Source organism: Bidens hawaiensis, unplaced genomic scaffold, assembly GCF_021521415.1.
Source record: "Bidens hawaiensis isolate Kalapana, Puna unplaced genomic scaffold, B.hawaiensis_p1.1 tig00034358_1, whole genome shotgun sequence".
NCBI classification, from domain to species: domain Eukaryota; kingdom Viridiplantae; phylum Streptophyta; class Magnoliopsida; order Asterales; family Asteraceae; genus Bidens; species Bidens hawaiensis.
In genome coordinates this window covers 6,351-78,439 of record NW_027505318.1, presented here as the reverse complement: position 1 = coordinate 78,439, position 72,089 = coordinate 6,351, and the positions used below count along the sequence as shown (strand labels likewise).

The 72,089-nt window shown below is 39.3% G+C and overlaps 5 protein-coding genes and 1 non-coding gene across 6 annotated transcripts; 4 read left to right on the top strand and 2 right to left on the bottom strand.

Moving 5' to 3' along the window:
• The first annotated feature begins 26,396 nt into the window (after positions 1-26,396).
• On the top strand, positions 26,397-28,219 carry LOC143612331 (GATA transcription factor 7-like). Its single transcript, XM_077086343.1, has 2 exons — positions 26,397-26,911; positions 27,174-28,219. The coding sequence occupies exons 1-2, from the start codon at positions 26,618-26,620 to the stop codon at positions 27,912-27,914; spliced, it is 1,035 nt and encodes a 344-aa protein (XP_076942458.1). The 5' UTR covers positions 26,397-26,617; the 3' UTR covers positions 27,915-28,219.
• An 11,481-nt stretch (positions 28,220-39,700) lies between these two features.
• TRNAE-CUC (transfer RNA glutamic acid (anticodon CUC)) lies at positions 39,701-39,773 on the top strand. The gene has a single exon. It is a non-coding gene; the product is annotated as a tRNA-Glu (tRNA).
• Positions 39,774-39,824: 51 nt separating this feature from the next.
• LOC143612332 (uncharacterized) lies at positions 39,825-43,259 on the top strand. The gene is made up of 2 exons (XM_077086344.1): positions 39,825-39,997; positions 42,443-43,259. The coding sequence occupies exons 1-2, from the start codon at positions 39,973-39,975 to the stop codon at positions 43,060-43,062; spliced, it is 645 nt and encodes a 214-aa protein (XP_076942459.1). The 5' UTR covers positions 39,825-39,972; the 3' UTR covers positions 43,063-43,259.
• A 5,489-nt stretch (positions 43,260-48,748) lies between these two features.
• On the top strand, positions 48,749-51,386 carry LOC143612330 (NADH dehydrogenase [ubiquinone] 1 beta subcomplex subunit 9-like). Its single transcript, XM_077086342.1, has 6 exons — positions 48,749-48,945; positions 49,032-49,073; positions 49,748-49,829; positions 49,947-50,002; positions 50,985-51,059; positions 51,149-51,386. Exons 1-5 carry the CDS (start codon positions 48,814-48,816, stop codon positions 51,021-51,023), a joined length of 351 nt encoding a protein of 116 aa, XP_076942457.1. The 5' UTR covers positions 48,749-48,813; the 3' UTR covers positions 51,024-51,059; positions 51,149-51,386.
• A 2,724-nt stretch (positions 51,387-54,110) lies between these two features.
• LOC143612337 (arginine decarboxylase-like) lies at positions 54,111-56,599 on the bottom strand. Its single transcript, XM_077086349.1, has one exon. The coding sequence runs from the start codon at positions 56,437-56,439 to the stop codon at positions 54,325-54,327; it is 2,115 nt and encodes a 704-aa protein (XP_076942464.1). The 5' UTR covers positions 56,440-56,599; the 3' UTR covers positions 54,111-54,324.
• Positions 56,600-69,476: 12,877 nt separating this feature from the next.
• Positions 69,477-70,073, bottom strand: LOC143612336 (uncharacterized). Its single transcript, XM_077086348.1, has 2 exons — positions 69,592-70,073; positions 69,477-69,489 (listed from the first exon to the last, which is right to left on the bottom strand). Exons 1-2 carry the CDS (start codon positions 70,071-70,073, stop codon positions 69,477-69,479), a joined length of 495 nt encoding a protein of 164 aa, XP_076942463.1.
• Positions 70,074-72,089: the final 2,016 nt, after the last annotated feature.

Sequence of the window (72,089 nt, the reverse complement as noted above, 5' to 3'; positions counted from 1 at the left end):
TTCGTCTTGCTATGATAGACAGGATTCTTAGCAAGCTTCACTGCACTCTCGTTGTCACAATACAACGAGTAATCAGGCTGATGTTTTCCTAATTCTTCAAGAAAAGTCTTCAACCAAACTAGTTCTTTGCTCGCTTCTGCAACAGCCATATACTCAGCCTCTGTTGTTGATAGAGCCACACTTTTCAGAAGTGTTGAAGTCCAGCTCACTGCTGTGCCTCCCACTGTAAAAACATACCCTGTAGTGCTTTTGTATGTCTCTCTGCAACCTCCCAAATCTGCATCAGTATAACCTCTGAGCATAGTATCTTTACCCTTAAAACACAACCCCATCTTTTGCGTACCCTTTAAGTATCTGAGTATCCACTTGACAGCTTCCCAATGTTCTTTACCAGGATTTGACATAAATCGACTGACTACCCAAACAGCATGAGCTATATCTGGTCGAGTGCACACCATAGCATACATGAGACTCCCAACCGCTGATGCATAAGGAACCTTAGCCATCTCTGATTTTTCTTCTTCAGACTTTGGTGATTGTTGTTTGGTAAGCTTCAAGTGACTTCCTAATGGAGTATTTATAGTCTTAGTCTTCTCATCATTCATCTTGAATTTCTCTAACACTTTCCTTATGTACTTCTCCTGAGATAGTGTTAGTGAACCAACTTTTTTGTTTCGGGTAATACTCATCTCGAGTATCTGCTTGGCTGCACCTAAATCCTTCATCTCGAATTCTTTAGACATTTGTTTCTTCAACTTGCTAATCTCATTCATGTCTGACCCTGCTATCAGCATATCATCTACATACAGAAGTAGAATGATGTAGGAATTTTTTAAATTCTTTAGATAGCAACAGTGGTCAGTTTCACAACTCTTGAAACCTATTCTCTCCATGAAGTCATAAAACTTCAAGTACCACTGTCTCGGTGCTTGTTTCAGACCATACAAGATCTTCTTCAGTTAACAAACCCAAATTTCTTTACCTTTTACTTGAAAACCCTCTAGTTGTTTCATGTAGATGTCTTCATCAAGATCTCCATGTAAGAAAGCTGTCTTGACATCTAGTTGCTCTAAATGTAAGTTCTCTACTGCAACGATACCAAGAACCACCCTGATAGTGGTCATCTTCACAACTGGAGAGAAGATTTCACTGTAATCGACCCCCTCTTTCTGTTGAAACCCCTTAACCACTAAACGAGCTTTATACCTCTTGGCTCCATCGTTCTCATCTTTGATCCTGTACACCCACTTATTCTGAAGAGCTTTCTTGTCTTGCGGAAGCTTGATAAGAACCCAAGTCTTGTTCTTGTCTAAAGAGCCATTTCTTCTTTCATTGCTTGCTCCCACTGGAACGATTCTTTTACCTTAATTGCCTCAGAGTAGCAATCAGGCTCACCATTATCAGTTAAAAGAAGATAATTAACTGACGGACTTGTACGACCGGGATTGAACATGTCCGGTTGTTTATTAGCTCTGGTGGATCTCCTGACCCACTTGTCAGGTTGTTATGGCTGTTGTGGAGGCTGATCTTCTTCAGACTCTGAACTCCCACTATCTGAAGACCCCACCACTGGTTCTTCAACTCCACCGCCATTATTATCAAACTCGGGATCTGAATCATCTTCAGGACCTGCTATAGATTCTGTAACTGGTTCTTTTCTCTGACTTGTGGTTTCAAACTCAACCTCTTCGGTCTGAACCTCTGAGTTGACTGACTTTCTGTCTTTGTACAGCTCTGCTTCATTGAATTCGGCGTGCTTGCTTCTGACTATCTTTCTGCTTTAACGAATAAATATTCGAATACAAAAAATTGTCTCTTTTTTTATTTGATTTTCCTCGTTATTGTTTTAACTGATGCTGTCGGAGTAAAGGATCGTCAACAAGGGCGTTCTAGTGCGTTGTAGATTCTTATCCAAGACTTGTAAATCCTAAAGCCTATAGCCCATCTTTTCAAACCCGAAACCAATGAGTGTGTACTTCTTCGCTTTAGCATCTAACTTGTCACCTTCTGGATTAATGTCATAAGCACTGCACCTGAAAATTCTTAGGTGATCATAATTTACAGCTTTACCCTTACATTCTTCTTGAGGAATCTTGAATCCCAACGGTACTGAGGGCCCACGGTTGATAAGATAAGCTACAATGTTAACTGCATCAGCCCAGAACATCTTTGGGAGCCCTACATTCAATCTCATACTTCTGGATCTCTCACATAATGTTCTGTTCATCCTCTCTGCAACCCCATTCTGTTGCGGAGTTCCCGGAACTGTATTTATCATCTTGATCCCTCTTTCAGCACAATAATCAATAAATTCTTTGCTGATGTATTCTCCTCCGTTGTCGGACTTTAAGCACTTAACCTTCAAATCAGGTTCAAGTACAACAGCAGATTTCCATTTCTTAAAAATACCAAAAACTTCAGATTTATGTTTAAGAAAGTAAACATGACCTTGCGTGTTGAATCATCGATGAAGGTAACATAGTAGCGAGATCCTCCAATTGAAGCGACCAATTTCGGTCCATATACATCTGAGTGAACTAGCTCTAATTTATGAGCTTTTGGTGCTCTACCTGTCTTTGCAAAAGTAACCTTATTTTTCTTGCCAAAGACGCACGGTTCACAAAACTCAGAATCGACCCTCTTCAACTCTGGAAGCTTTCCCCTGGCGACAAGCATTTTCAACCGCTTTTCACTCATGTGACCGAGTCGTTGATGCCATAACTTTGATTGACTCAGCCCACTAGTCACTACATTAACCCCTTCATCTGGTACTTCAACCATATATAAAGTACCTCTTTTCTTACCTCTAGCAATTACCATACTGCCTTTCACTACTATCCATTGTCCTCTACCAAAAGTGACATCATATCCCTCATCATCAAGCTTACCAATGGATATCAACATCTTCCTTAAACCTGGAATGACCCGGACATCTTTCAAGGTCCAAGTGGTTCCCAATGGAGTCTTTAAGTCTATGTCTCCCATTCCTGTTATATCAAGACACTGATTATTAGCCAAACGAACTTTACCAAAGTTACCTGTTCGTAGTTTCTTCATCATCTTCGTGCTAGAAATAGCATGAAAAGATGCTCCTGAATCCATAATCCAGTCTTCAACAGGATTCTCGACACAACATATAAGCGCATCATCTGAATCATCTGATGCTGATGTGGCAGCGTTCACCTCGTTCTTTTCTTTAGGTAGGTTGGTGTATTGACTTCTGAAATGCCCGTTTTCTTCACAATTCCAGCAAACTATGTCTTTCCTTGGTTTTGCTGATCTCGACTTACTTCTTCGTTTAGACTTTGATCTTCCTCTGTTTCCTCCCCTACTACTGTTTCTTCCTCTACCCTCTGTACTGAGTAACGAACTTGTCTCTCCAGTGCTTCTTCTTCTTGAATCCTCACTTAGTATCAAGTCACGAACCTTACTGAACGTGAGAGCTTCGGATCCAACTGACCCGGTAACTGCAGTGATTGTTCCTGACCAGCTGTCAGGTAATGAGGATAAAAGTAGGCACGCTTGTAGTTCATCATCTAACTTGAAATTAATGGAAGACAAACGAGACAGGTGAGAATTAAACAGGTTAATATGAGCAGTAACTGAACTTCCCTCTTTCATGCGTGTGTTAACTAACTCCCGTATTAGGAACACTTTATTGGCAACAGATGGCTTATCGTAAATGTTTGACAATGCTTCCATAATCCCACGCGATGTGGTTTGTTCTAGGATGTTGTATGCAACATTCATAGATAGAGTAAGCCGGATTGTTGACATAGCCTTCTTGTCAAGTTCTGTCCAAGCTGGTGTTATCGGTGTAGGAGGAGTCCCTAGAGCCGAATCCAAATCCTTTTGTACTAGCAAATCCGTGATTTGCAACTTCCACCATCCAAAATTTTGCCCATCAAATACCATAATTCTGATATTCCCGTCTTCAGCCATTACTTCTGTTTCTGGACTGAACAGAACCAACAACAGCAACAGTTCGGTTCTCAAACTGATCAGCAGCAGCAGCTGCGTTCGGTGGGGTCAGGGATGACTGTGGTCAACTGCAACAGATCTGGGTTGTCTTCCAGCAAAACCCTAGCAGTTGGCTAGGATCGGTTTTGGGTGGGTTACGGCTGGGTTGGTGTTCTTCTATGATCAAGAGCCGAGCCTGGCTCTGATACCAGTTGTTAGGTATCGAAGCACACACACACAAACAGAAATCAAAGGACAAAGAAACACGAGAGATTTACGTGGTTCGGTTACAGTGTGTAACCTACGTCCACAGGGGCAACTAGGGTTTATTATTTAGTGATAATGATTTATAGATACAAAAGATCTATTTATAGGATAGCTAATTAGGGTTTAACCCTTTGCTAATCTTGCTAAACAAGAAACCTAACAAACTGGGCTTTGGCAATTAGAGCTGGCCAGGCCCGTTTCTGCCTTTTTCTCTAATTCTCAGCTATCCCATTATGGGCTGGGCTGAAGACAACATATCTCCAATAGGGAATTGTTCCTTCTTCTTCCTCATGAAATACATAGAACTTCTTCTTCCTCATGAAATACAGAGAACCAGTTCTCGTTCTCGTCATCTCCAATCGTCAAAAAAACCTCATAATGCCTTCTTTACTTTTCTTTTATCAATTAATATTACTCCGATAGGTATACTTTAGGGGTCAAACTAATAAAAACATGTCGATCTTAGTTACCCTGTAAATATCAATTCCGGCCAGCCGGAGGGTCAACTGACCCTCCTGACCCCCCCCCCCCCCCCCCCCCCCGTGGTTCCGCCTCTGTGTTCATGTACTTGTATTGGCGGTAAACGAACCTTTTAACCATTTAACCTTTCTAGCATTAATGTGTGAAAGTCATTTTACCAAAATTTGGACTACCCACGTCATCAAAGGGTGAAACCAATTGTATGTTAAACGAATCAAGTGAGAGTTTTGGTCAAACGTAGGATAAACCAATTACTGGATTTAAAACTTTTAGAACAACATTTGTACATTTGGGTTTTTATATAAGGTGAGAGACCAGTAGGGCAATAGGAACATCAAAATAGGATGTCTCGTGTTTAAAATAAAGGGAAAATAATAGCTAAATGATGTTTGATATACAAAAGCAAATACTGACTTATTGTGTTAAATTTTGTAATTATTTTGTAGTTTATAAGAAAAAGTATAGGGACATTAAACTAATAGACTAGTAAATCTAAAGAAAAAATACTTTTTTGTTTAGAACGACGACTTTCTTATGTTTAGACTAGGGGTTGGGTTGGTTTGGAGCGGTTTTGTGTCAAACCCATAACCATAACCGTTATGTCGGTTAATAGATAACCATAACCATAACCGATCCGTTGTGACGATTTCGGTTAATCGGTTTTAAAGGTCATAACAGATCGGTTATGGTTCAGTTAACCGTGACCAAAAAAATATGATAACAAGTATTAAAACAACATAACATAATCCAACAAGATTAGATAGAAACCAAACAATCAGTCATACATGTACGGTAGTTATATTACAATAAAAAATCTATATATATACAGTCAGTTGCATACTGCAACAAATAGAGTAATCAACCGGATCATATATATAATAATTTATTTAGTTTCATTAAACAATACACAAAAACTATAACAAATCAAACTGAGGTGTTAAATGGGATAATCATAACCTGCTTCTTTTCAATCACTAATGAGAATACTAGACAATGTAACTATCAACTACAATAACTACAATAAGTGGTAAATAAATCCTTGAAAAAAGTTCATTTGCACCAAATAAAAAAAATTAACTTTAAAAGTCGGTTCGGTTATAGTGGGTTTGGATTTATCTTTGACCAAAACCGCCCCACTTTTGGCGGTTTTTGAATATCCATTAAACCGACCCATCGATTATATCGGTTATCGGTTAAAATCGATTCAGTTATGGCGGTTAACTTGCTCACCACTAGTTTAGACTATCGAACTCTTTAAATTTGGAGAGCTCCGTTGTCTCATCAGGGCCAGACTATGTTGTATTATTTGTGTCCACGCTAGGGGTGTGTTTTTTAACCATACCCGAATAATAAACCCGACTCGAAGCAACCCGAGACCCGAATAACCCGACCCGAATGTACCTGGCCCGAATAAACTCATAACCCGAACCCGATAATTAACATTCGGATTGGTATTTGGGTTAAAATATCCAAAATCGGGTTGACCCGAACCCGAATAACTCAAATACTTGGTTCTAATGTTTTATAACCCTAGGGTAACCAAATGGCTCATGCTCTCAAACTCTTGGCTGCTGCATGTGTACACATTAATATTTTAGTTGATGCATGCTCTCTTCATTCAATTCACAATTAATTTCTCAAAACACTAAAGTCTGTGTTGTTTTTAAGTATTGCTCGATGGTTCTTTTCATTTCAAAACCCACAGCCACACATCACATAAAGCAGTGAAACACTCATATCGTAACTATACTCAAGTTGGTTCATTCAAATATATTTCAAGGTATCACTTTAAATATTTTTGTTTAATCTAGTCTGATTAATGATGCCTCATGCCTAGTTCTGTCATTTTTTATAAGTTTTCATAATACTTATCAAATTTTATGTTTTAAACATTTTATTTCTATTAAGTTTTGGAATTATGAAGATTTTGAATTTTGTTATAGTTAATTATGGTTGTATGTTGAAATTGACTTGATTATGTTTTATGAAGGTTTGAATTATGGTTTTATTTATGATCTTGTTAAAGGTGAATATTTTTTTTTGATAGACCCGAAACCTGAACCGAATTAACCCGACCCGTTCTACCCTTGAACAACCCGACCTTATTTGAGTCAGTTCTTGGGTCAATTTGCTTTGAGCTCAAACCCGAACAACCTGAAACCCAAATAAATAGCCCGAAAAACACTCCTAATCCACGTTGACTTCGGAGTTTAGCTTGGGCGTTCCCCTGGGTCACCATATAGTCGGCTGCCACTTTACAGTCATTATGCCGCCACAAAAACATAACTCTCTTGCGTAACATACGGTGGGATGAACCCGGGTGGGTTCGAGATTCATACTGACAACATTACACAAGATCTAGCCTTTCATTACCAAATACCATAAAAAATGACACGAATGAGAGATCAAACTTGAATTTTTAATGGAGAACCCAAGTATCATATAATTGGAAACTTTTTAATATCTAACTATGTTTTATAACAGTATTTTTAAGGATTACTTAACTTACTAATATTAGGGGGGAGGGGGGGGGGGTTATCTTACTATTGCGTCCAAAGAGCAAAGACAACTTATAAACAAACCCTGCTTAAATTTGTCCCCCACGTGGACCCCCTCTATAGTTGCCGGCTCTCACACTTAAAAACCTGGTCACGTGCCAACCATTACAATGTAATTCAGGGAGTCAAATGTAGCAACACATCAACCTCGCATTTGTTAAATTGGTCAAATACAATTAAGAGAAAATGTAGCTATATTTTATTTTATTATTATAGGCATGTAGTTATGTCAAACAAATATATTATTCAAGGTTATTCACTTATTCATATAAATTATATTCATTCGGTGCCATATAGAGTTGGTCTGTAAATGACAAAACGAAAACGAACAAAGGGTGTGTGCATGTCAACTTTAAACGAACACAAACACTTAATCAAACAAGCATTTATGTTCATGTCCGTTCGTTTATAGATAATGTTAATGCTTAGAAAAAACATATAGCTAGAACCCTATCTAAGTAAAGAAAGTAAAATTACTGGTTTTCTTTTAATATAATAGTGGCTTTTTGCCTCTTTTTAGCAAAATTTGAAGTCAAGTTTTTCGTATTAAAGATATTTGAACTGCCATTAAAAAAAAGATATTTAAACTTCAAATAACTAAAATTAGTAAAAACAAGTATTCCTTTTTTAAAAAATATTTGAATTTCAGATGTATAAAGGTATTCCTTTTTTGATAAAAAGAGAACGTAGGAAACTGAAATAATTACGAAAATCTGAAAATGACTCATGTGTCCTCCCCTATTTGGCCCAACACCTTTTTATCCTAAATTCTTTTTATTGAAATATATTAATTCAAAGTGTTTGCAATGTAGCGATACTATATAATGTGGTTGAGTACTTATGAAGTTATGGGTTCTCTTTTCACAATTTCACATGGTGTACAAGGTGTAGATTTAGAAATAGCTTTGAGGACGTATAGATAAACCTTTCTACATCAAGTCACCCATCCACTTTTCACCTGAACAAACACCTATATATAAAAAAAAACATTTAAGCCAATATTATCTTGGTATCTCCTCTTCTAGAGCTTAAGGGTTGGATTCCTGTGAGATTAAGACAAAGAAATGGAGGTATGTTGCTATATAAGACCATAAAAATCACCAAAGCAAACATTAACAACAATTTTTAATTATCAAATTATATTTTTAAACATATATAAAATCACATGTATAGAGAGTATTTAATTGGCACATCTGTTATGGATGGAACAACTAAATAACAAAATGTGGCCATGACTCATGAAGTATGTAATTTAAGCCTAAAAAATATGTGTTGGAGTACATAACGTATTATAGAAAAAGGAGCCACTGTTGATGAGACACATGATTAAGAGCATGTACTTTACGCTCGAAGTATCCCCTTTGGAAACTTAATACTCTTACACGTGAAGTAGATTAAATCTTAAAACGATCAAAAGTAAGCGACTTATGCAATCTTTCGACTATCCGACAAAAAATGCATACTCAGAAACGGCCTCCCTTATAAAGAGAGTATAGTTTACTCTAGAATAAATATTTTCAACTATAAGATACGTATTATTAGACATGCGGTGTGATTTAACTAATTCATGTCGTGTATTACACACTCCAATACACTATCATAATTTATTGGTTTAAAAAGTCAATATGTGAAGAGGTAGGTCCCAGCAGGGCTCAGTTGGTCCCGCATGACTCACCTTGAACAGGGATGTCTGCGCAAAGACCATCTACTCCCGCAGGACCCACCATGCTCAGAGAAGCCTACGCGCAGTATGCAGGCTGCATACGCAGGGAAAAGCCTCCCAATGGTAAAGTAACCCGCCTGTTCCCGCAGTTGCGGATACAAGCCATCAGGGAAGGCTACCCGCACAGCATAGCTACACGCATAAGGCTTAACACTTACAAATATTCAGTGTCACCTGAAAGAATGAGCAAAGGCGGGAGGGGGAAAACTCCCGCCAAAATGGGCCAGTCCGTATGATGGAGGATCTTTTGCGTGATACCTGACGAGGTAAAGACAAAAGATCTGACCAAGAATGCGACAGCTCACTGACAGCAGCGTGGCAGACAGCACGCCACAGCACTGTGACCAATAGCCGCCGCCTGCCCACCAACTCCTGCCAGACCACGTGCCTAGCCTGCAGTTGGTAGAAGACGAAGAGTGCACGGCACGCCTGCTCTGTGTCAGCCGCTACCTATCCACCACTCACAGGTAGGGCACGTGCATAGGTTACAGTTGGTAGCGTGTTGGGCCGGCTAAACCCCTTGGAAACCCACCTTCGGCTATAAAAGACAGCAAATGGTATTATCATTTCATCATCTACTATCTCGTATAACTTACTTGATAACTGCTCTAATAGTATTCATATACTTTTATATTCAAAGAGCAATATAGACTGATTCTCACGCCGGAGGGTGGTCACAAGGAGGAACCCCCCCCCTTCTCAGTGACGAGCTTACGGTGTCTGTTTTGCAGGTTCCCTGAAGTACAACTTACTCTGCTGGACCTAACCTTCGTGGGAAACATTACTTAGCCCCCAGATTACCTATAATCTGCCCGGGGTCACTTAGTGTTTCTTCATTGGCGCCATCCGTGCATAAAGCTAGAACTACATCTTTCTCCAGTTTTTCAAAACTTCCAAGATGACTAGAGAAATTCCGGTAACCACAACCCCAGCCACTGGGGTAAACACCGGCAACACAATGTTTACAAACACTACCCCAGCCACCCAAGCTGGGGCAAGTGAAGTACATTTTACGAACACTACCCCAGTCACTCATGTAGGGGCAAGTGGAGTAAATATTCCACTGGGATTCACTGATGCCCAGCTGGAAAAACGAACTCGAGCCCCTCGCCAAACACTTGATCAAGTGAAGGCATGGGCCGAGGCACGTCAAAGAGAATTTCAGGCTGAATTGGACGAACGCTTGCGTTCAGTCCAACAAGCTGAGGAATTCGGTAGTACTCGCCAGCACCTCAACATGAGTAGTGAGTACGAGTACTCAGACGCCGAGAGGGAAGATTCCGACACCGACGCGAACCCTCGCCATAGGGCGAAAGGGAAGCGTAAGGAAACGGATCCCCAGCCAAAAAGGAATTTTGGGGAAGCATTCCAACCAGTCACGGAAAAAAGCTCGCGTGACTTCTCCAAGGCCTTTAGACCTACTGCCACAAACGCAGGAAGGTCAAAATTTGCAAGGGACATTGCAGAAGCAATCGCCCCGAGGAGTGCCAAACAAATGTCCAATATTGGCACATACGATGGTATATCCGACCCAGATGACCATCTGAACAGGTTCATTGCGGGGGCAACCGTCAGTAACTGGACGGAACCCACGTGGTGCTACATGTTCCAGATGACTCTGGTAGGAGCAGCCAGAGCATGGTTCGACCGTTTACCGGTCCACCACATTTATGACTGGGCAGACTTCCAGAACAAGTTCAGTCAACAGTTTAGTCAACAGAGGAAGCACACTGAGGAGCAGTGGACGATCCTCAACTGTGTGAGAGAAGAGGATGAATCCTTACTGGACTTCATCACCCGCTTCAACTCCAAGAAGCTGAGTCTGGGCAACATCAGCGAAGACCTCGTTCGCGCCGCTTTCATTCAGGGCGCTGAGTACCCAGAACTTATCCGCACTCTGACGGGTAAAGACGGCATGCCATCCACATGGGATGCCATAATGACGGCAGCCAAGCGCTTTGCCGAAACGGAGAAACAGCTGGGAAGAGATCTCCCCCAGAATACAAACCTCTACACACAGAGGACAAGGGAGAACAATGTGAGAACCGCCCGGCTAAACAAAAAGAGGCGGCAAGGTATTTGGCAGTCAAGGATAAACTTTGACACCCCCTCAAGCTCTCGCCCTCTGGTTGGCGGAAGGGACAACACGCACCCTTCGAACCGGAAAAACCGTTGGACGCCACTCACCAAGAGCGTCACGGAGATATTTGCCACGGAAAAACTGCCATGGCCAAAAGCCCCAGCGATCCGACAGAAACCCAATGCGGATCAAAGCAAGTCTTGTGACTTCCATGGGACAAAGGGCCATAGCACTGAGGAGTGCACATCCTTGAGGGACATCGTCGAGACATTTGTCAAGGATGGGAGGCTCGCACACCTCGTGGCATCTATCAAGAAGGGAGGAAGGAACGACAACAGGTACAGGGGTAACGGACGAAAGCCCGTCGACATTAGCATCAACATGGTCCAGGGTAAGGTCAGAGGAAGAAAGAGACCGATAACCGAACCATGCGCATGGAAGGAAGCAGAAGTGCGCTTCCCGCGAGTGCCGGGAGGCCCAAACAAAGAAGGCCCCATTGTCATTAAAAGCCAGCTGGGGCACTACATCACCTCCCGCACCCTCGTTGACAATGGTGCATCGTCGACAGTGATGTACAGGCAGTTCTTCGACAAGCTCGACGATGAAGACAAGGAACGCCTGGAGACGGTCTACGCTTCAATGGAAGGGTTTGACGGCAGCATGAACACACCCTTGGGCATCCTATCTTTCCCCGTCACTCTCACCGATGGGAATTATTCACGAACGGAGGATGTGGATTTTGTTGTAATGAAAAAACCACATCATACGTATGACATCCTATTCGGGAGAGACGGAATGGCAAGATTCAACGCCGTGGTATCCTCAGTCCACGGCATGATGGGATGGCCAACAACTGAAGGCGTAGCGATGATCACGGGCATTCCCCAGGTATGCATCGCATCTGTCTCCTCTAAACCCAAACCGAAGATGGCCAAACAAACCATCACTGAACCTGAACAGTGGGCATTCAATGGGAAATATCCCGATCAGGCCGTTACCATTGGCCCGACAATTGTCGATCCAACACGCACCTTACTCAAGCGCTTACTGCAGCGAAACGCAGACATCTTCGCGTGGACACCAGCCGATATGACTGGTGTACCCCGGAGTAAGGCAGAGCATAAGCTCAAATGCGATCCGGCCGTTACGCCGATCGTACAAAAGCGCAGAGTAATGGGGCCCGAGCAAACCAACGCGTGCAGAACCCAAGTCAAGGAACTCCTTGATGCGGGCATCGTGCGCGTTAGCAAATATCAAACATGGGTTGCAAATCCCGTAATGGTACCGAAGAATAACAAACAATGGCGCATGTGCATAGATTTCAAAGATTTGAATAAAGCATGCCCCAAAGATTGTTATCCGTTGCCAGAAATTGATCTCAAGGTGGATTCGGTGGCACCATTTCGCCTTAAATGCTTCTTGGATGCGTATAAGGGGTACCATCAAATCCACATGGCTGTAGATGACCAGGACAAAACCGCCTTTCGGACGCCCGATGGCACATTTTGTTATAAAATGATGCCGTTCGGACTTAAGAACGCGGGGTCCACGTACCAACGACTAATGGACAAAGAGTTTCACGCCCAAATTGGGAGAAACTTGGAAGTCTATATGGATGATTTGGTCATCAAAAGCCCCGAGCCGGAGGCGATGTTGAAAGACATTGAGGAAACTTTCAACACACTTAGAAAGATAAACATGAAGCTCAACCCGAGCAAGTGTTCATTTGGGGTGGAAGAAGGGAAGTTCTTGGGAGTCATTATTACCAAAGATGGCTTCAGAGCGAACCCTGAAAAGGTCGAAGCCATTGTCAAAATGGAATCACCTACCACCATAAAACAGGCTCAAACACTGAATGGACGACTAGTCGCGCTTAACCGCTTTTTGGCAAACCATGCGGATAGATCGTTCCCATTTGTGTCAACGCTAAGAAATTGTTTAAAGAAAACGCACTTCCGCTGGACACCAGAAGCGGAAGCAGCTTTTCAGGAGATTCGATCACGCCTGATCGAACTCCCAACACTCACAGCACCACAAGCGGGGGAGGAGTTAATCCTATACCTCTCCGCAACAGATAGAGCAACCGGGGCAGTACTGCTTGTAGAACGAAAAGGCATCCAGATGCCAATCTATTATGTTAGCCGCGTGCTGGCAGACGCGGAAACCCGGTACTCTACCCTGGAAAAACTGGTCTTGGCACTTATTCACGCTTCACGCAGGTTGAGACGATATTTCCAGGGTCACCCAATCACTATTCTCACCAACTTCAAACTCTCAAATGTTCTAGGCAAACCCGAGTTATCGGGACGTCTAGCCAAATGGGCAATTGAATTGGGAGAATATGCGATCCAATACAAGCCGAGACCAGCCATTAAAGGTCAGGTCCTGGCTGATTTTATTGCAGAAGTCCCCGCTTCACGGGAGAAAGAGTGCCAGGAGGAGGCTCAACCCTCCCCAGCACACGAAATCGATGAAGTCTGGCGACTCTACACTGATGGAGCAGCTAGTAACGAGGGTTCAGGCGCAGGGTTAAAATTAACAAATCCAGCAGGCCAGGAATATACTTATGCTATTCGGCTGGATTTTCCAAGTACGAATAACGAAGCTGAATATGAAGCATTCCTGGCCGGATTGAGGATTGCGCGGAAGATGGGTGTAAAAAATTTGGAAGCCCACGTAGATTCCATGCTAGTGGCAAACCAAATAAACGGGACGTACACGGCTGTGAACGACACAATGGCCCTGTACCTTGCCCAAGCCAAAGCCATCATGCGCGATTTTAATGATTGTAAAGTGATACACGTCAAGCGCAGCGAAAACAAATCTGCGGATGCGTTAAGCAAGCTTGCATCACTGGCCTTCACCCACTTGGGAAAGGACATCCGCGTGGAACTCCTCGAAACACCATCAGTCCCGCACAAGGAAATTTGTGTCATCCAAACCAGTACAGAAACATGGATGACCCCAATAATAAAATACCTTGAAGCAGGAACGTTACCAGAGTCGAAGTCACAGGCAAGAAAACTACGCTGTAAAGCACTGAATTATCAGCTGGTCAATGACACCCTTTACAGACGTAACTTTCTTGGCCCATTGTTAAGATGCGTGGACAACCAAGACGCTGACTACCTCCTAAGGGAGGTTCACGAAGGCATCTGTGGAGTACACGCAGGCCCCCGCGCTGTGGTAGCCAAGCTAAACAACGCGGGATACTTCTGGCCGGGGATGCATATGGACGCGTTGGCATACATCAGAAAATGCAAATCTTGCCAGCTTTACGCACCCAACACGCATCGCCCGAAAAATGAACTTGTTCCTGTCACTTCCTCGTGGCCATTTCAGAAGTGGGCCATTGACGTGACAGGCCCATTTCCAACAGCAGCTGGGAATGTTCAGTTCCTAGTGGTAGCCATTGACTACTTCACCAAATGGATAGAAGCGAAACCTTTAGCCCAAACAACCGCAAAGCATATCAAAAAATTTATTTGGGAATTTATTATTTGTCGTTTTGGACTTCCACAGAATTTGGTAAGCGACAATGGCACCAACTTTGCTGACAAGAAGCTACAGCAGTGGCTGAAAGAACTTCAAATCACCCACACCTTTACCTCAGTGGCACACCCGCAAGGTAACGGTGAGGTGGAAAGAGCAAATAAGAGCATCGTCGAAGGCATAAAGAGAAGACTCTTGGAACATAGATCCGGTTGGGTGGACGAGCTTCCACACGTCCTTTGGGCAAACAGAACGCTGAAGAAGACCAGTACGGGAGAAACCCCGTTCAGTCTCACTTATGGCACTGAAGCCATGATCCCAGTCGAAATCGGTTTACCCTCACCAAGGGTCTTAATCCAACCAGAAGACAATGATGCGGAAAGACGGTTAGACCTTATGCTAACCGAAGAGCGCAGAGACTTAGCCGCCGTGCGTGAAGAAAACTACAAACGACAAATGCAAAAATACTACAACACGCGGGTAAAACTCTGCAACTTCAAGGAAGGAGACTACATACTGCGTAACAACGAGGCTTCGAACCAACAACGCCCAGGAAAGTTGGCCCCGATTTGGGAAGGGCCATACATTATCAAAGAAGTTCTGGGAAAAGGCGCGTACCGGCTCGAAAGGCTCGATGGCACTCCCATCCCTAGAACATGGAATGGAGCTCAATTACGCAAATGTTATATGTAGATCAATTCCAACTTGTAAAGAAAAGGCCTAGAGCCACTTCTAATGGAAATGATTCTCCTTTCATGATGTATTAATAGCTTGTAACCTATGAACTTCCCTTACGGGAAGAAGTAGTTGCGTGTGGAAGGCGGCAATACCCGCATAAACACAACGCCAAAATGTTAAAAAGTTCTAAGGAAAACCTACACGCAGGTCAGATGTAGGTAAAGTTTAGCCATCCTTGTAAGTGCAAGTGACGGTCTTACCCGCACAATCACGAACAAGGAAGCCAAACTTAACTTACCATCTACCACGTTAAAAGGTTAACTTATGAACACTTAAAAGGATAAGAAAAACCTACACGCAGGTCAGATATAGGTCTAAAGTTAAAGCCATCCTGCTAAGTGCAAGTGACGGTTACACCCGCACAATCACGAAAGAGGAAGCGAAAACTTTAGTCCATTATCAACCACGTTCAAAGGTTTAACTTAATGCCTTAGAAATTTCGAAAAGGAAAACCTACACGCAGGTCAGATAGAGGGTAAAGATTAGCCATCCTACCAAGTGCAAGTGACGGTTTTACCCGCACAATCACGAAGGAGGAGGCGAAACTTTAACCCATCATCAACCACGTTCAAAGGTTCTTATTCTAAACACTTGGGAAATTGCTAATTTAAACTAAGTATACAAGTCATAAGTTTATAAAGCAAAGAACCCAAGGAAATAACAATCTTATACGCAAAGAGATTAATATTTCACAATCAATTACAAGAATGGCTGGGTAACTACCCGCCTAAAAGAAATCTATACAAGGCTATCCTAGCAGGGGGAAGGGATCTTCAAGATCAGGCTTCAGGGCCACCTCCGCTTGGACCAGCACCGTCAGAGCGCGGCTGCCCAAGGAAAGCCTTAAGGATGCTTAGCCCATCATCAGCAGCAGCAGCTTCATTCACCTTCTCCACCACTGGATGCGGGAAGGCAGCGTACTGATTCACAGCTTGGTCATAAGCAGCTTCAGTATTAACATTGAATAAAGGGAAGTTGGAGGGCGGAAAGCCTCTCTCAGCAAACCCTAGACCAAGCAGGAAGCCAGTCTTCTGCCCATCCTCATGAGAAGCGTTGAGGGCTGCGCTCATTGCATCGTCGTAAGAGGTCTCTGAAAGGACCCGACGCACAACCTACAAAAGAATTACAAGTTAGAACATTTTCTAATTACGAGCGGAAAGCGTGAAGAAAAAGATGAAGATACCTCAGGCAACGCTTCTCGAAGCAGCCATTGGAGGGTAGCTTGACTTTCTTTGTAAGCACGTTCGGCTCCGCTTTTATCAAGGTTGGCAAGTTGAACTTCCTTGGCGGCAGCTTCTTCGACGCTTTTGAGTTTCCTTTCAGTACGGTCAAGCATCCCCCTCTGGTCAAGGATCTCCTGCAGCTTCTTGGCATCTTCCATTGCCAAGGCGTCATGAGCATGCTGAAGAGCCTTTAATTTGCATTTAAGCTGCTCATTCTCTTCGCGAAGTGGCTCAGCAACAGCTTCAGCCTTGGCAGCCCTCTCAGTTGAGTTTCGCGCAGTCTCCTTGGCCAGCCGAAGCTGTTCATTCACAGCTTGGGCAGCCTTGGAGCGGGCCTCGAGTCGCGCCTGGACTTCAACCTCGAGGGCCTTGAATGCCTTCTCCTTCTCGGCTGCGGCAGCGGCCAACTGCCGGTTCTCCTCCCGAAGAGCCCGCGCTTCAGATACATCTTTGGCGCGAGCTGCTTTTAACTTGTCGTTTTCACGACAAAGCAGCTCGACGCGGGGCTGCGTCCGGGCCTGGAGCCTGCAGCCTCCGGAGCGGTGGTCTCCTCACCACCGGGCTTCCCCGCCACCTCTGCATTATCTGACTCCGAGTCAGATAAGACTACCGGGTCGGCCGTAGAGGCCACCTTCTCCTTGCCTCTCCCGACGGCAGCCTTTTTCTTCCGCACCAGTGGAGGACCTTCTGCGGATTCCTCAGAAGAAGAAATGTCATGAACTCCAGCAGCAGGCACAGCATTGAGAGGTTCAGGGTAGAAGATAGGCTTACCTGGCCGTCGGTGGCTCAGGATCTCTTGGCCTGGCGGGTAAACCTCCACGAACCGACCCGCAGTCTGCTCTAAGATGGGCAACTCGTTCTCGTCCAGAGCACGAGTACCCATCCGCGCAGGACCATCTTCCTCCCGCGGATTCAGGAGCGACTGAAGATCGTTACCCTCTGAAATCAACAAGAAAGTTAGAAAAAATCGTAGTCAGCAAAAAAGAAACAAGACATACCATAAGGGGTAGAGTTCGAACCATATTCAAGGACGATCGGAACCTTATCCGCATTCGCCGCCTTCCACACCCGGCTCATCCCCAGCATCACCATCGCCGACTCCGGAAAACGGAAAACCGGGGAATGGACCCGGGATATCTTCGCGAACCATTCCGCCTCCTCGTAGTTGATGGCGGGAAGGTTCGGAAGCGGCTGGCCATTCTTGAACTTCATGGCAATGGGGATGGCTCGAGCGGATATAAAGAAGAACTCTCTTCTCCATGAGCGAAGACTCCGCTCGGTGGTACAAATCTTTAAACCCTTGATACGGGTTGTAAGAGTGTACCACCCTTGGATGCACCTCCAAGTATAGAAGGTCATCAGGCGGTCAACAAGGGGCTCAAGGCCCAGTATCCGGCACACCCACTCAAAGTGCCGGACCTTGGCAATGGCCATGGGGTGCACCTCTGTCAGGTGCACACCGTGCCTCTCTAGGACACGGTACACAAACTTTGTCAACGGAAACCTAAGGTTCCCGTAGACAAAGAATGCAGCATAAACCCCGATTTTGCCACTAGGGGCATCGTACACAGTATGGTGGGGCTCAGGAAACTCAGGCTCGAGAGACTCGAGCATGAACTTCCTGACGATATACTGGTACAGCTCGACAGGAAGATAACACTGGCATTCGCCAGCAGTCTTCTGATCATCAGCATCGTGAGAAGACATGGTGGAAGAAAGAAGAGATTTCAGAGCAATGCTTTACTGAAAAAGAGAAATTCGCCGGAAATTACTGGAGAAGAAGAGATGAAAGTGGAAAGTGTGAATTGCAAATAACCTTCTCCCCCTTTATATAGCAATCGCAATTAATGCGATAAATTTAATACGGAAGAGAGAGAAATCAAAGGTGCAATGAAACTATGACGCGTGGCAAAAGCGAACTGGCAACAGCTGTCAAAAGGGACGTGTGTCAGAGATTTCGCGGCTACGCGCCCGAAATCCCGTGCCCACGCGCCTGAAAAAGCAACTGGAATGACCACATAATGTCATGTCGCCATAACTTCTGGCACGTCCTGACACAGTCAGAAGAAACCGTCGCACGACGTTTGAGGTATTGGGTTGTTATCCATCCAACTCTTCAAATTTCAAAATTTAAAAATTTGAAGACCAAGGTTCAAAAAAGTAAGCGGGAAAATATCCCTTACCTTGGCAAACAAGTAACCATAAGCCGGGTGTGGGTACAGTGTAAAGGCAAAACCCTTCACATACCTAACACCCGCAGGGAATTGAAGCCAAAATATTTGGCAACCAAGTAACCATAAGACGGGTGCGGGTACAGTGTAAAGGCAAAACCCTTCACATACCTAGCACCCGCAGGGAATGGACGCCAGGAATACCTTGGAAGTAAAGTAACCGTAAGACGGACGCAGGTACAGTGTAAAGGCAAAACCCTTCACATACCTAGCACCCGCTGAGAATTGAAACCAGGAAGGATCTTCTGGGCAATGCTTGTGAAAACGGAAGTAATATCCCCGCATTGCGGGAACATCGAGTACTACGTTGTTTGAGGCTCCAAGATGGAATTGGTGGTTTAAACATAATTGATCACTATGTTCAAAAACTACCAGAACCACAGGGAGAATCCGCACAACTAAGACTCAATGCTCCTGACTTGCGAGGAGGTTACAGACCTACCCGCATCATACCCAAAGACCAAGCAGGAAACTCGGGAATTTCTGCAAGTGACAAGGACTTCCGCGGGAAGAACCCCCATGGAAAACCTTACAAAAACCCCTTTTCAAAACCCTTTGCTTAAGTCCAAAAATTCACCTCACTTTATTAGACATTCGTGAGAAGAACATTGGACTGGGGGGACTTGAAGAGGTAGGTCCCAGCAGGGCTCAGTTGGTCCCGCATGACTCACCTTGAACAGGGATGTCTGCGCAAAGACCATCTACTCCCGCAGGACCCACCATGCTCAGAGAAGCCTACGCGCAGTATGCAGGCTGCATACGCAGGGAAAAGCCTCCCAATGGTAAAGTAACCCGCCTGTTCCCGCAGTTGCGGATACAAGCCATCAGGGAAGGCTACCCGCACAGCATAGCTACACGCATAAGGCTTAACACTTACAAATATTCAGTGTCACCTGAAAGAATGAGCAAAGGCGGGAGGGGGAAAACTCCCGCCAAAATGGGCCAGTCCGTATGATGGAGGATCTTTTGCGTGATACCTGACGAGGTAAAGACAAAAGATCTGACCAAGAATGCGACAGCTCACTGACAGCAGCGTGGCAGACAGCACGCCACAGCACTGTGACCAATAGCCGCCGCCTGCCCACCAACTCCTGCCAGACCACGTGCCTAGCCTGCAGTTGGTAGAAGACGAAGAGTGCACGGCACGCCTGCTCTGTGTCAGCCGCTACCTATCCACCACTCACAGGTAGGGCACGTGCATAGGTTACAGTTGGTAGCGTGTTGGGCCGGCTAAACCCCTTGGAAACCCACCTTCGGCTATAAAAGACAGCAAATGGTATTATCATTTCATCATCTACTATCTCGTATAACTTACTTGATAACTGCTCTAATAGTATTCATATACTTTTATATTCAAAGAGCAATATAGACTGATTCTCACGCCGGAGGGTGGTCACAAGGAGGAACCCCCCCCTTCTCAGTGACGAGCTTACGGTGTCTGTTTTGCAGGTTCCCTGAAGTACAACTTACTCTGCTGGACCTAACCTTCGTGGGAAACATTACTTAGCCCCCAGATTACCTATAATCTGCCCGGGGTCACTTAGTGTTTCTTCAATATGATTAAAAATAACTTAGTCAGTGTTATTCTCATAATCCAACATTAAAATGGTTAAAGTAATTGTTATAATTATATTTACACAAAGACTAAGATGAGTAAAAGTTTTTAAATTGAGTAATATAATAGGATAAAATGTTTAATAACATAGCATACTTGGGTAATAAGTAAGTTGTAATTGTTGAACCGTGGGCTTTTCGGCAGCTGACCGAATGAAAAGAGTCGGCGTGATTAACGCGGTTTAAATAACGACAACTTTAAGTCACATACTTTGTATGGTCAAACTGTCAACTGGTCCAATTGCTCAGCCTAAAACGAAAACGGACCAATCAAATATTTTAAAAAGTACATGGTGCAAAACTTATTTATTTTTATATACTTTCTTTCGATAGTAGTGTATTTTTTATGTATTTATTTGTTATGTTTAATAGAGGTTTGGTAACTTACAATGTATGATACGGGATGTGTATAGATTGGTTTGGGCGGTTTTCAACTAAACCATAACCATAGCTGATAGTTGGTTAATAGAAAACCATAACCGATCTATTATGACGGTTTTAAGTAATCGATTTTGAAGATTATAGTGTCGGCTACAAGTCATTTAACCATAGCCCTAACAATGTACCTGAGCCTAAAGTTTGGTAACACATATTGGAAAAAATGACATAACAAAATCAAGCAAAATATATAATTCATAAAATAAATAAAATTATTAAAAAACGACATTATAGAATCCAACAAAGAAATTCAAGTTAACTCGATAACAAACGTTGAACCAAAAATATCAAAATGCCTAACCCGACAATATGTTTGTTGGAACTTGGAAGTTAATCCCAAAATTATTGTCGGTTAAATAAGTGGGTTGGTTCAGTTACAATGTGTTTGGAATTATTTTTAACCAAAACTGACTTGCATTTGACGATTTTCAAAAACTAATTAAAACGACCCAGCGGTTATATCGGTTAAAATCGGTTTGGTTATGTCGCTTATCGGTTTAGTTACGTCGATTATGATGGTTAAGTTGCTCATCCCTAGATACATTATTCCTTGGTCCTTCAAGTAAATAAATAAAAAAAGAAAAAATGAAAATTTATTTATAATAAGTGACCATATTCCGTTGATCAATTAAACTCTTTTTTACTTTTAGGCTGAGTGTAGTAGACGAGGGCTCGGGCGACAAACGGGCGAGAAGGGGCTATAACACCCCCCCCCCCCCCCGCGGGCGATAATTGGGCGAAAAGGGGTGGGGGCGGGTTGTTTTTGTCGCCGGAGTGTTAAGAAAATAATAATATTATATATATGACCGTTGACAAACGGTTAAATTTAAAAAAATAATAATTATTTTAAACAATATATATATATATAAACATACACTCTTCTTCTCCATTTTATATCCATTTTATACACAATTCATACCCAAATTCTTACAAAAAATTAGCAAAATGAATCCTAGAAACAACCCGAACCAACCGAACTACCAATTCCCTGCTTTCGGTCAAACGTATGGTTCGCAACTGAGCCAACCGAACCAACCGAACTTACAATGGAACCCGATGAACCTAAACCAACCGAGCTATCCGGTTCAATTTTTCGACCCGAACCTAAACATGTACGCCAACTATCTCAGCCCCCAAAACACAATGCCGGCGTTCGGGTCTACACCACCGGAGTCGGAGCCGGAGACGCAAACGTCACGGGCCTCCAGTTCAAGCAAAAAGGCGACCCATAAACACAAAAAGAAACAATCGGGGGAGCCGATGGCGCAACGTGATCCATACAAGCATTGGAGCGAGGAGGAGGAGGTAGCCCTCGCAAGGGCTTGGATCGTCATTTCGTAGGATCCCAACGTAGGTTATTTTTTTTAATATTAAGTATTTATTAAAAATGTATTTAGTGTTTATTACAATGTATACTAATTGTGACAAATAATTTTAATTTGTAGCTAACTTTCAAGCCACCGGGGTGTTTTGGAAGAAAGTCTTTGAAGCTTGGCTCACGATAACCAATAAACCCGAAGTCTTTGAAGCTTGGCTCAAAGCGGAGGGGTTTCACGAAGATGCCGCATTATTGTTTTAACGACGACGTGAAAAAATACGCAAATATTACGGATATTAGTTTCTTTTTTTTAGTTATGTTTTTTTTTATTTTTTTCTTTAGTTATGTTTTTTTATATTTTGAGTTATGTATTTTTATTAGTTATGTTTTTTTTGTATTTCTTTATAATTTTAATGCATTTTTATTTTATTATTTAAATAAATTAGTTTTTATTTGATTAGTTTAATTATAAAAAGAAAATAATAAAAAAGATACTGTGGGCTTAACTTGTAGCCCATACACCATTACACCCCAAAAACAAATTCGCCTCCTTTGCTGACTGGACGCCACGTGTTACAATTCGCCCTCATTTATAGCCCCTCCACTACGCATAGTCTTATTATATATTCTCTCGTTTATTACTTTTATACCATACAGTACCTTAATGCTCTCAAACCCGATATGTAACACCCTTAAAAATAGGTTTTAATTCTTTTAGTCGTTTGAAACTAGATCCTAAACAAGTAAACTGTTTTTATATTTTTTGAATTTAAAATTAAATAATCATAATGGATACAATGTTCGACTTTCAAAAAACAAAAGGCGGCCATATATGTTAAATTTAAATCCAACAAGGTGTCATCAATGTGGAATTTAGGAATTTAAAATAAAAAGAATACGTGGACATTTCAAGAGTACTTTTCTTTGTTTCTAACTTCTATGAAAATACAATATTAAATCCATATATTAAGATTTATATTTACAAAACTGCTAACTAATCTATAATATATATAAATGAAAACATAAAAATTCTACGTGTTGCGATGTGGTCGCTCCCTCTTTTTTTGGAGTCACCAGAATTGCTTGAGTTTTAAATTGAGGCTTCTCATGCATTTGACCTGAATTCATAGGTATAGGTCTTACCAACCCAGATATTCCTTAAACGGGTTATAACATCTCATTAAATAAAAAATTATACTCACCAAATTATTGATGTAAAAAATCCTATAAAATATGATATACTAAAAATTAATATCTTATTTGTTTTAAAATATATATATATCTATAATATATATAAACGAAAACCTAAAAATCCTACGTGTCGCGATGTGGTCGCTCCCTCTTTTTTTGGAGTCACCTGAATTGCTTGATTTTTAAATGAAGGCTTCTCATGCATTTGACCTGAATTCATGGGTATGAGTCTTACCAACCCAGATATTCCTTAACGGGTTATAACATCTCATTAAATATAAAATTATTCTCACCAAATTATTGATGTAAAAATCCTATAAAATATGATATACTAAAAATTAATATCTTATTTATTTTAATATATATATATATTATTGAAATTAAAAAAACCAATTTTATAGTAAAAAAATAAGCGGGTCTTGGGTCTCATTAACCATAAGTATATTATTAACTTTCATAAATATTATTTATAATTAAAAAACCAATTTTATAATAAAAAATAAACGGGTCTTGGGTCCCATCAAAACCATATAGCTATTAAACCGGGTTACAACATCTCATTTATTTGTGAAACAATTTATCATCAAACCAGAACTATATTATTAACTTTCATACAATAAAAAAATATAAATTCTAAAAATAAATAAATATTTAAACAAATAATATAAAACAACCCCGTAAATACGGGAAATAAAAACTAGTTATATAAATATAAAAGAAAATAAATATGGTCTTCACATCTTAAAACAATCTGGTCTTAGTTTATTTATATAAAAAATCAAAGACATTTGATTACATATCTTTTTTCTTATAAACTTCTTATAAGTTATAAGTTTCGGTCAAAATACGTCATGGAGTTTAAAAGTTTTACTCGTTGTTGTAAGAACGTTCATATAGGATTCCCTTGGAAGAGTCGTTAATTTTGAATACGTAATTGACCAATTGATTTGGTGGAAGACATAATTGAGCAATTTTGCATATCAGATTGAATTGCAGAGTCCTCACGCTGCCGATTGAATCATTTTCGACGTATGTTCTTTCAATTGATTTGATATGCAGATTTGTATACGCTTAATGAATTAGTTTGTACTCGACGAAAATCATGAAAATAAGTTTAGGTTCAATTATAAATTTGCCATCGTATGAAATTTAAATCGATGCTTAGGTCAAGAGTGTCGCATACGTAATGTACGATAATCCATTACTGTATAATAACTCTTCCCTATATTTATATATACACATGCTACAGAAATTGGATGGTGTAGGATTTTTTTTTTGAACAGTTTGGCTTACTGGCAATGCACACCCTCTAACACCTAAAGGACCCGGGTTCGAATCTCCCAGAGAGAGGGACCTTTCAACCTAAAATGGTATTTTTTGCCTCCGCAGAGACTCGAACCTAGGCCACCACCCGGGCGGGACCCTCGCAAGCGAGTTATCCCCCACCTCCGACCAGCTGGGCTGGACCTCATCGGCTGGATGGTGTAGGATTGACATGAACCTTAGGTGTAAGCTGAGGTCTTCTTTTAAGTGAAGCATGAAAGAAAAATCTAAGTTTAGAATTTAGAACACAACGACTTTCTCTTGATGTGGTCCTACGTATGTATTTTATATTCAAACTTGCCATCTAATTACAAATAACTTGTACAGAATTAAGTTATATGTAACATAAAAATAAAAATATCATATTTCATTTTAATATAGTATTATTATTATCACCATCAAATAATAGAAAGATGCTATACATCTTTTATCTCGTAATGTTTAAAAACATACACTATCTCAGATAAATTTAAGGCTTTTCTTTTCTTAAAACTTATATTGAAATATAGTTAAAAATTTTAAGAAGACCGTATATTTAAATTCATATTAGTGATATATATCATGAAATATCATCATCATCGTACTCAGTATATCCCACCAATAGCAAAGCTATGGTAGAGTCTGAGGAGGGTAAGATGTAGGCAGCCTTACCTCTACCCCATAGGGATAGAGAGGCTGCTTCCGGTGAGACCCCCGGCTCGATAGTAGTTTTGCATCAAGCCTTGGACATAAGACACATAGCACTCAATCATCGGGACACCGGCTGATCGGTGCATGTACCCTTATCTTTCAGCTATCAACGCCACTACATGATGCCTGATTAACCGTCCGTCACTTTTAACGTTATTTTCACGAGATTAGTAAAATAACGTAAAAATTAGTGCAATTTCACTTTTGCCCACCCGAGGGTTCACACATATATACATCATATGTGCGCACCGCAAGCAGGGCTATATCATGAAATCAGGCCCGGCTCCGAAAACGCGTAAAAATTTTTGGGCCGAAGGCGAAATTTTTTTTGGACCTTATTAAAAAGAGGTATATTGTTGGGTTTAAACAATTTAATTTTTAAATAATCTTTAATTTTTTGGGCCTTATGATTTGGTTGTATCAAAGACTTTTTTTATATAAAAATAGAATAAAATGTCTCAAGTGAGGTTAGAACCCAAAACCTCTTGGTTGAAAGTCACACATATTTGCCACTAAACCAAACTAGTGGTTGTGTAATTAAGCTTAAACATTATATATACATATTGTTTTTCATAAATATATATACATTCATTTTTTTAAAAAAATCCGGGCCTATCGGGGTGTCGGGCCGTGGTCCGTCGATCACCCGGCCCTCCCTTATAGCCGGGCCTGCATGAAATATAAACAACCCAAAGTTATATCAAAATTTGAAAGAAAAGACCCATGTCATATTAAATAAATTGTCTTTTTCCAGTTGATAAATTCAATCAAGCACGAACTAAAAAAACTTAACACGAAAGTCAAAATCGTTTTAGAAACGTTAATACATGGGTAAAAAGTAAACCCAAACCCGTAAAAAATTTATGTGGTGTAATCGTACCGAATAAAATATTAACATCACCAAGACCAAGACGGTTTAGAATCCGCAGTTTTAGAAGAAAAGAAAATTCAAAAAAATTACGCGGAAGTGTTGCCTTAGAGTTAGAATATAATAATAATTTTCTTCCTTTGAAAAAAAGCAATAATATTGTGATGATTATTATTATTTTAAATTTGAAAAGAAGGAATATAAAAAGGAAATAAACATGGAGTCCACCTCCCATATCAACAACATTAATCATCCCTCGTATCAGTAATCTTCACGCAATTCAACCTCTTCTCTCCTAGTACACCTATACATACAATACAATACAATACAACTCCATCAAATATACTTTTAATTCGATCATAAAATCTTAGTTTTATTTCATTTTCATATTCTTTTAGACACATATTAATTTGAAAAAACATCATGGAGTGTATTGAGGCCAGAGCATTGAAATCAAGCTTTTTACCGGAAATCATTGGCATGAAGTCATCTCAGCAAGCTTATTTTGATGATTTTTGGCAAGGAATTAACAACGTTGTGAATGTTTCCTCGGATGACTTTTCTGTTGATGATTTGTTGGACCTTTCCGACAAAGAATTTAGTAATCCTGAGGAGGAGTTTGCCTCGGTTTCATCGGATAGCAATTCCATCAATTCTAGCATGCTTTCCAGCGCCGGCGACCTTGTGTCTCTTGCCGGCGACCAACTTCCTGTTCCGGTAAGTCGGTTAAAACAACAACATAGGTACCGGTAAATATCCCACCAACAGCAAAACTGTAAGGAGGGTCATTAACTAATTAATTAATTATTGTATGTAAATTTATAATTCTTTTTTTCTTTTGGCTTAATTATTGATTTATTTCAATATTTCATAATCAGGATTTATTGCATGGATATTAATTTTAATTTTAATAAATTTTTAAAAAATAATATTTTCTCTTTGTTTTAATTATTGATTTTAATTTTAATTTTAATTACAGATTGATGATATGGAAAGCCTTGAATGGTTATCACAAATTGTGGATGATTCCGTGTCGGAGATTCCAATATTATATCCGCCGGTAAAGTTAGAACAACGAGTTGACCAGGAGCGAGTTGACCGGGTTTTTGTGAGCCGGTTTGAACCGGTGGTTAACGTTTCCGGCCCGAGTTTCACGGTTTTGGGATTACCATATCCGGTTCCAAGAAAGTGTAGAAGCAAAGGGTCGAGAAGACCAGGTCGGGTGTGGTCAAGCGGATCACGGTGGCGTACACTCACTGAGTCGTCTTCGAGTTCGTCGTCGAGCCATGACTCGTCCATAACTTCTCCAATGCTATTTAGAAACCCGGTTTATTTCACGGAGCTTTTTGAAAGGCCGCCGGCTGCTAAGAAACAAAGAAAGAGTCCGGCCTACCAGAATGGACCGAGTTCAAGTGACTCGGCGAGTCAACGTCGGTGTACTCATTGTCAAGTTCAAAAGACACCTCAATGGCGAACCGGTCCTTTAGGTCCCAAAACATTATGTAACGCGTGTGGGGTCCGGTTTAAATCTGGCCGGCTTTATCCGGAGTATAGACCGGCTTGCAGCCCTACTTTTTCGGTTGATGTTCATTCGAACAGTCACCGAAAAGTGTTGGAAATGAGAAAGAGAAAGGAAGTAGAAGTTGACATGGGTTTGAACCTGACCGTTCAAACTGATTCGGGCTCTAATCAATTGATTGAACCGGTTTTGGTAGCCTAAAAGTGGTTCGTTTACAATTTTGGTGGGTTGGTTTGAAGACTTTAGTTAGGTTGGTAAAGGTAGGTCAAGGATGTATTATTATTTAGTGTTTATTATTATGTTAAAATTTCGGGTTGTTTTAGTTTAAGTTAGGCTATACTTAGTCTTACTTTTTGCCGTAGAAGTATTTTATATTGGCTAGTTTTTCTTTTTTAGAAAATTGCGCGTTGTAATCGTAGTTTGTTAAATCTCCATATGTCGTTTTCGAAATTCAAATTTAAGCCTAGCTTTGAATTATTCAAATACATTTGTTAGTTTCTTGTCAAGTCGTTGTAAATGACATTTGCTTACTATTCTGAGTTAGGTTTAGATACGTTTCTTAATAAGCTTGTCACGCTTGACCTATCTAGGGCATGACTTGTTGGTTCTATGATAAGTTAACTTTCATACATTATAATTTTCTATATAGGGTCATAGGGATCCATAGATAAACTTTAATACAAAATCATGCCATGTGTGAACCATCTTTCATTTTTTTAGCCTTGATGAAAAATAAAAACGCTTTAAACAAATAAGCTTTATAACTTTTTGAAAATAGATACCCTTTACGATTAGACTCCTACTCAAACTACGCTAATAATTTGAAAAACAAAATAGATTACTAAACCGATAAGAACACATCTTAATCAGATAAATCAAACAATTAAAAATTAAACTAATTGTTATCCCGATCTCCTATAAGCCTCCTCATGAGATCTAACCATACCACCCTAGTATCGTTTCGTTCATCGCCCCGTCTCAGTATTTGCTTCCTTCATTAATAAGAGCAAACTCTTTATGAGCATAAGCATATCAGCTGCTTGATCCAACATATTAATATATTGAAAATCAATTGCTCTTGTCAACACCTTTCTCCGTATAAAGCAATAACGAACTTTTATATCTTTTGTACATGCATGAACAATGGGATTCTCGAACAACAAAATCGAAGACATGTTATCTCCTTACATAGTCACTTTATCGTGTGCACCCTGGTTTAGCTTCTTCAATAACTAGATGAGCAACACAATCTCTTGTGCATCCATCGTTGTTGTCTAATACTCTGTCTCGATAGTTGAAAATGACATTGTAGGCAGTCTTTTTACACACCTAGTAACAATTTTTGAACCGATCAAGAAAACATATCCAATAGCTCGTCAGGGTCGGGATTCTCTAAAAAGCCAAGGTCGTGGGTGGCCAAAAGGGCCTACTTGGAGACTTGGGAACTCATAAGGAAATGCGAAGGTTGCTTAACACCATAACTATGAGCTGATTTCACATATCGTAATTCTAATTGAACAACCTCAAGATGAGGTTCTCTTAAAGCTTGAACAAATCTACTTAAGACACTGACAACATGTGTGATGTCTGGTCAAGTAAAAGTCAAATAAATAAGACTACTTACAATTTTCCTATACATGATCACATCTTCTAATGCTTTTTTAGCTTGAATTGACACATTCGGTTCTATGGGTATGCATATCAGTTTACAACTTTCCATACCAAACTTCATCAAAAGAGTAATGACATACCGATGTTTATGGACTATGAACCCATCAGTCTCATACTCGAGTTCTAGACCTTGGAAGTGATTTAATATTCCTAAGTCTTTCAAGAAAAAACGAGTTCACATATTATGTTTTATTTGATTCACTATCTAAACAAGATCATCCGTAATAATTAAGCCATCCACATAACACAAGGACGAAAACAATTTTATCACTTTTAGCTCAAACAAACACACCGATATAAGCTAGTAGGAGTGAACGCACTGAGTTCTAAAATCTCGTCGATCTTACCAATCCAAGCCCTTGGTGATTGATTTAAAATTGTAAATCACTTGCTTTAACTAACAAACATGATTCGGAAAATCTAGACTTGCAAAACCTCCCCGTTGATCCATCTAAATTACTTGATCCAAACAGGGGCGGACTTAGTTCACAACCATGGGTAGCCTCCGCTACCTCTCAACCTTTCGCCAGTAGTGCAATTTTTTCTTGCTGGTTTTCGTATTCCGCTAGCCCTAAAAAAAATATTATGTAACCTCTTTTTGTTTAAAACCCAACCAACCCAAAGAAAACAAAACCCATTAACCCATTTTCTCTTTTGTTCGTGAACGAGAAATATCAAGCAGAAACATGCTCAACAGCCACTCCAGCCTTCCACGACTACCACCGGTCACCCCATGTATCACACCCCGACTTAAGGCCTAAGAGTGTGACCAATAGTTGTTACCTGTTTTGAAAATATATCAGAGTTTCAACAGAAGTTTTTATATATTTTAAATCATTAGTTTATTTGTAAACTTTTATTTAATATAATAAAATATTTGATTTATTTGAAAGCTTCTCGAATAATAAATATTCGAGGGTTTGATTTTGAACCTTTGTTTGATTTTCTAAAACTTTGTTTAAACATTGTTTGCAATATTTTAATAATTTAAAACTGAGCCATTTCTACCTTGCGAGCGTCTATCTTCTTGGATGGCTATAATTCCTTGCTACCTGTACTATCTTTATTTCCTGAAATGTTGGGGGGGGGGGGGGGGATACGTCAGCGATATGCTGGTGAATCGTTGACTCTAAAAACATTTTATAAATCTTTCTTTACTTGACAAGATAGTTTTCTGGAACACCCTCAGCAGAAACGTCTCTTATTTCTGGGATTTGTACCACTTGCCATACACGCACAATTACGGTTCTCCGGGAACTGACGCCCATTGGGATCTGGCGTTCATTGGGAACTGACGCCCATTGGGAACTTTTATTATGATCTCTAGTCTGCGGCCACGTAGCCTTGACTGCTAGACTAAATTAATTATGTTTGGATCCAGACACATGTATACTCGGTCTAAGTTACTTTCATTTTCTATCTTGTAAAATTAGGGATCACGTAATCTCATAAAATATTTGACTGTCTTTGTTTAAGATAAACAACCTTTTATCTTGACTGAAAAAGGTTTAACGTATTCACCTGTGACTGTCTGTTCTGAATGATGTGGTGATCTCGTTTGAAAACCTTTGTGAATGAATGATTGATTGAATGATTGACCTATAATAAAATATGTTTATATAAATACCCGGATCGTCTTTTAATCCGGCTACAGACTTTTAGTCTGGTTTTGATAGCTTTAAACCTTGATTTATCTTTTGTTTGAATAAACATTTTGGATATGAATTCTTTCTCTTTATTTGCTAATCATGTACTATGTTTCTTCTTCAAGAAGAAACATCATTTATCTATAACCTTTGTATGTAAACTTTTACTTCTTCTTAAACATTTCAACTATATCATTTGTATGTAAAAGCTTAGGTTTCTTAATTATAAAGAAACTATATTTTTGCTATAACCTTCGTTTATACTATTTTGTCGTTCTTAATCATCAAGAAATTTAATTGTTATAATTTGATCAAGATCTAGGCTATACCCCTAACTAGAGTCTAAGCCTTTGAATTAATAATATTTTATTTGGACAGAACCCCTACCTTGCTTAGCTTATTATTTTCTAGATTCTCGGGCAGCATTTCGACGCTTGCACACATATCGAGAATCTTGATCAACAACTCCTCGGCACGCAAATCAAGGCAACGTTCGGGGGTCCCTGGGTTGTGCACGTACTTCGAGGCAGAATGTCGGATTAATTAGGGTGGCACGCACTTTGAGGTATCGTCGGTATATGGTGCGGATTACGAGGTTATTATTTGTCGGGTCGGGGAACGAAAACCGAGGTAAAGAAAGAAAGTTTCTAGAGAGAGTGTGTGGAATTTTGGTGTGAAAATGAATGAGCCATAAATCCTTATTTATAGCTGAAAACTGGTCTCATCGCGATACGCGATGGACCCTCCCTTCTGGTCATCGCGTATCGCGATGACTCATGATGTTCAGGGAGTGCCACGTGTCACCACGTGGCCTGACACGTGTCGCCACATGATCTGACTGATGCGTCATCAAGGACCATTGCGTATCGCGATGGCCTTATGGTAGGACTCATCGCGTATCGCGATGGGTTCCTGAATACAATTTTTCATTTTTAGTCCTTCTTCTTTTGGTAGCTTGTTACTTCTAACCTAACTCTAATTGTTAAAAAATACTAAGGCGGCTCTCAACCGGCTCGGGGCGATCGAAGTGCAAAGTGCGCCACATTGCGCCCAACGCCCTTCGCCGTCGCCATCGCCCTCGCCCAAGCCCGTGCATGTCGGGTGCTCCACACCCTCCGCTAGGACTACTTGGTGCATGCTTGGCATAAAATAATATTACTATGGAAACTTTCTTCCTTAAATGTTTCCATTTTGTTATCACTTTCCATGTGGGATGAGATTTACATTACGTATTTATACCCATGTGGAATGCTTACACTTTCTTATATCTTTCCATGTAGGATGGGTTTTTCTTAACATGGAATGACTTATTTATGAAATGTTTTTACTTTTCTTATTTCCTTTTTATTTCTTTTTTTAGATTTTTCCATCACTTATTTTTAAGAATAATTTGATCCTTCAACATTCCTAAGTTGTCAAATTTGGATCAAAATTTTGGGGACGTTACACCATGGCCCTCCTCCGATCATCGGCTGACCGGAACTCTATATTGCAGACGAGTAGCCGACCCCGGCGGGCTTTTCTTCCATGGTTCGACTTGTACTTGTTCAATCTAGGTATTCTTATAGATGACTTCTACTTTTAGTATAACTCGAACTGAAACAAGTTTAGCTACAAGGCTATAAGTATCATCATAGTCAATTCTGTATTGTTGAGAAAAATAGACTAATTGTTATCCCGATCTCTTCCAAACCCCTCATTAGATGTAGTTGTAATATCCTAATATCGTCTCGTTCATCATAAATTTTAATATAGGTTTCTTGTAATTTTATTTTTGCCCCTCGTTCATCATAAATGAAAACATCAAGAAAAGAACATAAAAGGTTATTTGGAGGTCACGAGCAAGGAGTCTCTTTGGTTTGGTGACTTCCAGTTGATGGCACATTTTGTTTGTAGTGCACTTGGCACAATTTGTTTATGGTGTAGCCTTGGTTGTTATGTAAACATGTAACATGTGACTAAAAACTAAACAAATTAAATATTCAAACATATTTTTTTCATTTGATTTTACACCAACAAGCTAATTACACTTTATACTTTTAAAATGATGAATATATCGTAGCTTCGAAGAAAGATATAAGACAAAAGAAATATATCTTAAACGCCAAAAGCTATGTTAAAGTTGATTATTAATGTGCGAAAATGTAACTATGAAAATTATGACTCGCAACTAAGCTTTAAATTAAAACGGATTAACCTAACAAAACTTCACACAACCGGTAAGTGTATAGATCGTGCGTAGTAAAGACCAAGGAAGTCCAAGTATCGAACACCAAGACACGTGAAAACGATCATGTTACTAAACCCTAACTAAGACTTACCTAAGAATAATATTTATAATTGATTTTATTGTTTTTAATTATTTTAAACTAATTTGACTAATTAACTTAACTTAACTTAACAAAACTAACTAGAAACTTAATGGGATTTAACGATAATAAGAAAACGAATCACTTAGGTAAGATGAATTAACGAATAGTGGATGCTTCAGGTGCTAACAAGTGTTTGAAACCGGCTTCTAAAGATGAACTAAGATAGATGGAATAACTAGGTCCTCACGGTCAGTTTTACTAGAAAACCCTAACAATGTCTATTTAGTTTTTAATTCGTGGTTGTTTATTTACGTACTCTAATGATTTATTACTTGGTCTGTATCAAAATCACAATCCTCACAAGGCTCGAGCTAATTACAAACCTAGGAGGAGAGGGGTAATCCACTAATAAGGACAAAATAACCTAACTTACAAACTATTATAATCGAAAGCTAGATTACCGCACGTGGTCTCGCAACGTGTAACACCCCGCCCTCTCGTACCACCAATATTGTCCGCTTTGCCCCGATGGGTTGCCCATCCGGGAACTCACGACTTTGTTTTTGGTTGCCCAGGTAGAGACTTCCCAGGTGGTCACCCATCCTGATACTACTTCCACCTAATCGCGCTTAACCGTGGAGTTTTCATGTGCTCCACAGCCAACTAAGCCCAAAACGCGTTGGCGATTGAAGAGGCAGGACATTTACTTATGAACCAAGGATCTTTCTTGTCCACGGCCGATGTGGGATAGCCTAAGAGTGGGACGATGCTGTGTTTGCCAAGGGTGTTACAAAAAACCCTCCTTTGGACTCATCGTTCTCGATGAGGCATGTCCCATCATCCTGAGCGGCACAAGAGTGGCTTTGATACCACCTATAACACCCCGGCCCCTCGCACCACCAATATTGTCCGCTCTGCCCACGAAGAGCTCACGGATTTGTTTTTGGTTGCCCAAATGGAGACTTCCCACGAGGTCACCCATCCTAGTACTACTTCCACCTAAGCACGCTTAACCGTAGAGTTTTCATGTACTCCACAGCCAACTAAGCCCAAAACGCGTTGGTGATGTTAAGAGGCAGTACATTACTTATGAACCAAGGATCTCTCTTGTCCACGGCCGATGTGGGATAGCCTAAGAGTGGGACGATGTTGTGTTTGCCAAGGGTGTTACACAACGGGTAACTAAATCAACTAAAGCAGAGAGATAAGCTAACCCCTAAGGTCTTGGTTCAACTCAAAGAGGATAACTTACTGACTTAAATCACTCAAGAAACACAAACCCTAATAGCACGCGTCTGCCACAATCAATCAACACACTCAGTATTAACCGAACTAGCAATTAACGACCACACGGAACTAATTCATGCAATAATCAACTACCCGGGGCTCATTCAACCAAAAACACATCTAATGGCAGCAAGGTTCATGGAATAATATCACAAATTATGAACTTTATGATAACTAAACAATCAAACACAAGATTAGCACCCGAAAACTAATAAATCAACCGTTAAACATCAAACCTAGGTGATTCAAACAAGTTTAGCCAAGCATAATGAATGAAAAACTGATAAAATAGATAAATATGATAAACTTGTTCATTAGAAACTGATTACAACTTGTTTGAAGGTCTAAAACTCAAAAACGAACTCACAATCGTTAAAATACTCAAAACCGACAACCAGGGTGATGAAACTTGAAACCGGCAGCTTCTCCTCGTTGGTAATTCATCCAAGAATGATATATGATGGCTGGAATGATGATTATTTCGTTTGTAGGGTTAAAACCCGTTATATAGATGTTTAAACATCTCCTTCCTAATATAAAATATGTTAAAACAAGCCCACAAGGCCTAATAAGACATAATAGACAGGCTATGTGATTTCTGGGCATCATGGGACAGCAACCACACTGCGCTACATGGCCTTGAAAGCCTCCCTTGGTCACATGGCGCGGCCAGGCCCTTCTGGTCCGAATTTTCGATTTTCGACTCGTTTAACTTCGTATACGCACACCGGCTCCGATTTGATCCTCATTTTAGCCCCGTTTCTTCTTCTTAGACCTCGTTTTCCATGCTCTTCAGCCACGGGACCTACAATAATCAAAAACATGTAATTTCATGCAAGAAACAATCGCTAATTGTTAACGTTTAAGCATAAAACAAAGACAAAAACGGGATAAAACACTATGTGTTTTGCAACACATTAATTATGGTTATGATAAACACATATCTAGCATCTAAAACAAATTAGAAGTGTTAATGAATTACAGAATACCTATAAATTGGGTCATAATTAATTATTATATGACACTTATACGAGAGTTAGATGATTTATATTTCGACTAACTAGACAGAGACAAGATTTAAAAGTAATGAATGGAAACGGCTCAACAATCATATGACAATTGCTCTAATTGTTGGACCCGAATCCGAGCATCAAGAATTAGCATTTCTACCTTAACATGTTTTCCAATTTTAGCTACTTTTGTTTATTTCTTATGACTGCAGAAACACATAAATATCTTATTTGAATCATCCATGCGTTTTTAAGTAGTTAAATTTTATTCACACACAATAAAGTTTTAGTTTTTAAAATTTGAATCTGACTACTAAACTTCATTTGCCCTACATTGGATTATTATAATAGTTTCGTTAATCAGCATTACATCGATTTTCTTTGAACGTTTTCTCTTTTATATTTTATGTTTTACCTAAATTATCTACGAACATGATAATTATCTAAATAAACTTTTACGGCAATAAACTAAAATTATTATTTTCTTAATACCATGTTAAGTAGTAAGACTGTTTGTCAGCTAAAGGCAATTTTTTTTCACAAACAGCCTAGTCAGCATGTCACATTATCTTTTCATTCATTCTTTTCACAAACACTTTTTACCTACAACAATAACATCTTCATTCTTCCCATTAACAACCTCATAATTTCCATATTACCAATATTGGGGACTCACCAACCGCCATTCTTCACCATCCATAAGAAAGGATCTTAAAGGATGGATGACATCCACCTCAACCTCCACAATACTTGTCTTTTCCATCATTATCACAAATCTCCTCTACACAAACCATGAATGACCCTGATGTAGAAGGTCTAATCATGTGATAGAGATTTACCTGACAATCAAATCAAAATATCATTTATGTTATAACAAATCAAAATGAAAAAAAGTTCATATAAAGGAAAACTTATCATTGACATATTTGGAATCCATGTGGTTGATAAATGTAGGCCCGGATTTAGTACGGGTTCTCCGGGTTTACGGAAACCCACTGATTTTCAAAGTTTACGTAAAAATGATATATAAAAGTATAACCCATAAGATTTTTAGAAGTTAACTCATATTAAAAAGTTTAAGATGGTTTAGTGGTAAACTCCTTTTTTAAAACTATTCCAGTCTTAAGGTCTCAAGTTCAAGTTTTTCAAAGACCTATTTTTATTAATTTTTTTTTTCTTTTTGGGAAACCAATAGTGTGTTATTAGTTTGGGTTTTACTTGAAATATCTCAAGTCGAAGTCTTTCTAAGTCCCGTTTTGGTAACATTTTTTTCTTTTTAGTAAACCATCAATTTAGTTGAGGTTTTTAATAGCTAAAAAAATGTTTTTGCTTTTGATGATTTCCAGACATATTCATGCATTGGCAACTCATTTATTGTATTTTTTAAATCATTTTTAATTACCTTACATGCTTTTTAAATTAACGTATTGTTTTATTATGCTTGACCGGCCTGAAAAATTTAATATTTAATTTTGTAAAATTTAAACATCAAGAAAAAATGAATTCATCAGAAAAAATTTCTAAATCCATCAGTAGATAAATGTACTAGGAATTTGAAATATCTTCCATATGAATAAGAGGACACAATTCAAAGTGTCTGTGATTCACCAATCAATTGTCCCTACTCCAATAACACAATTTTCTCTCTTTGTCCCATTTCCAAATGTTGGCCAAATTAAGCTAAAAGTAAATTCCATTATCTAATTTAACTATTATAAAAACATAAAAACGAATTTAAAAAGTCCGGATAAATATGTGAGAATTTCAGACCCACCAACCTGTTACACTAAAGTTGAAAAAACAAGTTGTTATAAAAAACATGGAATCAACTATCCTAGTGTTATTAGTAACGGGTCAACCAAAACAATAATAACGATGCAACAATATTTAGATTTAAAACGTTTCGTTAATGCGAGTTAAACACTTAAGCATGACTAGTCACCATAGATATGGCCCAAATTAACCTATAGAACTTCGAACATTTTCTAATATTCGTGACATTTATAGGCACTCATCACCTTTAAAGTCGGACACCATCAATATACCATTGTGATGATAGATAGGCCATTGGGTCTTGAATATTAGTTTTTCCTTAATCTCAAAAAAATTTATCGTCCATCATATAAGCCATCAATATATCACGATACATGATAGGCTATTGGTATTAGGATTTTTTTTTTATCATCTTTCATACAAAAAATTAGTCATAAACTATATAACAGCTTCTCATATAATCATATTTACAATTCATTTTTTGGAGAAATCTGATTAGTCTGATACCATAAGTACTTTGACAAACATGAAATTTAGTTACTAATCCTAGAAGGTTATTCTGTGAGCTCTTGAAATCAAAATACGTGACACTAGTTTTTATTTCTCGTGAGATTGTTAGATCAAACTTTATGATATGAGTTATACTAAAATCTTTAACTAATCATATGAGTTAACTATACTGAAATAAATTAGATTATTTATTATAGCATAGTTTTTTAAATTGTTTATATGTATATTTTCTTGTTTTTTGAAATCTTTTACTGATACCACTATATAAAAAATAACTTATAAAAAACATTAGTTTCTTAATCAGGTACGAAAAAAGTTTAAAAAGAGGCTTACAAGTTATTCATTTTAACCTTTATCTAACCCGTTTGATCATCCCAATTTAAGCGTTTAAATAAGTGTAAATGATTTTTCATATAACTAAATGATCAATGCTAAGGACTCAAGAACATACATGTGGAGTTGCATCCATGTTAATTCATATGTAACAGTGTTTATTATCTACAATTTAACATAAAATTAAGCCATGCATGAATCATGATATCACAAGAAAGAAAAATCCTCTATATAACAATAAATGAAATTATTTACTTTATTTTTCAAATTATTATTTTAAATTTTTAATGATAGAATTCCTAAAAGCCACTATATTTACAGGATATAAGCATTTATAGTTATTGTAAAATCCAACATTAGTGACTCATCACCCATACCCTCACCCTAAAAGGACTAGTCATAATTGCTTTATTAATGTCATCAATTGATTGAATTATCAAGAGGGTCCAAACAGCAACTAACTTGAATGGCCCATGATGGGCATTTGCCCTCATTTGTGTTTGTCTTGGCCTCTTGACCAGATTGGTGGCAAAGGTAGTGTACATTTGAAGCATGCCATGTGAGAGTGGGTGAGGGGCCAACTAACACAAACTTACTCCAAAAAGATTACATATTGTGTCTTGATCAATGTTTAAAATTATTTCAAAACCTATACAAAGCCTAGAGTTTGATCTTCATTCTTCTTTATGTAAAACTTTAAAGAATACAAAGATGATATAAAACACCAATGGACTATAAGTTCATGCAAAAACTATTTATGGGTATTCAGTTCCATGGGTGTTTGGGATTGCGTATTTTATCTCCTTATGACTTAACTGACTTAATTTATAAGTCATAAAACGCTTGAAAAAGTTAAAGATTGTGAGTGTATAAGTCATAAGAAGGCAAAATAAAGAATCCCGAACACCCCCTTCATACCTACAATCCTGAGTGGATAATCTTGGACCCATATAACTTTTGCTCCTACCCGACGACCTTAAATAGTGTATTCGACCATGTTTCAATGCAACTAAGCGACGAATCTATCAAAATCGTATCTACTCTTCTATTTTATTATACCCCAACATTATGATATTTCCTATTGTTGTATATTGAGAATTATGTGATTTTAGTAACAATACATTTGTGAAGTATTTTTCATGGAATGAAAAGTAACTCTACGGACGTTAGCTCATTTATTTTATATATTGTGCTATTCACCCCGTGTATGTAATACAATAAATATACGATAAAAGTAAAATTTTATAATATAAGCTTATTTTCAAATTATATATAAATTCAATGAAGTTTAAAACTATATTTATTGAAATTAAACAGTAAAAGTTAAATTTAAAAACTAGTATGTATCTATGCATGTATTTACAGAGGGGTACATCTATCTTTATTTAAAAAAAAGATGTTCGATTTAAATTGTATTTAATGGATAAAATGAAATGAAAGTTAAATCCGTTGTAGTCTAGTTGGTTAGGATACCCGGCTCTCACCCGAGAGACCCGGGTTCAAGTCCCGGCAAGGAATATATATTTTTTATTTCTCCAAACCCTAAACTCGTTTTCTTTTTTCACAATCAAATAATAAATTATTAGTAAACATACAAAACTCAATACAATACATACCTCTCGAAGGAAGGAAGGAAGAAATGATCCCCAAACCCTAGCTCACTTTCTTCTTCTTCAATCTAATTACTGCAGATTTTTACTGCTTTCAGTTGTCATCGATGCAGTCTTCTCCCGAGCCCCACGGTAACCTTCTTTTTTTGCTTATAGGTTTACATAGTTCTATGTGCTTCTGCTGCTTTAAAACAACGTCTATTATTATGATACGTTTTGCGTGATGAAATTCCACTGCGTGTGGTTTTAGATCCTAACTTTTATCTTTGTTTGTGGAGTAGGAGATATACGAATAATATTTATCACTTGACAAATTCAAAGGTTTTTGCAAGTTTTCACCATTTAGGTTAGTTGGTGCCTAGTCAGCATTACATTACATCCTAGGGCCACAATCATTGACTCCAAAGCTTAAGGTTCGGCGTCGACCCATCGCTCATGGTCTATGGTCCGTACCCAACCTTAAGCTTTCTGGCCTGGTCGATGATTGTAGGACAGTTATTTCGATCGTGGTGTAAGTATTATATATATGTTGGTTTTGGTTTTAGTGATGGTTTCCTATTTCCCCGCCAGATTGTCATCATTTTAGGTAATTCCGTTTCTTCTCGCCGTCGATGTATCACCGGAATCATAGGCAATGGTTTCATAATAATAATAATAATAATAATAATAATAATAATAATAATAATAATAATAATAATAATAATAATAATAATAATAATAATCCTTCTTCAAAACCAAAACCACCATGATCCTTTTATTAATCCCACCATCATCTCCAATTCCCAAATTCAAACCCATCAACCCGACCCGGTTCACTCTCACCAAACCCACCCGTCTCAAACTCACTCCAATCCAATGCACCAATTCAATCAAACCCTACATCCAATCCGAATGGAAACCCATCCTCACCGGCTGGCTCTGCAGCGCCGTCTCCGTCTACTCCTTATCCAGACTCGTCCCAAAAGTCGGCAAACTCTCCGCCGTCACCACCGTCCAACGCCTCCGCCGTGAGGGTTTGGTCATCGGGGGTTTGCTTTTGGTCCGACTGCTGTCCAATTACCTCCAGCAGTCGTTGATTTGGGAAGCCGCAATGCGGGCCGTGTATCGGGTGAGGGTTAGTGTGTTTGAGAGGGTGTTGCAGAGGGAGTTGGGGTTCTTTGAAGGCGGCTCCGGGATGTCGGTTGGGGATGTGGCTTATAGGATCACTGCTGAGGCTTCTGATGTTGCTGATACTGTCTTTGCTCTTTTGAATGTTGGTACTTTGTTCAAAAGTTTTTTGATGTTTGTGTGGCGGTAAATGAGCAGAGTTCAGCTCGGGCTCGGCTGGTTTAGCTGTACGAGTTGAAATACTGAGCTCAAGCCAGCTCGACGAGCCATGAGGACTCGTTTATTTATTTATTTTACATGTATTAATATATAAAATAACACACAAAAAAAATATATATTTTTTAAACATACTAGTAATGCAGTGTTTATAAACTACAGGGCTCATAAAACAGTAAGCAAAATAACATTTTTGTTTAAAATAACTATATTATCCAAATTTTTACGCCCTGCTTGCGGTGCGCGCATATAATGTATATATGTGTGAACCCTCGGGTGGGCAAAAGTAAAATTGCACTAATTTTGACGGTATTTTACTAATCTCGTGAAAATAACGTTAAAAGTGGCGGAAGGTTAATCAGGCATCATGTGGTGGCGTTGATAGCCGAAAGACAAGGGCACATGCACCGATCAGCCGGTGTCCCGATGATTGAGTGCTATGTGCCTTATGTCCAAGGCTTGATGCAAAACTACTATCGAGCCGGGGGTCTCACCGGAAGCAGCCTCTCTATCCCTATGGGATAGAGGTAAGGCTGTCTACATCTTACCCTCCTCAGACCCTACCATAGCATTGCTATTGGTGGGATATACTGAGTACGATGATGATGATATTGGTTTTGGTTTTAGTTTGACGTAAGTTCTATTTGTGTATATTTTTGCCTTTAATAAACTGTTGAGATTGTTATGCGGTCCTGCTTGTTATAGAAGGTGAATAAGACGGAACATGAAGACAATTTCTGTACCGTGTTTGATTTGATCTTGTTTCACTGACATTCAAAAAATAGCTAGAAATATGATAAATGCATCTCATTCGTGTGTATTTAGGATTCGTTTTGTTTTTAGATCTTGGTGTTTAAGTGTCTGGTTAAATGATTCCAATAACATACTTCAATTTTGCACCAGAACCTTTTGAACTTTTCTTTAAAGTCTAAAAGGAATCCAAGGATCTTATTTTTACAAATTTTGACATGATTATGTACAGTTGATGAAATTTTATTTTGATATAAGAATTTTTGTGGAAGGATAACTTAGGAATGTTGATTTATCTTAATGTTCAAATCAAAACATGCCACCTTTTGTAAACAAACAATATTCTTATGACTGAGCTGTCTTAGAGATATTGTTTTTATCCTTTTTCCAAAATGCCTAATCGAGGGATAGTATTTTGATCAAATTTCAACAATAAATAGTGGTAAAAAGGTCAACAACAATTGTGGTAAACTGTTTAACAAGATCTGTTGCATTGATTTGCAGGTCAAAGTCACGCGATTATGGAAGATAATGACATGGATTCTTTTATATTCAAAAGCGTTGACACAAACCAAAAGCAAGATCAAGGCACACTCTCTGCTGAAGATTTAGCCTGGGCCGATTCGTGTTTAATACAAGATCCTGAAATAACTGAAACGAATATGGATTCTCTAAAAGAAGCTCTACTGCAGATTCTTGATCAACATTCTGAGATCCATGACCTGCCAAATGACCAAACGGCCCCTGAGAATGCACATTCAGCCACAGAGGAAGAAGTAACTTCACATGCTGCAGAAAACAGTGTTGACCAAGATCTAGAACAAGAAAGCTATGATGTTTTATCCATATTAAAGAAACAACCTTTTCTTCCAAATTATCATGATGAGATGATGAACTTTCAATTTCCGGATGATAGTGATGATGATATGGTATTTTTGGTGTCTGAATTTGTGGAACCGCTGTCTGATGAGGATATTTTCAAGGTGTGGGATTTAGATATCCCGGTTGAAGAAGATGAAGATGAACTTGATATCGATAAACAGTTGAAGAAGGCGCTTTCTTCGGATGCAGATGATACTGTTGATAGTCTTGTTGAAAGTATTGCAGAGCTTTCTATTAAGTAGAGGAGTGTTGGTTTATTAGTTTTAGACTAATGGATGCTAGTTGTTAAAACAATCTTATTTTCATCTTTATGCAAGTCTTTCTTCTGCTGCTGTCACATTGTTCATTTATATTCTATGTTAAGTATTTTGTTCTATATATCGAGTGGCCACTGGGTGATTGCATAAGTTTCAATACTTTTAGGGAGCTTAAACACTATTTGGTCTGAGGCGAGTGCCTGGTGTGATTACAAGGCCATGTTCTTCATCAGGCATTCATACACATGTGAAGCGAGCGACTTGCACACACGAGGGAAGGTGTCGGGCCCTTTTTTTGGTTTTTGGTGAATAGCTTGCTGCATCTGCAGGCTTTATGTAACCTTTTGTTTTGTCTCTATAAGATCCTTTTTGCGTCTAGATGGCACTGATTGTTGGCGTTCAAAACTATTGTTTATAGCCAAACCAATTACCAAATGTGTGGGGGTGAGGGAGTGAATCACAAAGTGTCAGGTGTAAGAGTATACATGATTTAAGTCAATCACGAGACCCTTCAATAGCCTGCTGACCAACTATCTTGTAATCATAAGATTCAAACATGAGATTGGAGGGATAGGAATGGCAAACTTGGCGGGTTACACAGGTTCAGTTCATGTGTTAAAACATGTTCTCTTCGGTATGGGTTTGAGCAAAATGAGTCCAGGTTAAAACGAGACGTTTAAATAAAATCAATTTGGTTTGGGTCCAAACGAGTTCTAGTCAATATATAGTCGGTTTAAAATAAGTCGTTTTAGAAATAAAGTACCAAAATAGGTTCACCCGCTATAGTTTCAGCTGGCAAGTGGTAGCGGTGGCGATAAAGATGACTACGAGATGGTGTTGGAGGTCGATTCGGCGGTCGGTTGTGGTGGAGGCAACAATGTTGGTATCATATTTTGTGGCGTTGATGGTGTTGGTGGTGCCAGGCCCGGTTGCGAGAATCGTTAAATTTTTTTGGGCCGAGGGTGATAAATAATTTGGGCTTATATGGGTTGAGTAATTGGGTTTAGACATTAAAAATACAATTTTTTTTCGAAAAAACATATATGACGAATATATAAAAAAAGATCACGCCTATCGAGGTGTCGGGCCGGGTTCGTCGACCATACGGCCGGCCTTGGATGGTGGCGGGGTCGGCGATAGGACGAGTAGGTAGTTGAGACAAATGACGGTTGTGGGCGGTGGTAACCCAGTTGAATCCTTAACAAGATTATAATATTTACGTCTTTGACTAATTTAAGTAGATCTAGTTTGACTCATTGACTAAAGGGATGTTTGGGATTCCTTATTTTGCCCCCTTATAACTTTTTATTAAGTTAATAAGTTACAAACGTGTAACTATTGTTACTTTTCCTCTCACAATATAAGCAATCCCAAACACCTTATTAATTTTCAAAAAGTTTATAAATTATAAGTTAGTGAAAATAAGCAATTCCAAACACCCCAAACTTGAGATAACCCAAATAAACCCATATACAATTATTTATTTATTTATTTTGCCTATGTCAGCCTATTCTTTGAAAAACATGTCATAATTGTTAGCTATATAAAAGCAAACATGTTTAAAATAGTTGCATCATATGTTTTGAGAGTTGTAGTTACCTAGGGCTGTTTGGTTTATTCAGATATGAATGAGCCTATGTCCCATTCAGCAGCAAGTAGCAACAAAAAGTCTGAATGATTCAGACCTAATTTTAACTATTCAGATGTTTTTTCAGTTTGGAACCAAACAGTCTGAAATCTGAATGAATCAGATGTTTACATTCAGATGTAAACAAACAGCCCCTTAAACTATTAAATTATGTAAAAACTTCATATGTATTATGATATGGTGTGCATTTTAAATAAAAAGAGGGCCTTTTGGACTATTGGTACCAAAGAGTTGGCTAATGTTTTATATTCCATAGTGATGTGGATTCAAGGTTCGTGATTGCAAAGATAAAAAAGGAGTATTCTCTTTTCAAGCGGTGTAGGTTAAATCTCGTGAATACTTTTGAAGTAACGTGTAAGGATGTGTTTGATTGAGCTTTTAAAAGTTGTTTATTTGTTTTTTGAAAAACAAAAGCAAATTTAAAAAACTCTAATTTGAAGCTTTACCATACAACTTTTACTTATCAAAAAGCAAATAAGTAATTTTTAGAAGCTCAACCAAACACCCCCTAACGCTGTGTTTTTGAGTTTTCATTAACGAAAGAAAGGAAAGGAAAAGAAGGCTTTTCCTTTCATTTCTTTTTCCTTCTTATTCATTTCAATTTGGATAGAAAGCAATCACTTCTATTTACTTTATGGGTGTGTTTAGCCTAACTTTTATAATGAAACTTGGGAACACAACCATCTCAATATTTTGATTCCTCCCTTAGCACTATGTTCCCAAGATTAGAGAAGGAAATGAAAGAAAAAGAAAATAAATAAAAGTAAAAGTTTTATTTTGTACTCTTGAATTTAACTGAAAGGGGAAACATCTATATAATTACCTACCATAAAATCTTACGTGTCGCTCCCCACCCCCTTTAAAAACACCAGATTGCTTGATTTCTGAAAGATCTCGTGGGTATTATCATACGCGTTTGATGAACGGGTTATATCACGTAACGTCCTTCGATCCAAGCTCAACACCTAACAAACCTAAAACTTCATTCCTTCGTCTCAAATTCAAACAGGGATTCCTTCCTGGCTAAATATCTCTTCAATAAAAGTTGAATCCTTATTCAATCAATTTCTTCTCCAATCCAGTCTTCAATCATCGCTGTTGTCGTCAAGAAACTTTAGATGAACCCTAAATTCGAGTTCTTAATTGATATTATTTCTTGGTGTAGACCCTAATCGTCTTGTCCGCCTTTTCAATTGGTCTATTCATGATATCGGTAATCCTCAAAACTAAAAGTAGTTCTAGATTGTTATATGATTATTTGCTTTTGTTCCTAGCTTAAGCCTAGACAGATTTAAGATTAATGAGTTATTATTTTTTTTATGGTTTTGATAGCTAGACATAATATATAATCATCACGTGGATGGTTTTAATCTTGAAGAACACATGCTACTTAGGGTCTGATGGATATGAATCGAATGATAGACAAGGTGAGACCGTGTCATCTTTTATACAAGTTCATCAATCTTGCTGACAAAATTGTTTATTTGCTTATATATTGTTTGTTCCAAATATTTATGTTACGGGTCAAACTTAGATTGCAGCTGGTCTTTCAAGTTTACTAACAGGTTGAAAAGGGGCAATTTGGTCTAAGTTTGACTTCAGCATGTCAAATTTTGATTTTGGGAACTTTTGAATTTGCAAAAGTGTACAAACTGAAACGGGCCAAGTTATGGGTCAGATCTGTCTACTAAGATGATTGTGATTTTTATTGTTAATAGTAAGTCTATTATTCTTTATCATTTACCGTTTTAATTGTTTGGTATTCACTATCCACTGCAAGAAAAGTTTCTTTAGATTTGCTCCAAAAGTCATCTTTTTAGATAAATAAGTGTCAAATCAAACCGACTGCATTGGTTCGTGTTATGTGGATAAAAAACAGTTTGTATTTCTGATTTATACTAAAATGACTTGATCGAATCGGTTCCTATAAGTTCGAGCTTTTTACTCCTAAAAATGGTTTCCAGCCCGAACCAATATCTAGCCAAACCTGTTTTGACAAAACCGATTTGGTTTATAGCCTGAACTGATTTTGGCCCAGAAACTGATTTGTACGCATCTAGGCACCTCCCCTTCATTTCTTATAATTTTATGGGTGAACATTAATAGGTTCTGATTGGTGATACTTTGTTTAAAAAACAGTAAGCTCAGAAAATGTCTTTATGTATTTATAATAATGACAGATTATTAAGATCAAGAATTAGACAATTTTTTGAGTTTGTACAAATTGATGGTCTATTATGAAGTTACATGTTTTCATATTGGGATATGTAAATATTGGCATTGAACTGGCTAAATATCATAGTGCCCTTGGAGTCAGATTCTTGCAACAAAACGAAACTCGGAAACTGGGATTCAAATAAGTTCTCACCCCTACAGGTATCATGAAACAACATATGATTTGTAACATTTTTTAGAAATTATATCTTATTTAATTGTTCTTTTTGTATAGCACAAAGTTTTATTAAAATCAATTTAGACTATATAAAGTCGTTTTTGTGTTTATGTTTCAGGAGCCACTAAAGAAGCAAAAGCTTTTCTGTTTTTACCTGTTAAGAAGATGCAGCAGATGTCAACTTTTCATTCTTTCTGGCTACTTTAATTAAGGGTTAACTTGGTTTATTTTTATTTTTTTTATGTTTTCTTGGTTCCTTTTAAAAAACCTATATTTAGGTTCGGTTTTGATTTTGTTAGTTTAAAAAAATAACCTTTAAATCGAACCGGATGCTATCAACCAAAAACTAAAAAAAGCACATCGTAGCCGAAAAAGTGCCTTTTTCAAGATGTTTGTAATTCATAAAAAGAAACAACTGAAAAGGTTTGTTTGGGTCATTTTGTATATAATCGTATTGGGAAAAAAATTTCAGTTTATATGGCGTAATAATTCTTTTAGTCAGTGGAAATTTTTCATGAATTTTTTGCTTTGTAATTGTAAAATTGGAAGGTCCGATCTAGATGTTGAAACAAATCTAATTTGGATTTAAGAGCGATATTCTTAACTAGGCAAGCTGCTCAGTATATGCATATAGATACATGAGTGAGACTTTTCAATGACTATATACTTGATTGGATTATCAGAACCTGGACTAGAGCGGTGATACACAAAGGGTCCAATGTCATTGCAAAAGACTTAAGAGGGTTTAAAATTGATTTTGAGTGTACATCCCATACTGCCCAACTTATGGCAATCAACAAATTTTGAAGCCTGCTATGTTATTATAACAGTAATGATATGCAGCTGCTATATGATTTTGTTCTTTCCAATACAATGGTGTAATATATTGCAATGCATTTCATCTCAAATAATCTACAGTATTGGACTATTGGTTCATATGTACCTTGAATGTAGTATCCGAATATTCTACATTTACTGTTGTATCAATGCGTTTTATTCCAAATAATCTATAAGTTCATTTCAATAAACATATTTGTAATATAGTTTTGGTTAAGAGGGATAACTGAACTAAACCGTCATTTGCTCACCCTTAAATAAAGCTTCCAAATTGAATTATGTTTGAGTGGTATAAATCTCACTTAATAAGTTAATTTTAATGAAATGGATAATTAAGTGATATATATGTTTTAAAATTGGAAAAACATGTAAAAATTACTTTAGTATAAATAAAGGTAAAATAGTAATTTATTAGGTTAATTTTGATGAAATGGATAAATATGTAATATATATGCTTTAAGGAGGGAAAATATGTAATTGTCTTATGTATGGGAAATATGTAATAAATAATCTTGTGAATGAGAAATCTATAAATGCCTCCTTTTCATTTTTCAAGAATGTGCCATTTATGTGTCATTTTCATAGAAAAAATCTAACGATTAATTAAATTGTGATTGAAAATTATATGCTCAAATAATATTAAAAAAAACCTAAATAAACCCGTGTAAGACGCGGTAGTAGTAGTAGTATAGGTGTTAAAAAAGAAAAAGAAAAAAGGAAATAGAATTATCTAGACATGTAACGGCGTCGTATGATAATCAGCGTGGTGTTGAGGTAAAACACAAACACACAGACGGAGAGTCGGATCGCATATCGTGCCTGTGAGTGTGAGAGAGAACCAAAACCTAAGGTAGAAGCGATGAGCGTAGCAGCAGCAGCAGCGTACCTGGCTCGTCGGGCGGCGCAGAAGGAGAGAGTGAGAATCCTGTACCGGCGTGCCCTCAAAGACACTCTCAATTGGGCCGTACACCGTCACCTCTTCTACCCAGATGTATCTTTAATCTTATCTACTCCTTTCTTCTAGGGTTTTTATTATTATTATTCATTGTTTAGATCTGATTTCATTTGATTTTTCAGGCCGATGCACTTCGTGAGAGATTCGATGCCAACAAACACATCGTTAGTTTTCTTTTCATTTCATTAGACCCTAATTAATCATTATTTTATTTAGCTAGTAGAATAGAATAGAATGGATCTTACTATGCTATTATTCTACTCTTCAATCACTTTTTACTAACTCTCTGTTTATCGCCTTTACGTGTGCTGATAATGTTACATTTGGGGCTGTAATGGTTAATATCAGGAATATGATTTGTTTTATGTCATTTAGACTTATGTTTTCTTTGAAGCCCTAGTTCTTCAATTTATAAAAGATCAGCTTAAACGCAATTCGTTTCTTTCACTCTTTTGTGATCTTAAAAGTGCAAGTTATGTATGGATGTTGTTGGCAATCATTGCCCATGTTTTTCTATCTGTGTTACTTTTTTTAAAGTTTTAGGTGATATTCAGATTTTACAAAGATAGTTAAAAGTGTTTTTTGACCCCCAAGATTTTTGATAAGTGAAGCAAGGGCTCGCTTATTAGCAAGCTTATTTTTAAGATCAAGCTCTGCCTCGTTTAAGCTTGGCACGATTAGAGCTTTTAGCAAGCCCATCTTGAGCAGCTTGGTCCGTTTATACCTCTATGCACAGAGTTTGAACAACATATATGAGTTGTACTTTTGTATATTGTGTTTCATCTGGCTGTTTAGCATCTAATGTGATGGTCGATTTTTACTTATGGTGAATGTTTAGGAAGATATAGAAACTATTGATAGAATGATTGCTGATGGTGAAGCACAGTACAACAAGTGGCGCCATCCTGATCCTTACATTGGTAAGTGCTAGCAGATAAATCGTTTCAATATTTAATATTATGTAAAGTTACATAATCTTATTTAAAGTTTAAACACTTAAATAAATTCTTTTCTTTCTCTTTGTCTGCAATTAACAGTTCCATGGGCTCCTGGTGGCAGCAAGTTTACTCGCAACCCTACACCACCTGCTGGGGTAATCTTTTACATTACTTATATTATATACTTAGCCAGAAAAAGAAAAAGTGCATTTTACTAGCCGGCTTTACCTTTTATTACTATATCTTTTTGTAATCAAGAGTTGAAAAAATGTTTATACTTTCGATTTGGTTTTATTCTGCAACTTCAACTGTTATGCAGAAGATGTCTCCTTTTTTGTTATAAAACCTTCACAACTTGTTTCAGAGTATGCTTGTAAACGAACCGACCGAACACGAACAAGGTATGTGCATGCTCGTTCGTTCGTTTGGCGTAGCCAAACATACGATCGAACATGCTCAGATAGATGGACGGAGTTTTCTTGTTCTGGTTCGTTTGTTACGAAAATGAACGTGTTCATGTTTGTTCATTAACGGCATAAACGAACGGTTCACGAATGTAGTTGTACACAAACGAATGGACATAATAAACAGACATGGCTGAGCGGACAACAATTAAAATTAAACGTGAACTTCAATCTGTTTGGCTAAAGAAATAATAACCAAACTAAATAGTAATAGGTGATATTTTAATTCTACAAAACCAGACTAAACTGTAATGGACCTTAAGATTTTTAATATGTATATAAGTGAATGAACTTAAATAAACATAAACTGACGAACATAAATAAATGAACTTAAGCAAACAAACGTGCACGAACACAAACAAATGAACAAGACGTTTTTATGTTTGTTTGTTTATGATAGAACCGAAAAGATTAAAACATGATTACTAAAAGGGAAACCCAATTTGAGTAGGGCTAGAACTCCAATTACAAATAATTTTACTGATAATAAACTTTGACACCTACCTTAACCTAAAAACAGAATATAAATAACGAAAGAACGTGGGCAGTTAAGCTGCACTCCTTATCTTTTGTTAAACCGGTTAGCCACTACCCCAGTTGGTTGGTTACTTTTTAGAAATGAACATAAACGAACCTCCTGCTGAACTGCTCACTAAATTTCTGGTTGACGCAGATTGAGATAGTTTATGATTATGGTCGAGAGGATCATTAGCTGAAATTGATATGGGCTTCATCACAATAAATCAAGGTTAGAACCAAACTTATCAGGAGATACAGTAATTGATTTTTCAATATGAATATTTTGAATTCCAAAAGCAAAATGCTATGTGTTGACAGGTTACTCAAGAAGCGTCTCTTGTGGCCTTTTGTCAGTAATGATGGTATGAGATGTTATTTTCTGAGTGTGTGTTAATTGACACCTAGTGTTGATATCTTTTCCCTATTTGGTGCCCATGACTTATCTTGTAACTGACTTTTGCAATATTTTTTTCCCATTATGGTAACTTTTCTGGAAAACTTACATGCTTGCATGCTATCAATAAGTTGATGGATTTAAAAAAAATAACTTCATTTGTCTTGTGTTTTAGATAAAAAAATGTTTTAGATAATAATTTATCAGAACAATGTTTAAGTTGAATATGTAGATGTTTTCTAAGCACGTGGCGTAGTACACAGGTCCAATGCCTTGTAATCTGTAATCTGGTTAGATTAGATGACTGGTGCATGAACCCACATTTTCCTGCCCCATGAAGAGTTATGCATGAAAGATGAACTACTTAACATTTGTTACTGCATGGAATTTTATCTTCCTAAAATGGGTCGGTCGAGATGAACCATGGTTGAATGAGGCAAGGAAAAATGGAAGATTAAATTTCTCAGTCTCTTTAGTATATCATATATGAAACAACTTGTCAGAAGAAATTGTTACTTCTTCATACCCTTAAACTCTATATCGAACATTTGCATGGTACCTAGTGATCAAGGCTTTACTTAGAGGGTGTTTGGCCTAGCTTTTTTAGCTTTAGCTTTTTTTTTAATTTTTTAATAAAATAAGCTTAATTTGGTGTTTGGTTTAGCTTTTTAAGCTTAAGCTTATTAGCTTATATAGGCTAATTTGAAAAAGCTTGTTTGAAGATGGTTTTTTAGCTTATTTGAATAAGCTTATTTGTGTAGGGATATAGGCACAAGTCGAAAAATAAAAGCTAGGCCAAACATCTTAGTGGTGTGTAGTAATCAAGGCTAAATTTCTAGTGGTGTGTGGTGATCAAGGTCTCATTGTCATTTATGTTCTTTTAGTATTTGATACATGTGATTGATGATTTTTGTCGAAGATCTAAAACAAATTTGAGAGATAATTTAGGGGTTGTTATTTAAAGATTTGAGGTGGCATTGGCCGCATTGAGCTTGCCTCACAAAAAAGATATATCCTCTTATAAAAGCTTGAACATGTTTAACATAACAGTATTCGTAACAGTATGTATAGAAAAGTTAAAATAAAAGATGGAACTAAAAATGTTTATATTCTTATTGGATAGATGACCACACAAGACCACAAGACAACTTGTTCTAATAAATATTTAAATAGCCCATATAATTTGATTCACATTAAAACCTAGTTTCTAGGTGACACAATTTACGGATCTTTGCACTAACCATGATTCGTTGTGGTACAAGTAAAATAATCAAATTATAGTATTATACTTTGTCATTTTTATTTCTTTATCTTTTTAAGTTTTATTATATTATATTATTAGAATAATATTAAAGACAAAATGAAAATCCACCTCTAGATCTCTCTTTTCACACCTCTCTCCCCCACTAGTCCATTGACTACTCTTCCTCCTAAATTCTCTTTAGAACACCGTTTCTTTTGTGATTACAAGAACTCCCCATTTTCAGAACACTTTCTTTATGTTTCTTGCCATAAAAAAACACTAAAATTATAAAAATCTTACCAAACATTCACCCATTTTTCAAAGTTCAAACCCCATGTCCTCAAAAGCCTAACTTCTAGAATTTGTGATTCTTGGAAGTATTGAATGATGATTGACCTAACCATATAGTATAGGGGCCTCTTAGTAATTTCTTAGGAAAACCTTCTTTTTATGTTTCTTGACATCTTCTTTACTTTAGCCAAAGCTCACCATTTCCGGTTTAGGGCCGACTTGTCATCACCCGATTGGTTGCTCGGCCACACCATTTCACTTTCAAGCTCAAACCACGTGAATGGACAAATTTTAATAGTAAAAATGTTCATTGAAGTGACAGTTTTTGTGCCCTTGTCTACTATGTTGTACACAAGTTAAAACTAATTATGAAAACGTTATGATATTCTAAGGGTCACAAGGAGGCAAGCTTGTCATATTCCATCTTATCTAACAAGATGCCATAAGAATCAGAATCCCACAACTCAAATCTGCAAAGCCTGTCAAAATCCTCATCACATGAGCCTAACTAAGCCTTCAAATTTCGAAAACATGTTGCATTGTTGACTTGTACAGTACAAACCAATAACATAACACAAAACACCCTTCTAGTCACTTGAACCATTTCAATGAATAGCCCCCCATAGGGTACACATATCAATGCTATCTACCTTGTTTGAATTTGGTGTTTGAAAGGTTCAAAATTCAAATGCAACTTGTTCTCACTCATTTCATTTCCCTGCTCTTGCTTTTAACAAACAATGTTCATTATATTATATGCTCCAAAACAATAATATTCCAAAGGCTACTACTTTCACCCACCAAAAAAGAATACAAGGACCGCATTTATTCTTGTGGCTCATAGCCCGTGTCATATACGGGTATCCTAGATGATAAACACAGGATAGGAATATCCAAGATGGGACGACTAAAACCGTGTAAGCTAAAGGGTTAGCCTTGTGGACCACGCGACTCAAGGGTCATGATCATGTAATGGTTGGAGCATATCAAACACAGAACAGACGCGTTTTGACTAATCACACTTTTATTCAAAATAATATTAACAAAGTACTAAAAATTGGCAATTGGCATAGATAGTGACATATGGGGTATACTAACCACCAAAAGAGATCATGTGTTTTCCTACAAATTTAACTTTAGGTAAAGACATAGCCAAAAGATACACGACAAGTAGGTCATCACAACCATATTCATAAAATTGGAAATTGGGTATCAAAGGTGGCTTTTCACGAATCTTCTTGGCCTACTTTCACATGCTACCCATTGCATATGAACACTTAAAATAAAAGCAAAAGAAACAAATTCATTGAACAACTTAAACAAGAAAATGTTATTCAATAGACAAGTACCAATAATTCATTAAAAACAAGTACTGTTATTACCATAGATAATGATCAACTACAACATGAAGGATAAGAGATGGGGAGGACATAACATGGTTTCCCAAATCTATCTTCATAAATTTAAACAAAAAAAAAAAAGATAAAACTGATTTAACTAAAAACAGAAACATAACAGAACGGCCTCGGTGACAACCAAACCAAACAGCAAGCAACCTTGTCCTTCTCAGGCACAAACGTAAGACCACGGCTCATCATCACCAGCAACCGCATCAGACCCACCAGTAAAATCCTCATCCGAACAATAATAATACCCATTATTCCCATTAGCAGCAGTCAAACTGCAAGACGATCCAACAGTCAAATAAGGCATGTTGTCAAAAGACTGCGCGATCCCACCCGTGATCAAACCGCCTTCATCATGAACAAGTTCTTCAATCCTGTGTTTAAGTGTCTGAAACATGATCTCGGGCTCGTGCTGCATTGATCTGAGCACATCACTGCACGACGGCCCGGGTACAGCTCGAGTCACAGCAAAACCGAACGGTCCGTCACTCTGTGCAACACGCACCACACTCGGGCCACCAAACAGATTGTGAACCCCACCAAGCGCCTCCTGATACGCGCCCCCTAAAAACATCCCCAAATAATACTTCATATTTTCTCCTTCCAATTCATGAAGGGGCAAGCTTGATTCACCACCAATAAACTTATCGATTTTTCCATCACTGTCACAAGTTAGATCCGATAAAACCCCCCTTTTTGTTGGTAGTTCGTCAAGGCGGTGGATTGGTAGGATCGGGAACACTTGTTCGATACCCCAGAAATCAGGAACCGATGTGAAAACCGAAAGGTTAACATGGTAAGTGTTAACCGGATTCCATACACCAATCTCCTTAGCAACAAGATCACACAACCCATCTGTAGCAGCTAACTGTTCAATATCCAATGACCCATCTTTGAACTTCTCAACACACCTCTGTTTCAATTGATCTGCATAAGCCAAACACGATTCATAATCGCCTCTAAGTGCAGACTCTGATAAGTTATTGTAGTCCGAGTGCGCATCATCCGGAAGCTGTTCGATAAAACGCTGAATATCAAACGACGACATAGGTGGAACCGAGTACTTGCTGGACGAAACCGCTTCAAATATTAAAACCGAATGATGAGACACTAGCGCCCGTCCGCTCTCGCTGCAAATTATCGGATGCTTCACGTTGTTCCTATCACAAACAAACTTAACCGCCTGAACAACCGCCATTGCGTAATCATCCAAAGTATAACCAACAGAAACATCCGAGTTCGGGGACTTCGACCCGTCATAATCAATCCCTAAACCACCGCCTATATCGATAAACTTCATCGAAGCACCAAGACGGACCAATTCACAATAAATCTGCGCGGCCTCACCGACACCATCAGCCAACAGAGCGGTAGACGGGATCTGCGAGCCGATATGGAAATGGAGCAATTGGAAGCAATCCAACATCCCGCATTGATACAACTTCTTCACAACGCGTAAAATCTGAGTAGTGGTGAGCCCGAACTTACCCTTTTCGCCCGAAGTGGAACCGAAATGGCCCGAATGCTTGGTACGGAGCTTCGCACGCACGCCAACAACGGGTCGCACCCCGAGCTTAATACTAATATCGATAACCGAATCAAGCTCTTCCTCTTGCTCGAGAACAATAACCGTGTTTAACGAAAGCTTACGGGCGATTAAAGCCAAAGAAATGTATTCCGCGTCTTTAAATCCGTTACAGATTAAAAGAGACTCGGAACTACCTTTGCATAGACAGCTCATGGCCAACAAAAGCTCGGGTTTGGATCCGGCTTCCAACCCGAACCGGAATCCGGATCCGAATTTAACAATATCCTCTACCAAGAACCGGTCCTGGTTGCACTTAACAGGATAGACTCCTTGGTAATGGGATGCATAGTTTTGTGACTTAACGGCGTAATTAAACGCCGCTTGGAGACACTCAAGTCGGTCTTTTAACACATCTGGAAACCGAATGATTAACGGCAGCTGGAGTTCTAATCCACCGTCGGATTTCGAATTGGTGGCTTTCTTCACGACCTTTAACAGATCTATCTCCTGGTGGTCCATGGTTTTGGCGCCGTGAGGACGAACGGTGACGTTGCCGGAAGAGTTAACGGAGAAGTAGGGAGCACCCCAGCCGTCAACGTTGTAGAGAGCATTTGAACGTGACGGCGTCCAGGTATTCGGTTGAGGTGCGCCGGAAAACAAGTCCGGCGTGGGGTCCCAAGCTGCGGCGGAAGAAGGGGGAGCAAGAGCAGCCATGGCGGCGTCAAGGGAAAACGCAAGGGCCGGCATCTGCTTCTTATAGTTTATTAATTAAAATAAAAGAATGAAAGAATTATACTGTATAAATTTTGGATTTGTAAAGATAGGGGGCTTTACAACCCGCCGAGGCCGGAGCCCCGGCTACCCCCTCAAAAGAAGCAGAAAGGGATCTGAATCAAAGGAGAGCCACCACCGATATCCCCACAACTACCGCTCAGAAGAAAGAAAATGAACGGGGTTGGAGAGAAATTGAAGAAATTAAAGCTCAACAAGCAGAAATCTAATGGAATTCAACAGATTCCACCATGCAGAATTTGGGAATATGAAAACAGACTAACGGCGGCAGATGAGAAAGATGGGATTCTGATATGTGAGTGAGCGAGAATTGCATGGGAGTTGATGGACATTTATATAGAAAGCCGAAGCCGTTTCTTTTGTTTGCCACAGCTGCCCTACTTTTCTTTTTTTCCTTTTCTCTTCTTTTCCTTTTTATTTAATATACAATAATTAATTCTTCACTTTTATTACTATTTGACTAATCATCAAAATATGCAACTCATTAAATTTCGGAAAAATTCTCAAAATAAGCGTTTATTAAAATATTTTTTAGGTTTTAGGTCATTTGCAAGAAATTCTTAAAATAGGTATTATAAACTAGTCGTGATGAGTAATTTGTAGAACCAGTTAAAACTTGTCATTTGCCCTTAAACTAATCACTAATAATTTGCTCGTCACGACTAAATAAGTTTCATGCCTCGTAATCAACGCCCACGAGGAATTTTTAAGTTCTTTAGTCGCAACAACTAGTTTACCCGGTTTACATTCCCTACACGAGTAGTTTATTAGTAGTTGACTAGCCGCGACTAATTTAACCTTACAATCTACTTGTCGCGACTAAAGAACTTATGAATTACTCGTGGGAATTGATTACGAGGCATGAAACTTATTTAGTCGTGACGAGTAAATGGTTATTAAATCTGCTCGTTACGATTAGTTTAATACACATGTCAAGTTTTAATTGGTTATACAAATTAATTGTCACGACTAGATTATAATACATATTTTGGGATTTTTTTTCAAATGACACCTAAAACCTGAAAAACATTTTCATAAACACTTATTTTGGGAATTTTCCCTTAAATTTACTATATCTAGATACACTCGTATTTGTATGGGGATAACTCGTTTGAAAGCACGACAATTTGGTGACATAAAATTCATTTAGTTCAAAGATCCAACTGGTAAATGCAAGTTACCCGTTTAGTCCCATCATCACCGGTGCTGCCGAAACTAAATAATGGGTAGGATTCAAACATAGCTCGTATGAGACAAAAAGTCTCCCCTTAATACTCCATCACCGGCTCATAGACAAACACTGAAAATATCTTTTTTGATTGAATATTAGTTAATTCATTATTATTGAAATAAATGAAAAAAGGAAAAAAAGAAGAATTCTAGTCAATCAGTCAACGATATATAAAAGGTAAAACACTAAAAGCCACCCCCGGATAATACTTAGTCGTGTTTGGGTACAACTTTGTATAATGATGTTTTTAACAACCAATACACTAGCTACATCTAAATCACTTGTTATCACTTATCAGTAGCAAATATGATTTTTGATAACCTGAAAAGGATTAAATAGGAATTTCGCCTTCTAGAGATTTTAAGAATCAATAAAATGATCCAGAATCTGGTTCTTGATTTCGGTATTAAATATTTTGAACCTTTATTGAATCATTCGTCGAAATATCTAGATATTGACATGGGTCAAAGTTATTTTAGAAAGGAAACAAAAATGAAAATGATTTGTAACCATATAAAAAATCGTTTATTTTTCTTTTCTAAAAATCATAACTCAAAATTTAATAAAAAACGAAAAAAGTAAAAACATAAAAATGTTTCCACCGTCTTTTTCGTTTTCATAAAAAATAAATATAAAAATTACAAAAAAAAAAAAAACACAATGGTAATCGAAAAAAGTCGTTGTGTCTTTTTGTTTATCATTGTGTTTTGTGTTTATTTTCGTCATTAATTGTGTATTTTTTATTTGACATTATGTATTTTTTTATATTGTTTTATATTACTCAACATTGTGCTATATTTTATTCGACATTGTGTTATTTTGTGATCTATTGTGTTTTTTTTGTTATAATTGTGTCTTTTTTTGTTTTCGTTATTGTGTATTTTCGTCAATTTTTTTGTAATTTTTCTTTGAACGAGAATGATGACGGAAACATTTTAGTTTTTTAAATTTTTTTTCGTTTTGTATTTATAGTTTGAGTTATGATTTTTTTATTTTTTATTTTTGAATTTATTTTTAACAGGTTTTTTGTGCGGTCGCAAATCTTCCCACGCTTCTCATTTTTGTCTCCCTTTATATAACTATTAAACGGGTTAGGTCATATTTATTCATTCGAGTGATGTTACGTATATAAAAAATGTCTAAAAGAGATGTATTAGTTCATCTAACCATAGTAAACTTGTGTAATCTTTTAATTATCGCAAGCACCGAGAGTAACGTGGGTCTTTATCTTGTTTTGTTAATTATGTTATACTTGGATTGTTGTAAATAAGTCCTTACTTATTCGTTCTTTTTTAAGCAAACTTATAACGTATAAGACAAACTTTACATTTCGTTGTTTTCTCTCATGACCATCAACTTAAAGACCCCTGAAGAGGTAGGTTCCAGCAGAGCCCAGTTGGACCCACAGGACTCACCTTGAAGAGAGACGTCTGCGCAGAAACCAACTGGATCCGCAGGACCCACCATGCTCAGAGACGTGACGTCCTTACGCGCAGTACGCAAGCTGTTCCCGCAGGAAATGCCTCCCAATGGTGAAGTACTCCGCCTGTTCCCGCAGCTGCGGATACAAGCCATCAGGGAAGGCCACCCGCGCAGCAAGGCTACACGCACAAGGCACTTAGCTCTCAATAATTCAGTTGTCACCTGAAGGAATGAGCAAAGCCGGGAACAATCCCGCACAAAGGCGGGAGGGGGAATACTCCCGCCCAAATGAGCCAGTCCATACGATACTGGAAGATCTTTTGTACTGTACCTGACGAGGTATGGGCAAAAGATCTGACCAGAGATACGACAGCCCATTGACAACAGTATGGCGAGCAGCATGCTCTTGTACTGTATGTCACTATTAGCCGCTACCTACTCACCAACTCCTGTCATACCACGTGCATAGCCTACAGTTAGTGGAAAAGGAATAGTACACAGCAGGCCTGATCACTGTCAGCCGCTGCCTACCCACCAACTGCCAGCATGGCACGTGCGTAGGCCACAGTTGGTAGAACAGGAATACTATTCAGCCGGCTATACCCTCTTGGAAACCTACCTTCGGCTATAAATACCCCAAATGGTATGATCATCTCATCTTATCTTGAATCTTACATCTTATACCTGATATCTGCTCTAGCAATCTCTTAATATACATTTATATTCAAGAGCAATCTAGTCTGATTCTCACGCCGGAGGGTGGTCACAAGGAGGTACCCCCCCTTCTCAGTGACGAGCTCACGGTGTCTGTTTTGCAGGTTATCAGAAGAACCATCTTTGCCGGATCTAACCCCTCGTGGGAAACATCTATTTAACCCCCAGATTATCCGTAATCTGCCCGGGGTAACTTAGTGTTTCTTCATTGGCGCCATCCGTGCATAAAAGCTAGAACTTCATTTCTTTTCAGTTTTTTCAAACTTCTGGAAAGATGGTTAAAGAAACTCCGGTAACCACAACCCCAGCTACTGAGGGGAATACCGGCGACTACACAGTTTTTACGAACACTACCCCGGTTACCCAAGCTGGGGCAAGTGCAGTAAATAATCGCTCACTGGGATTCACCGATACCCAGTTAGAGAGACAACGAACGAGGCTCCCCCGCCAAACACTCGATGAAGTTAAAGCGTGGGCGGAAGCACGTCAAAAAGAATTCCAAGCCGAGTTGGATGAACGCTTACGTTCACTCCAACAGCCTGAGGAATTCGGAGAGTATTGGGACAATGATTCGGAGGAATCCGATAGTGACGCAAACCCTCGTCATAGGGCGAAAGGGAAGCATAAGGAAACGGACTCCCAACCGAGAAGGCGTTTTGGAGAAGACTTCAAACCAAAAAACGCAGGTGGAAACCCACGTGACCTCTCCAAAACATTTACACCAACTGCTGCAAAGGCGGGAACGTCCAAATTTGCAAGGGACATTGCGGAAGCAATCGTCCCGAAAAGTGCCAAACAGATGTCCAACATCGGCACTTACGATGGTATATCTGATCCAGACGATCATTTGAACAGGTTCATAGCGGGGGCAACCGTCAGTAGTTGGACGGAACCTACGTGGTGTTACATGTTCCAAATGACGCTTGTTGGGGCAGCTAGAGCGTGGTTCGATCGTCTACCGGTCCACCACATCTACGATTGGGAAGACTTCCAGCAAAAATTTAGCCAACACTTCAGCCAACAAAGAAAGTATACCGAAGAGCAATGGACAATCCTCAAATGCATTCGAGAGGAAGATGAATCTTTGCCAGACTTCATCACTCGCTTCAACTCAAAGAAGCTAAGTTTGGGTAATATTAGCGAAGATCTTGTTCGCGCTGCTTTCATCCAGGGCGCGAACGACCCAGAGCTCATCCGCACCTTAACGGGTAAAGATGGCATGCCATCCACATGGGATGCCATCATGACAGCAGCTAAACGCTTTGCGGAAACGGAGAAGCAACTGGGAAGAGACCTCCCCCAGAGCACAAACCTCTACACCCAGAAAACAAGAGAAGACAACGTCCTTACCGCCCGACTAAACAAAAAGCGGAAGCTAGGCATTTGGCAGTCAAGGGTAAACTTTGACACCTCATCCGGCTTGCAACATCGGTTAGGCGGAAGGGATAACGTACAGTCGAACCAGAACTCCAGATGGACGCCACTCACCAAAAGCGTCACCGAGATATTCGCCACTGAGGAGCTCCCATGGCCAAAGGCTCCAATAATCCGACATCGTCACAATGCTGATCGGAGCAAATACTGTGACTTTCACAGGACAAAAGGCCACAACACTGAAGAATGCACAGACGTAAAGGACATCGTCGAGGCATTTTTCAGAGATGGGACGCTCGCACACCTCGTGGCGTAACGAACGCCGAGCAGGCTGACGCGTGTAGAACCCCAGTTGGGAAAAACACGAAACTGCAGCTTCAATGTTGGAGACTACATACTGCGTAAACAACGAGATTCCGAAGCAAGTGCATATCGGCTCGATGGCACTCCCATCCAAACAACATGGAAGGGAGCTCAATTACACAGTCTGCATGTAGATCAATTCCAAACTTGTAAAAGAAAAGGCCCTGAACCACTTCTAATGGAAATGATTCTCCTTATCACATTGACGCTGATAATCTTACATTTATACTTATGAACTTTCCACACTGATATGCCGGTCTTCACCGCATACATAAGTGGGGAAGTAAGTCGTTGCGTGTGGAAGGCGGCAAAACCCGCATAAACACAAAAAACGGCCAACCTTAACGCATGTCAGTTATAGGTAAAGTTGGGTCATCCCACTAAATGAAAGTGCCGGTCTATCCGCACGAATCATGATAGAGGAAACCGAACACTAACCTATTAACAACCGCGCGTCGAACGGTTAATTTATTCAACATTGATGCCGGTACCGCATAATTACGTGGAAAGTCGTTGCGTGGGGAAGGCGGCAAAACCCGCATAAACCCAAAAAACGGTAAACCTTCACGCAGGTCAATCATAGGTAAACTTTGGTCATCCCACTAAATGAAAGTGCCGGTCCTAACCGCACAAATCATGAGAGGAAACCGAACCTATTGACAACCGCGCGTCGAACGGTTAACTTATTCAAAATACTTTAGAAAATTTCTAACAGAAGGATGAGGAAAACCTCCACGCAGGATAGATGTAGGTAAAGTTTAGCCATCCTACTAAGTGCAAGTGACGGTCTTACCCGCACAATCACGAACGAGGAAGCAAAACTTCAACCTATTATCTACCACGTTCAAAGGATAACTTATTTTAAACACTTAGAAACTTTCAAAGGAAAAGATGAGGAAAACTTCCACGCAGGTCAGATATAGGTAATGTTCAACCATCCTACTAAGTGCAAGTGACGGTCTTATCCGCACAATCATGAAAGAGGACGCAAAACTTTAACTTATTATCTACCACGTCGAAAAGTTAAATTATCTGAGTACTAAAGAAATTGCTAAGTTAAATCAGAATATGCGTGAAATAAACAAGGCAAGGAATTGGCAAATAATCTTTATTCCATCGAAATTCAAATATTACAAAGATTGCTTGGTACATACCCGCATACAAAAGAAGCTATACTAAAATAAAAATCTACTCTAATGGTGGAAAGGGATCTTCAAGATCAAGCCTCAGGACCACTACCACTTGGACCCGCACCATCAGTAGAGTGTGGCGGTTCAAGGAAAGCTTTAAGGATAGCTAGCCCATCATCAGCAGCGGCAACTTCGTTTACCTTCTCCACCACCGGATGCGGGAAGGCGGCATACTGATTCACTGCTTGGTCATAAACAGCTTCAGTATCCACATCATACAAAGGGAAGTTGGAAGGCGGGATGCCTTTCTCAACAAACCCTAGACCAAGCAGGAAGCCGGCCTTTTCCCCATCCTCATGAGAAGCGTTGAGGGCTGCGCTCATGGCATCGTCGTATGATGTGTCCGTAAAGACTCGATGCACAACCTACAAGAAAAAATACAAGTATCAAAACCTTTTCTATTTACAAAGAAAAGCGTAAAGACATTATGAAGTTAAGCTTACCTGAGACAACGCTTCTCGAAGAAGCCATTCCTTGGTAACCAGAGCTTCCTGGAGGGCAGCTTGAGCTTGGTTACGGGCGCGTTCGGCTTTACTTTTGTTGAGGTTGGCAAGCAACACTTCTTTAGCCGCAGCCTCTTCAACGCCCTTTAGCTTCCGCTCAGTGTGGTCAAGCACCCCCCTCTGGTCCAGGATCTCTTGGAGCTTCTTCGCGTCTTCCATCGCCAAGGCATCATGAGCCTGTTGGAGCGCCTCTAGTTTGGCTTTAAGTTCCTCATTCTCGAGGCATAGAGGCTCAGCAACAGCTTCAGCCTTGGTGGCCCTTTCAGTTGCGTTCCGAGCAGTTTCCTTAGCCAGCCGAAGCTGTTCATTAACAGCTTGGGCAGCCTTGGAACGGGCCTCGAGATGGGCCTGAACTTCAACTTCAAGGGCCTTGAAGGCCTTCTCCTTCTCCGCAGCAACGGCGGAGAGCCTCCTATTCTCCTCCCGGACAGCCTGCGCCTGAGCTACTTCTTGGATGCGAGCTGCTTTTAACTTGTCGTTTTCACGACAAAGCAGCTCGACGCGCGGCTGCATCCGGGCCAGGAGAACCCGAAGCTCATTGGTTAGCCTACCCTCCTGGTAGCTAGCCATGGCTTCCCCCAACGCACCACTGGGAGCTGCGTGACGAGCCCATTCCACGCACTCCACAGGCGTGCGAAGGGTTGTTCCTCGGCGGATGTTCCATCGTGGAACATACACTTCATTGGAATCCGACACTGCAAAAAACAAAAAGCAGTTAGGAAAAGATGATATATATAAAAAAAAAAAAAGGCCAAAAGAACCCTACGCACCTGTAGGGTCGACAACAGGCCGATAGCCGCCAAACCCATCACCTGAACCCAAGGGAAATCCGTCCAAGAGGTCAGGCAGATGGGAAGGAGGCAGAGGTTGGCGAGAAGCCCCAAGCATACCTGAAGGATCGGTCGTCGTTGCCGATGACGGAGGAGGCATGGTGAAGGCCGCCGCGGTAGTAGAAACCAGCGGAGGTGAACTCACAACCGTGGTCGCCGCTGCGGAAGAGTCCGCAGAAAAAGTCACCGCCGGCTCAGTGAAAGATTCAGTAAATATGGCACTGACAGCCGGCGGTGATGTCATCACAGTTGGAACAGTTGGCTCAACGGGGTGAGCAACTGAACCAACGGAAGCAGGCGCAGCCGCCTGGGTCGTCGCCTCAGGTAGGCTGACCAAGCCTACCGTCATGGGTCCGGAGGTACTCCTCCCCGCTCCACCCTGGAATGCGGTAGCATCCACGCCTGCATAAAGGAGATAAGTATTAATGATGGAAAGCTATGAAGTTAAAAATAAAGGAAGTTTGTACGTACGCGTTTTCTTGAGCCTAAAAGTGCGGACAGGCGGGGACGAACCCGATGGAGCCGGCCTCTTTGCGCCGCTCACCGTCGTCATCCTGGGCTCTCCGGAGGTGACAGTCGTCGCAGCCTCCGGAGCAGTGGTCTTATCACCACCAGGGTTCCCCGCCACCTCCTCGCTCTCGGTCTCTGAATCAGACCGAGGCACCGGATCGGCAGTGGAGGCCACCTTCGCCTTCCCCTTCCCGCCGGCAGCCTTCTTCTTCCGCACCAACGGAGGACCATCTGCGGATTCCTCATCAGAACACAAGATTAGAGGAATTCCAGCAGAGGTTTCAGCATTGAGGGGTCGAGGGTTGAATAACGCCTTACCTGGCCGCCTGGCGCTCAGGATCTCGTGGCCTGGCGGGTAGACCTCCACGAACCGATCCGCCGTCTGTTCAAGGATAGGCAACTCGTTCTCATCTAGAGCACGAGTACCCATCCGAGCGGGACTATCAGCCTCCCGCGGATACAGGAGCGACTGCAAGTCGTTCCCCTCTGAAATAAAAAAAAAACAGTTAGAAGACAAACCTATATAAACAAAGTAGACAGAGCATACTGTAAGGGACAGAGTTCAAACCGTATTCAAGGACGATCGGGATCTTTTGCGCCTCCGCATCCTTCCACACCCGGCTCATCCCGAGCATCACCATCCCGGACTCCGCAAAGCGGTAAACCGGAGATTGGACTCGGGATATCTTTGAGAACCATTCCGCCTCCTGGTAGTTGGAGGCGTGAAGGCTGGGGAGTGCTTGCCCATTATTGAACTTCATGGCAAGGGGGATGGCGCGAGCGGAGATATAAAAGAACTCCCGCTTCCATGAACGAAGACTGCGCTCGGTTGCGCAAATCTTCAAACCCTTGATCCGGGTTATCAGAGTATACCACCCCTGGATGCACCTCCAAGTGTAGAAGGTCATCAGGCGGTCGACGAAGGGCTCAACGCCCAGAATCCGGCACACCCACTCGAAGTGGCGAATCTTTGCGATCGCCATCGGGTGTACCTCGGTCAGGTGTACACCGTGCCTCTCCAGAACACGGTACACAAACTTCGTCAAGGGGAACCTAAGATTCCCATAGACAAAGAATGCGGCATATACCCCGATCTTGCCTCTGGGGGCATCATACACCGTCTGATGAGGTTCAGGAAACTCAGGCTCGAGAGATTCGAGCATGAACTTCCTGACGATGTACTGATATAGATCGACAGGCAGAGCACACTGGCATTCGCCAGCAGTACTCTTGTCATCCTTGTCGGACGTGGATGACGGGTTCTCGGCGTACATCCCAGCCTCTTGGGCTGTAGCCTCAAGATCGTAAGCAGAAGACATCTTGCAGGTATGAAAAAGAGAACGATTTCAAGAGAATGCTCGACTGAAAAGGTGAGTATTCGCCGGAAATCGTTTTGGAGATGAAGAGAAAAGTGAAAGTGTGGATTGCAAAGGACCCTCTCCCCCTTTATATACTAATCGCAATTAATGCGATGAATTTAATGCGGAAGAGAGAGAAATCGCAGGTGCAATGAAACTATGACACGTGGCAATAAGCAAGCTGGCAACAGCTGTTGAAAGGACGCGTGCCATCAATTTCGCGGCCACGCGCCTGAAAATTCGCGCCCACGCGCCTGAAAAAGCGCCTGGAATGACCATATACTGTCACGTCGCCATAACTTCCTGCACGTCCTGACACTGTCAGAAGAAACCGTCGGACGACGTTTCAATAGTTTGGACTGTTCTTATCCTTTCACCAACTCTTCGAATTTCAAAAATTCAAAAAGATTCAAAAGTAAGCGGGAAAATACCCCTTACCTTGGCAACCAAGTAACTATAAGACAGGTGCGAGTACAGTGTTAAGGAAAAACCCTTCACATAGTTAGCACCTGCAGGGAATTGAAGCCAAGAATACCTCGGCGACCAAGTAACTATAAGACGGGTGCGGGTACAGTGTTAAGGAAAAACCCTTCACAATCTTAGCACCCGCAGGGAATTTACGCCAGGAATATCTTGGAAATAAAGTAACCGTAAGACGAGTGCGGGTACAGTGTCAAGGCAAAACCCTTCACATACCTAGCACTCCGCAAGGAATTGAAACCAAGAAGGATCTTCTGGGCAATGCTTGCGGAAACGAGAATAACATCCCCGCATAGCGGGAACGTCGAGAACTACATTGTTTGAAGCTTCAAGATGGAATTGGTGGTTTTAACATAATTGATCACTATGTTCAAAACTACCAAAACCTCATGGAGAATCCACACAAGTGTGACTCAACGCTCTTGACTTGCGAGGAGGTTACAGACCTACCCGCATCATACCCAAAGATCAAGCAGGAAAGTCGGGAATTTCTGCAAGTGACATAAGGACTTCCGCGGGAAGAATCCCCATGGAAAACCTTAAAACTAAACCCCTTTTCAAAAACCCTTTGCTTAAGTCCAAAAGTTCACCTCACTTATTAAACACTCATGAGAAGAACATTGGACTGGGGGGACTTGAAGAGGTAGGTCCCAGCAGAGCCCAGTTGGACCCACAGGACTCACTTTGAAGAGAGACGTCTGCGCAGAAACCAACTGGATCCGCAGGACCCACCATGCTCAGAGACGTGACGTCCTTACGCGCAGTACGCAAGCTGTTCCCGCAGAAAATGCCTCCCAATGGTGAAGTACTCCGCCTGTTCCCGCAGCTGCAGATACAAGCCATCAGGGAAGGCCACCCGCGCAGCAAGGCTACACGCACAAGGCACTTAGCTCTCAATAATTCAGTTGTCACCTGAAGGAATGAGCAAAGCCGGGAACAATCCCGCACAAAGGCGGGAGGGGGAATACTCCCGCCCAAATGAGCCAGTCCGTACGATACTGAAAGATCTTTTGTACTGTACCTGACGAGGTATGGGCAAAAGATCTGACCAGAGATACGACAGCCCATTGACAACAGTATGGCGAGCAGTATGCTCTTGTACTGTATGTCACTATTAGCCGCTACCTACTCACCAACTCCTGTCATACCACGTGCATAGCCTACAGTTGGTGGAAAAGGAATAGTACACAGCAGGCCTGATCACTGTCAGCCGCTGCCTACCCACCAACTGCCAGCATGGCACGTGCGTAGGCCACAGTTGGTAGAACAGGAATACTATTCAGCCGGCTATACCCTCTTGGAAACCTACATTCGGCTATAAATACCCCAAATGGTATGATCATCTCATCTTATCTTGTATCTTACATCTTATACCTGATATCTGCTCTAGCAATCTCTTAATATACATTTATATTCAAGAGCAATCTAGTCTGATTCTCACGCCGGAGGGTGGTCACAAGGAGGTACCCCACCTTCTCAGTGACGAGCTCACGGTGTCTGTTTTGCAGGTTATCAGAAGAACCATCTTTGCCGGATCTAACCCCTCGTGGGAAACATCTATTTAACCCCCAGATTATCCGTAATCTGCCCGGGGTAACTTAGTGTTTCTTCAACCCCATATGCGTGTCATGTTTTTCACATGTTCTAAAAAATGACAAGACGTTCTTAATTTAAAAACGTTTTGTTTGTCGCATAAAGTTACACGTATTTAATAAATATCGAATCACTTACAAAAATATCAGTTTTAATACATATAATAATTAATCAAGTATATGCAATATTAATTTCCAGTGTAATATAATAAACATATCTTACAAGTTATAGAGACTAAAATAATTCTTGATAAAAGAAATATAGAAGAGTTTTGTTAATCAAAATTAACTATAAAAGACCTATTATAAAACTTTAGCCCAAATCAATCCAAGAGATGTCTCGTCTCCCTTATCACTGTGATAATATCAAGTTCTTACACCTCCATGTATCACCATGGGAAGTTGGCAAAGGGGTATGTTACGGGTGCTTGGCTTAATATTCTTAAGGTGTAGATAGCATGGTAGCTTTGGGAATCGATTTTAGGGGGCCTTTTATAAAGAAGACAGGAGCAAGAAATAAAAGTGAAAATTAGAATATAGGAGGTGTTTGGGATTCCTTATTTTTATCAACTTACAATTTATAAATTTTTTAAAAGGCTAATAAGATGTATAAGGTGTTTGACAAACCATAAGGCCTTATGAATTTTAACTTTTAAAGAAGACAAAATAAATGAATTTTGAAAAGATAGGAATATGTAACTTATTAAATTAATGAGTTTGATTTACTTATTGCATTCATCTCACCCTCAAAACCCATTACACTACTTTAAAAAAGAATTATTTTAGTTAATTTGGTTTTTCCCAACACATAAACTAATCCAAATATTTTTTTAAAAACTTCTTTTAAAAAATTCATAAGTTAATAATTCCTTTTAACAAAAAGTTATTTTTCACTTTAATAAGCAATTCCAAACACATCCATAATAGATAGGTCTATGATTCACTCATAACAAAAATGGACATAAAATTAATAATAGTGAATCACAAAACTTGAATTTACCTTCATTTTAATGCATGCCAAACTTGATAGTTATCAATCCATTAAATGCATGTGAATATTGAAACGACTAAGTATTTGCGTGTGGAGAAGAAATAACATAAAAGAGAGATGTTAGCTACAAAACTCTTTTTATACGTATATAGAAAAGGAATTGATTTCGTGTGTATTTGTACCGCAAATTGGGTTTCGTAAGTCGAACTTAGCATTGTAATGGTGAATAACATGAGCAGCGGCAAAGCTTGAGCAAAAGCATCCCGGTGGGTGTGGGGGGGGGGGGGGGGGGGCGAAGTTATGGATCCAAAAAATTTCGGGTTAGCGGTTCGGTTTGGGTCGGGTCAAAGTCAAACAATATAAAATTTTCGAGTCAGCGGGGCGGGTCGGGTCAAACAATATAAAATCTAAATAAATAATTTTTCTTCATTCATTCAAAAGACCGTTCTTACAAAAAAACCAAATACATATTTTTTTAACAACAAAAGACCTAAAATACTTAAGACGATCTGAGAATGACATTGCAAGGAATGGTGATTGTGTGAGTACCTGATAGAAGAATTACAAAGCAGCCCGACAACCTTTAAGATCTTTGCATTCATTATGGACTCCGAATCAAATGTCTCAGAAATTTCTTTTTCTATGTAAATCACCAAACTATTCGCGAGATACTCGTCTGACATATTATTGCAAAGACGATTCTTGAATATTTTCATTGCTGAAAATCCCCTTTCTGTTATTGCTGTTAAAACCGGAAGTGTCAAGATTAATCGAATCAACCTGTCAACCAAATAGTACGTCTCACATTTCTGAGTTTCCACAGGAATTTTGCATAGATCCAAAATACTTGATACACCGCTTAGCTTGGTATTGTTTGTCATTTCAGCATTAAAAACCACCAACTGATCTCGTAAATGAGTCCTCTCTGACTCTGTAAAACATTCAGGATAATACTTCTCAACAAGTAGACAAATTTCATCAACATTTATCTTTTTTGAAGCCAAACTAGAACTAAGAGATAACAACTCCATCGTGTGGTCATTGAATCTACTATCCAACTCATGCAATTGTTTGTCTAATGTGGATGTAAAGACATCCACTCGGTAATAATGTTCAAATGTAACATGTTGATGAAACTAACTCCATGGCATTATGAATATCTTGGTTTTTCTTTAATAATGCTTAAGAAAGTGTATCAGTTCTTCCCAATACTTCTTTCATCAAGTGAAGAATAAACACAAACTCAAATGATTGCATGTACTCGTAAGCTGCATCGGCCTCTCCACGTTGGACAAAAGTAGTATGAGATAAGTCTTCAGTTATTCCTTCGAGAACAACACGAGTGACATAATACATGTTAAGCAAGCTACAAACGGAGTTATAATGGGAACCCCAACGTGTATCACCAGCTCTTTTCAATGTCCCAACTTGATTTACATGCTAAGCAAACTAAAAAGATGTATCATTTTATATACATCGTATTCTTTTAAGTAAAGGATATATTGATAAGTTCATAAAACTTCAATAGGAATTTTTTTGTCAATCGGGGAAAAAACAAGCATGCACGCTACGACTGAGCAAAACGTAAGACTAAAAACCATATGTTTTACACATTTAGTACCAAAATTGTAATTTGACTATAGCATCGAGAGCATCCGATTTGGTACCAGTATAGTACCGACGACCGAGTAGATTTCATCCCGGATTTCCCTTGTTTAACAAGATGGAATTAGGGGTGAGCAATTCACGGTTTCGAACCACTAGAATTGGGAAACCAAAACTGAATCGCTAGATCCAAACTATATTGTTGTATTTTGGGTTGGGTTCTGGTTCTTAAACTTGGTTGAAAACGGTTTTCAATATGCTTAAAGACAAAGATTTGAAATACTTTGGTTTGGAGAGGGGGTTCTCGGATCCAGGATACACATACTACAAGAATTGCAATAAATTTTTCGTTAAAAGAAAAGAAATTGTAAAATGTAGAGCACTTTTTTAACGTGTGGCTTATACTCGTGCTACTTTCTGACATGCATACATTATTTAATTGGGATGTGATCCTCATACACCACACCCATGATGACTGTACATGCTTATACGGCTCGGATAAACCTATATGGGTTGTATAGGCTACGCATAACCGACAAGTGTACAGAGGGGACAAAAAACAGCTTTTTGCAGCCTATACAACCCGTATAGGTATTTAATTGCTCCTATAGCACCTGGTATACCATAAAACCTATACGGGTCATATAAAGCTATACGACTGCATCGAAAACTTTGGCAGAAAAAGTCAGCCTGGCTTTGACCACTATTAATGCAACTTGAAAACGACTTTACAAGCCTATATGAGGCGTATGGGCAGATGTATTTTGGGGTGCACTGTTTACTTTTATGTATGTGCACCATGTGTTTAGAACATGATGTATTTTGAGGTACATTTTTATTTTTATGTATGTGGACTAGATGTTTTTAACCAAATGTATGTTATTTGCTAAATCATTTATTGATTATTATGTATGGAGTATGGACTATTGTAAAGCGTAACATAATATAATCTTAAACGAACATTCTCGGGGTATAACTACAAATTACTAAGCTAAGTATGTTATGTAAATTTAAATAGACAATTTGTCATATTATATTATTCAACCTTTCACTATTTTACTCATCCTAAAAAATAAATAAAAATAATAATGTTTTTTTGTCTATACGGCCCGTATAAGCCTATACGACCTCGTATAGGGCTATACGAGGTACTAGAAACAATGACCAACGATGCCTGACACAAGCTAACACAACTCAGGTGCTATACGGCTCGTATAGCCATATACGAGCCTTATAGGCAAAAAATGATGTGTGAAGATTCATACTTGTGTATGAGAATCCTAAGCCTGTTTAATTTTATATCTGATTTCGTAACGGTTTATCCGTATTTGTAATGAAAAATTGCGACATTCTTCATTTTCTAAACTCGAAAACCCGACCCGTTTTAAACTTTGTTATACTTTGGATCCTTTAAAATAATGTTTTGTTATAATCATGTACCA

Excerpts from the sequence above, each read along its gene's own strand:
- LOC143612331 (XM_077086343.1), top strand. The coding sequence starts at position 26,618 with ATGGAGTGTATTGAGGCCAGAGCATTGAAATCAAGCTTTTTACCGGAA. Across the intron at positions 26,912-27,173 it reads GCGACCAACTTCCTGTTCCG|ATTGATGATATGGAAAGCCT; the intron begins GTAAGTCGGTTA and ends TTTTAATTACAG.
- LOC143612332 (XM_077086344.1), top strand. The coding sequence starts at position 39,973 with ATGCAGTCTTCTCCCGAGCCCCACG. Across the intron at positions 39,998-42,442 it reads GTCTTCTCCCGAGCCCCACG|GTCAAAGTCACGCGATTATG; the intron begins GTAACCTTCTTT and ends ATTGATTTGCAG.
- LOC143612330 (XM_077086342.1), top strand. The coding sequence starts at position 48,814 with ATGAGCGTAGCAGCAGCAGCAGCGTACCTGGCTCGTCGGGCGGCGCAG. Across the intron at positions 49,830-49,946 it reads CCATCCTGATCCTTACATTG|TTCCATGGGCTCCTGGTGGC; the intron begins GTAAGTGCTAGC and ends TGCAATTAACAG. Across the intron at positions 50,003-50,984 it reads ACCCTACACCACCTGCTGGG|ATTGAGATAGTTTATGATTA; the intron begins GTAATCTTTTAC and ends TGGTTGACGCAG.
- LOC143612337 (XM_077086349.1), bottom strand. The coding sequence starts at position 56,439 with ATGCCGGCCCTTGCGTTTTCCCTTGACGCCGCCATGGCTGCTCTTGCT.
- LOC143612336 (XM_077086348.1), bottom strand. The coding sequence starts at position 70,073 with ATGGAGTTGTTATCTCTTAGTTCTAGTTTGGCTTCAAAAAAGATAAAT.